The 72,089-nt window shown below is 43.7% G+C and overlaps 1 protein-coding gene across 1 annotated transcript; it reads left to right on the top strand.

Moving 5' to 3' along the window:
* Positions 1 to 29,434: 29,434 nt before the first annotated feature.
* Positions 29,435 to 64,511, top strand: cntn6 (contactin 6; the record flags this gene model as incomplete). The annotated part of the gene is made up of 22 exons (XM_079265844.1): positions 29,435 to 29,489; positions 32,131 to 32,254; positions 32,399 to 32,574; positions 33,936 to 34,031; positions 36,336 to 36,539; positions 37,101 to 37,203; positions 37,337 to 37,521; positions 40,104 to 40,246; positions 40,508 to 40,637; positions 41,009 to 41,159; positions 45,642 to 45,769; positions 46,378 to 46,550; positions 48,660 to 48,777; positions 50,693 to 50,851; positions 52,819 to 52,968; positions 53,546 to 53,616; positions 53,994 to 54,228; positions 54,332 to 54,447; positions 61,053 to 61,233; positions 62,379 to 62,491; positions 63,342 to 63,510; positions 64,370 to 64,511. The coding sequence occupies 22 exons, from the start codon at positions 29,435 to 29,437 to the stop codon at positions 64,456 to 64,458; spliced, it is 3,069 nt and encodes a 1,022-aa protein (XP_079121970.1). The 3' UTR covers positions 64,459 to 64,511.
* Between the last annotated feature and the right edge of the window lie 7,578 nt (positions 64,512 to 72,089).

Here is a 72,089-nt window from a genome sequence, read left to right as displayed (position 1 = left end):
CGTCTGTAAATCGTCTTCCTGTGATGCAGTTCATGCTGTTGTTGGGGTTTGCCGTTTGTAAAAACAGATCCGTCTACAAATGCTGGCAATATGCTGAGAATCCACTGGGGGGGATTTGATGAGTTAGGAAACCTGTAATGAGTAAGACTTGGATTAGGCTCCACACCTGTCTATTATAGCCTAAGCTGCAGCAGGCCACCTCTCAAGTTAAGCGCTCCACATGCTACGGCCAACGGGGACAAAATGTACATTTTGAAGAAGCTGAAATCCTCTAAGGTGTTGTCAGAAAAACTGCACACACAGCAACACTTATTTTCTCACACTGCTCTGCGATGCCTCACAGCAAAGTGACGCAAACGGTGTTAATGAGTCAGGCGTCTCTGGACACAGCTCTTGTTTACCGCTGCTGTTGGTTTTGGAATTTTGCTTTAGCAGTGAGTTTGGATTAGTTGTACCTGTGGGGGGGAAGAACTGTATACACTTTCCAAATTTGATATAGAGGAACAGGGCGAAACTGTGCGTTCGCTCTCAGTGGGTGTAAGACGCTCTCCTGCGTTGCAGATTTAGGCTGATAGGATGGCGTTGTTTTTGCTGAGTGTAGCTGTGATGGAAGAAGTATTCAGATCCTATTCTGTCCCAATATTCACACTCCTTTGATTCAGTCTTTTTTGTCTCTGCAACTCCTGAGGGAAATAGCTGTCTCTTTAGCTGCTAAATGCTCCGCTACGTTCACCAGCTGTAGTTGCTAAGTGTGTCTGTGCTGAGCAGGTAGTGTTCAGAGGAGTTATTCAAGCTTTTTCACTGAAAACGACACGATGACAGCAAGGAAAACAGTAAAGTTGTGGTCCAAGTACAATTTTTCTTAGATATAAAAGATATATATATATAGATATAAAATAGAATATAGAAAATATTTGGAAGTAAAGTACACGTTCCTGAGTAAATGCACCATCCACCTTTAGGACGTTGAGAATGTGCTGTTGCAGGGATTTTTGAGGACTGACGAGAGGTCTATCTATATATATAATCTATATAATCTATCAATTATATCGCTGGGAAATTAAAAACTGCCTCACCAGAGAGTCACAGAGTTACACCACAGCTCACTGGCTAACACTCCGAACAGACTGTTGCACTGACTTCAATCCAGTCCAAGTGGCAAATACTGATCTGGGTTCGCTTCCAGACACACACAGCAGACCAGCGTTACTTCAGGACTTCCGTCAGGTGATGGCTCCGACGCCGTGGGGTGGATAACCTTTTGAAAAGGCTACAGGGTACATAACCTTTTGAAACATTTAAACATTCATGCATCATTAACTGTGATGCATGTTAAATCCTCTTGAGCTGTGAGAGGTTTCCTGCTATTTGCAGCCGCTGGACAGGCTTTAATAATTAATTTTCATAACAGCCCGAGAAATCCCTGAATACATATTCAGATTTTACAGAGCAACCTTAGAGGATTAGGCTAATTGACTCCTTGGATTTACAAGCTAGCATAGTTAAATAAACTTTGATTTGACAAAATCCACAGAATAGTAAACAGAATATATTCACTTTGAGCTCAATTAGGATTGCGTTGGTGTCGTTCGTTGCCCTTGCAGTCATTTTGTCAGCTGCCACTCAAAAGGGAGCGACCCTTAGGTTTACAAATTGCCACTGAACTAACCTTTCAGGTGAGTTGTCATCTCGCCTGTCATCAGACTGTCTGAGGACTTAAAGGTGTCAGGGGTTACACGATCTCCAGTTGAAACAAGCTGGCTCTCGACAAAGGTCACGGACACCTCGGTGCTACCGAATCCAATCACAGGACTGGACTAGCAATGGAATATAAAACAAGCTGCACCTGCTCTCAAACAATGTTGCTTGGAAAGAAAGGGATGAGCATACCGTGGGAGGCTGTACGTTGACAGAAATAATGAGAAGAAAGATATTTTTTCGCTGAATTGCCTTTCAACTATTTTCGACATATGACGACATTTATATCACTCGTGCAGTGCCCGTCCAAGACGAGCCTGTTCGGAATGCTTGGCGTACAGTGGGGTTTTGCTGCTCGCAGCTTTCTCCAGAAATGCTCAGACAAACAACTTCCCCCAGTCTGGTTCACAGAAGAAACAAAAGGCTCTCGTGCTCAGAAAGACGCTGTGGTTCACTGGGGGGGAAAGAACACCCAAGTCCGGCTCAAATACACCGAGTGAATGTATTCTCTTCCAAGTAGACATATTAGTGCTGGCTTTGACATAATCACCGCAGTTCTAAATCAGTGTGATAATATTGAACAGGCAGCATGTCCAAATTGAACCACATTTCGACGCTGCAGGTGCTTGTGAAGTGTGAAGCAGATGAATTGTCCTCGAGCCATCTGAAGGACACACAGACTTTATTTTGCTTTATAGTTCGATGGATTGTCTTAAATGTTGCTTGTTTTGAATGTTGGAGGCATGTAATTGACATCGCATTTGACTCTTCTTACCCGATCGCGAAAGAACTTGACTCATAAGGTGTTGAAGTCAGGTAAAATACCTGTATGTGATTCCTGTGGTTACAACACTTATAAACTGGAGTATGTATCCAACCTAGACGTATGAAAGTGATCTCTTACAACATGAGCCATGGGCACGTTTAAGGTCATTGTGAAGCTGTGTGCCATGTTGATGCGTTGTTGTTGGTGTTGAGTGAACTGTCGTTACAAGAGGGAAGTAAAGAGATGGTTGAGATTTTTTGAAGTGGGCTTGAATGAGCTACTTATCTATATGCAGTGTATTACGTAGATGGTCCGGAGGATGTAACAAATCGGGAAGTCATTTATTTGCCATTTGGCGAGACCAGGATGTGAACACTAGCACTACCAGTGTTCACATCCTGGTCTCGCCTGGTTCTGCCTGTTGCTGTTGTGGCTGTGACATCAGGTGACAACCTGTGCACTACGTTACACAAATGCAAGCCAATTTCCATTTCCCATCAATAGACTTCAATAGAGAATGACTTAAAGGTACTTACAGTGTTAAAGCATACTGGCTGTCAGAAATATCTGACGTTTGCCATTGCATCATATGAGCCTGCTTCAGAGCAGCGGCAGTGTATTTAATGAATGATATAGCGTGACTTTCGGGACGGCACGAGAGGAGGACATTTAGCAGTAAAGTGTTTGCAGTAACACCGTAGTGAGGCAGCGGTGTGAACCAGCCTTGTTTCACTTTTTGTCCCTGACGCTGTGCGACATGCATTTGATTGACATGAAACTTTTTTTTTTTTACCTGGAAATGCTTTGGTTCTTGTTCTGCATCGCGCCGGTTCCATTACAATAAGTCCTGCCACCAAACTAATTGGGCTTGGCGTGGAGCCTCAAATAGTTCAACAGGCTCCGACAGGCAGCAGGAACAGTGATTGGTGCAATTGCCTCTGCTGCGACAGAATCCCGTGTGAAGTCTAGCGCCACAGACTGTCACAGGTACAAAAAAGAAAAAAACTCTTTCACTGTGCTCATTTTGACAACTTAGAAATCCTCTGACAAGCTGCAGCCGTGTATGTTCTCATGGTTAGACTGGTTCCACTGTGACGTTAATATAGCTCGGACACAACATTCCGTGACCAACATCAACAACAGCAGCAGCAAGGTTGACTGACTTGTGCTGTTGACCAAAAAAGTAAAATCTGTAATATTACTTCTTTACAGGGTCATACGGCCCCGATGTGCCAGCCACACTCCAAACGATTTATTGGAATGATTGGATATGTTTTGCACTCATTTGATTTGATCTCCGTCCTCTCTGGAACACTCTCAGCCTGTTCCCCGTGTCGCAGCGCCCAAGACCTTCATATCGTGGATCATATCTTGTTTTCTCCCCCCGGGCAATTGATCTTTGACTGTGAAAAGGAAACCTGCCAGCTTTACATAATTGGATTGCGAAAGATTGCTTCTCTCTTTTGAGGCTCCACATCAATCTCGGCGCCTGTTAGAGGGAACGGAGTAAATCTTATTGTCATTTCAGTTGTGTTTTATCGAAGGTGTGCAATCCTTAACGCCACGCGCCCTGGTATTACAGCCTCCTCCTGAAAAACAGTGCGACCAAATTGTGACAGAACATCAGAGTGACTGATTGTTTCAAGCTGCCTGCAGCGCACAGCCAGGATATGCTCTCTGATCACTGGTAGGGTTTAATATTTTACTTCCCAATTACAATTTATAAAATAACGAGTTTGGTGTATGCTCAGAGCAGTCGGAGTTGAGGCATAAGGTGCTTTAACTGTAGCAATAAATTGAAAAAGGATTGACAGGTGGAAACAAATGCCCCCGGTGCTCTGAGCCTCTTTTTTTGGGGGGGTTCTCTCTACTTTCCGTCACAGCGGCCTGTGTGAGCTCTGCTTCCCGGGTTCCTGTGCGGTTGATAAGGCCCCGCTCAATTCATTACGGTTCGTCACAGGCTGCAAACGACATGTTCAGTGGACAAAAGCTTTGCATACTAATTTGAGCCTCGCTACATTCTCCCAGCAGCAGCAGCAGCAGCAGCAGCAGCAGCAGCAGCAGCAGCCAGGTGTGGTCAACATGTCCCGAAGAGTGTTTTTACCGAACCATCCCTGAGTCACTCCTCCACTTACTGCTGCTTCCCATTGTCAAATGCTAAATGTTTGTGCTCACGCAGAGGTGAAGCACGTCATTTAATTGGCTGCTATGATTGACCAGGACAGCTTGCATTAATTAAAGCGCATGGGTGTGGGGGGGGGGGGCAGAGCGCTTGTGATCTTCTGCTGTCAGGATCAAACCAAAGAGCCACAGGTATTTTTTCTTTTGCTTAAAATGACATCCATTTATCAACTTAACACCTTATTACAGATGAAAAATAGTCTTATTGTGCTTTGCAGCTTTGGCCATTGTTGTGATAATGTACTCGCCAAAGTCATTTCTGAAATCTCCCAGCATCCCTGGGAATTATTATCGACGTTGGTAATAGAATTCACACCTTGCAAAATGCCGTCTTTCAGAGCATGCAGGAAATAGTGTCTCCCCCCATGTGTGTGGCAAGGCGAAAGTAAGGATGCGGAGGTCGGGCTGACTTCCATGCAGGAGTACGAAGTTTCCATTTGATTTATTTGGCCAGGTGAGAACAGTGCCGTTTGACTTTTACATGGCAGGCACTTAATCTCAAACGTCATCGTCCAGGTGATCTGCTGTGAGGTCCAGTAAGAATAAAGACATAATCAGGCCAAAAAAAGCTGCAGACGGGCCAGAGTAATAATTATGTTTAACCCGTCCCTATTTCCAACACCTCTTACTTTACATTTTACTTTACAGTAAGTGAATGGTGTCCAATGAACTGTCTATTTCTTTAACTACAGAGCTGCAACAAAGCAAACTTCACCACTGTGTAGGTAGAATCATAACCTACAAAACACTCATGGCACTGGCCCAAGACTCAGAGGAAACTGGCTGATATTGAAATGCACTTAAACACATCCGCTCAAAATAGATTCAACTGCTTCTCACAATCGACTTTGCTCTGGTTCAGGTTGTGCTTATCCGAGTCTGTCTGCTCGCAAGTTGCATTTTTTTATTCCCGCAGCTGGAGTTCCTGCTGCGTGCTCGGAAACCCTGTATGCGATCAAGCTTCGGCTGGTGAGCTCAGCAGCCCTCTGCCTCTCTCAACATTTGTCTGTGAAATGCAAAACAGCCTTTTGTGGTATTTCGAAGAAGTTTATACTGCACTTTGAATTACCTTTCTGGGGTCGTTTTTTCCCAGACTTTTTGGTCGTTTTTGTGGTACTGTGTGAACACTTTGAACTGCTCTGGTTTGCCGAATACCTTGTAAATGACGGGGTGAATACTCACCTGTTACGGTGATGGGATCGCTGTGGATGTGCGTGTCATTTACTTAACTTGGATATTTGAGTCCAGGCTTTATGTTTGATTGAAACTTGAATGTATGTGGTGATACATTTTGTGTTGGCAGCAATCACAATTGCAGATTTTTGGATTCGGCACCGGGACTAGAAAGATATATACTGTATGTCTTTTGTGCACTTGTCTTTAATCCAGTGTAATGACACATTGTTCCTTCAACTTGATCTAATTTACATGTTAATAGTTAATTAGATCAAGATAACCAGAGTTAGATAACCAGAGTTGCCAATGCGTGGATATTGTAGGAATAATTATTTTTTTGCGCGTTGCTGCAAGTTATTGCAGCAACAGCTACTAAATGATGCATCACAAGTGCTTGATAAGAAAAGAATCATAAGTGATGATTGTAGCTCAGAGATCATTTGTGCTGTTTCACCTATGAGGTGGGTTTTATCAAGATTTTTTTCAGAACTAATGAGTCTTTCAAGCAAGATACCGTTCCGCAAATAAACCCAAAACCAGTTTCTATCTCTGAACATAGGATGAACACTCTTGTTGCCAAGAAACGGAAAAACAAACTGAACAATATCTGGCTGAGAAAAATCATTTTACCCAAATGGGTCTCCTTGCTTCCATTTCCTCTTTACTGTGTCACAGAGAGGGACTTGGCCCGCTGATGTGCAGCTGGCTCACTCAGCGTCGCTTTGAAGCCACTTGATGCCTTCGAGAGGCATACGGCCCGTGTGACCTGACACCACCCAGCGTGGCCGCCTGGCTGTAAACAACAGACACCAGCACTGAAGTCCTGGAACTGACAAGCTTCACTGTGTCTGCCAAAAGAGTCTGAACCGCCCCCCACCCACACCCACACCCACCCACCCGCTTCTCTCGAGTCCAACTCTGCTCTCCGTCTATCAGGACTCAAAAACCACTGATGGTTTGCTGTTAAATGTAGTACACGGCTTTATCCCCCCCGGGATGAATCGTAATAACTTTGCTATTTCTCTTACTTCTCATCCAGCACCATCATCTTCATCGTCGTTTATCCAATACTTTGGTTTCTCACCAAATACCTGCAAAAAAACTGACAATTCCCATCAGCCTCAGCAATGCTGTTTAGTGCCAAGTAGCAAATGTTGGCATACAAGCTGAACTAAGATAGCACAGATGGTAAACATTTAACCTCAGCATCAGCATGTTAGCATTGTCATTTCGAGCATGTTAGCTTAAAGTACAGTCTCACATAACTGCTTGAATGGCTTAATTTATTTGGTCGATTTTGGTGGATTGCGGCTTCCGAATGGACACGGCGCAAACAACAACCTGAAGCCTTGATCATACTTTAATACGGACTCACACACACACACACACACACTTCCATACGCACTACAATCGGGGTCCGCATGCAGAGACATGTTCGACACACATGCACATCAGAATACATGATGGCTCCCTCCTGACAGCAAGAAGATCAGCTTACAATACCAGTACTAATGACGTGGAATACAGTACATACAGTACATACAGTATCCAGGTTGTGGGCTTGCCGTACTTACAGTCCAAGCGGTCACACATTTTGGGCGTCACGTGGACGTCCACGGAGGGGTCCGAGTGGACACTCGCATACTTGAAGAAGATCCACGCGGGCACAGAACAGTGGATTTGTCTTAACAGCACACTCATGCAATGCAAGTTAAAAACCAAGTTTGCCACCAAGGAGTCCCCCCCCCCCCCCCCCCCCTTAGTGCTGACGCCAGTAAAATCATTACCTGGTGCTAATCCCCGCCACCAGTCATGGTACAACAAAGACGTGCGTAAGTAGCTTCCAGTGCTGGTGGGAAGCCAAGGGTTTAATAGTCCTGTCATGTTAACTTTAGGGTAAATTCCATGTCCCACTGGAAAATAGATCATAATAAACCTGGGCTGATTACATTAACTCATACATTCATGTCTTTATTTCAATTTGACACACAATTTCAGTCAGTTCCACATTCTGGTATGTTCTACGGCTTTCACTACTTGTTTGCAATAGAAAGATGCAGTGTAGATGGACGCTGAAACGTTCTGCATTATGAAGCTATTCCTTCCCGTTCCTTTTCCTGCTGTGTGAGGATTTCCGTTGTGTCTTTCCGTTGTGTCGGATCCACGATGATTCCGTTTGTCTGAATCTCTTAAGCCACTTTGCAACCGTTTGACTACTCATGGATGATGAATCACGCAGAGGATGACGAGGCAATCCTCCGGTTCCCTTGATAATATCCTCAATGAATTTGTCAAAACAATCTTGAAGGTTGAAGGCACCAGCGTCGCTCCCTACAGTGAACAAGTATCTTTCCTCGGGGTGCACCTAAGCCGGGACAACATACAAAAGCTTCTTCGAAGCCCCTGCGTGGATTTCACACTGGTCTACGTGTTTGTGTGTGTGCAGCCACATACCTTCATAATTGCAGCGGTGAGTGTGACAATACTCACAGTGCTCGTCTAATGTTGAAAATAAGATTAGATGAGCTCGTCATCATTTTAATTTTCATGCCGATGACAAATCTGTTTTCCTGAAACCTTGTTATTGACAAAAACTCGGCCTTTCGCCCAATCCTTCTATCCACTAAACCCAAAACCAAGGTCTTCAGCTGGTGAATGGAAAAACTGAGCGGACCATGGCATTTAAAGGAAGCCGTCTATCCTGCCAGTTGAGCCAGTCAATGTAGTTGAGGGGAGGAGTGACGTAAAGACGCTCTGGTAGCGGTAGCGGCCTGTCAATCACCAGTTAGCCCCGCCCTCAAGCATCATTTACTAAATGAACATCATGCTGTATCGAAGAAGACTTGGAACTAGCGATTGAGACCATAAACTCATGTTTACTGAGGTAATAAATCATTTTATCAGAGACTACATACAATCCGACTTCTTTTTGCCACCAGAGGAGTCGCCCCCTGATGGCCATTTAATAGAATGCACGTTTAAGACACTTTTGATTTACTCTTCAGTACCGTAGGTTTGCTGACTGGTCTTAATGAGGGACTGAAGGTTAAACGTGCTTTAGGTCAGACAATTGGGTGGAAAATATTTCTGAAAGAAGCAATAACAATTTGTAAGACTAGTGGAGCTAGATATACAGGAATGACTACTGAGGGGGCCGTGGCATTCAGAGGAAAGGGCAGCGGTAGGCAACCAATAGCATACTTGCAATAAGTGTGCAAGAGAGATTTATTTTTATAGAATTGTTGAAGTGCCCTCAACTCCGCATGCTACACGAAGTCTTTCACAGCTATTAGCAGTTGTGATATTATAGCAGTTTGACTGATTTATTTTTATTTTTCCGACGCCGACACCTGAGCTGAGGGATATACGACTGGGTCATGCCGCCCTAAGGCTGTGGAGCAATTCTGACTTTTATGTTGGAAACCTGCAATTACTTATCACATTTATTTAACAACCATAACCTTTCCCAAACCACATTGCAGTTGCCGATACTATTCAACCATGTAGCAATTATTATTTTTGCTCCATTAACTGGCATGACAACAAATGACACATTGGGAGAAAATCCTGCATTCATTACCATGAATTGAGGTAAGAATAAAGGCTCCCTGGATGATAAATGAGCTGAAACCTCAGAGCCACCTGCAGTCAGAAGTGCTCTAAGTTGTTAATGATCACCGGTAGCAATTTTGCCATCAATTAAAGTGACAAGAGGATGTCAAAGGTGTCTCCGTGGGAAACTTCTTCATCTACGGCGTTGCAGCACCGACAGGGATGTGAAAAAGAGCCTCGCCAAGTGCTGACTGCAGCAGCACAGGGCCGCTGTATGGGCCAGATAGCGCCACTGCAATTAGAAAGCCGAGCTTGTCTAATGGGGCAGTAACATGAAGAATATGTGGAGGCCACCAATGTGAAGGGCTCGACAGAGACCGAGAGTAAACCCCGTTATAAATGATGGCCGACTCTTCAGGAGACCAACACCATCAGCTGAAAAAGACACGGAGACGTTCATTTTAACGCCGACTCTCAATCTCCACGCATAACCGCAGCAGAGGCCCCGGGTTTCAAGCTGTTACTTAGCCACAGTCTCATTGTTAATGGATGATGAAATGTGTTGCATGATTTCAGCGACCTTTGCTCTCATGATTACTGCATGAACATCACAGTGTGTGACCCAGAGAGCTGTTCCTCCTCTTCCTCCTCGTTTTCTTACAGCGCTTGTGCTAGGTCAGGAACCATTGTTCTTGTAGGTCGTGTAAATCCTGATGGGACGTTGTTTGTGATCTTAGCATGAATAAACTTGAATCATTCGTTGATACATTTCATTCGAGATCAGAGACCATTACAGCTCAATGCACGTTGTTTTAGTTTTTTCAAGCCACGCTTCATGTTTGTCTCTCCACACCTTCCAGACTAAAATATTTGAACGTCTGGACAGATTGCAATGGAATTTGATACAGGTATTCATGGTCCCCAGAGGATGAACCCTGAGGACTTTGGTGATCCCAGAGTTTTCAATTGGCGACAACCAATTGGTTAAAATTTCCACTTATTCTGTTAAGTATCACAACATATTCTGGATGGATTGGAATTCATGAATTCCCGAATGACTTTGACGGTTCCCTGACTTTCCCTTTAGTGCCACCATGAGGTTCATATTTGCTATTGAGACATTCATGTTCCCCCCAGAATGAATCGTAATAAGTGTGTCGATTCCTTTACTTTTCATTCAGAATCGTCATTAGGTCAATTTTGTTTTTCGATATGACGATGGCGTGGCTGATCTTAGTCTTATTTCAGAGATATTTAAACGAATAGCCCTGAGAATAAACGCCTGAATGATTTTATTTGTTTTATGGACCCTGAACATACTGGATTGTTCAAGTATTCACTAAATGAAGTGTACCAGTAGCACTTTGGCATCTTGCAGTGTGATGGCAAATATACCAAGTACATAAACAAGGTTGCTGTCGTCTGCATGCAAATTAAAGAAGAAATTAAACATGTTTTTCACAGTTTTAGTGTAAAAACGAACAACTTGTGCTTTCATTAAGTTGGATTGTGTGTTTTTGGAGCTCTGGCAGTGAGAGTTGCCCAGTACTTGTCATGTACACCTCACCTTGGTGGTGCAAGACGTTCCAGCCCTCAGCAGGCAACCCTGTCGTGTATACTGCTGTTAAACAAAACGTGGCATTGTTTGCTTAAATTAGCATCAAACGCAGCAGTGGCAGGGGAGGATTAAATGCCTTGACCCTGCAACAAGTAATGTTGCAGTGGTTTCCCGATAAATGACTGTTTACTTATAATGCATGAAACATTTGCCAAACCCACTTTTACTATTTGCCGTTTCATTGTTTATTATCATGTATGATATTTTCTTGTAAAACCATGTTTTTACCTTCATTCTCACAGCTTGACATGTGTGTCCCTTGTTTAGAAATGGCAGGTAGCTGGTTAGTGTCTGACAAAGGATCCAGGCTGCTCGCTAAACAAATTCACACCAATCACCCAAACACACACTCCCTCAGCACACTGCCATGTTTTCCTTTTTAATTGCTGCTTTTACTGGCTCCAATTTTTCCCCCAAAGCTGACAAATGCCATTGGCAATCTCCAATAATGAACACACATGGCGGTGTGTGTGTGTGTGTGTGCATGTGTACAACTGTCATTCCAGATGCAGAGAATAGTTTTATTATCCTCAGAGTGTCAGAGCAGTCCTTCCTCACCCGTGCAGTCTAAATGGAGCTGGAGATCTGGCAGTAATGGATGTCTTGTCTCCTGGGTTGATATTGTCAGGCCCGGACTCTGTGAGAGCCAAATGAATTGAAGCCACTGAGGCTGAGGGATGCGTGTTTGTGGGCGCACCAGAGGCCAAGGGTAAAGGAGACCGTCGTAGTGGCCACTGGTGTCTGGACTCAACGACCCAACCTTTTCTGAGCAATGTGCATTTTGGATCTTTTGTCGATGCTGTCGAGCCGCCTTAATTGTTTTTCGTCAGCGGCGAAAGGAACGTTCCAGTTTGGTCTTTTGGCCATGTCTTTTTGGCCAACATTTGGATTATGATAATGATATGAGATTGCGGCAAAGCAGTCGGCAATCATCGACAGAAATACAATCAGCTAGACTCAGACAGGTTGTAAACAATCCAACATCTTATTGTATCGTACTTTATTTGGAACCAAAAGGGAGTGCACCCAAACATGTTCAGCTGCAGCAAGCTGTAGCCAGGGAAGGCTATAACCAGTTTTCAATACACAGCTGTACTTAATTAACATTAATTATGTGACTCGATTCAACAACAAACAATGAATCGTGGCTCCTGTACGTAATCTGCTTCTATTCATCTGGAAACGGGGGGAAAGGCTCGGCAGAATCACACCTCGTTTCATACTTTATCCACAAATACAGGCCCGGAGTTTATTTTTTTGAAAGAAATGCATTTAATAACGAGATCACACTTTCCTCCAATCGTTCAGCCTGACTGACGGGGCCGATGGACAAAACAAAACGAGAACACAAGAACTGGAATCATCATTTCGGGAAACATCTCAAGCATGACATGTAAATAATACCCCTCGCCTTTGCTTTTCACTTTAACAGACACCGAGTCAATAGCTCTCCGAGGTTTGACAGTTCTACAGCTTTCGGTTTTGAGTTAATGGCCGCCTGAGATTATGATACGGAGCCCTTTTAATCCCCTTGTGAAACGGCATCGTGTGCGGGGATTGTTTTGCTCTCTGCGAGGCGATTCTCCAGTTCTGCAGCGCCTCTGACCCTTCAGCGGTAGAAATCCCTGCTATTTGCATTCCAAAATTGAAATGTCTCAGCTTTCAAAACAGGTGAGGCGGTGTCCTCTGAGTATTTGTACTCCCACTTTGTGAACAATACGTGTTGCTCTATCGACCCGCCTTTTGGCCAGAGTAGCTGTCAGGTGAGTTTTTGTGACGGCATTGAAATGAGAAAGAGACACAACGTGAACAAACTCTCGTACAACTTTTGTATCACCGAAAGTTTTTTTGCGACTGCTGTGTGAACAGCCTCCGCGGTGAAAACTTCGGATGAGCTTTGACAACGGTCACACCACCGCGCAAACAAGCCCTCCAGCATTGAAATAAATGAGTGTGACGGTTCTCGTGCATGTGGCAAGATGAAGAAGCAGCAGAGACTCTCGCTCCCCCAGCGAGGTCTGCTGCAGCGTTCAGCACCGCAGAAATGAAAACAGAGAATAGTGTGCTGCATTACTTCATCTCCCAGAGTTCAGTATCAGAGTCTGATCTAATCTATCTTAACTTCTAATTATGGATCTGGGGAAGCCAGTTAACTAAGGTGTTTTTTTTGGGCCACACAGCATTTAAAAGACATTTGAAGCGGGTGAGATGGGTGCATGAGGGCGCTTTCACAAGCCAGACTCCCGTTGGTTCCGATCAGGGTGAAATCTTTGGTTTGTTTTCTACTTCGTGTGGTCCATTTTCACGGTGCGCAAAGTAAAGTGCAGAGGGTTGTGTACGAAAGAGCAAATGTATCTTTTTCTTCTTGAGAGCACTTCTTCTATGCAGGGAATCACTTTGAAATATTGCCGTTGAAGTTTCTTTCACTTTCACTGATCTACTGTGTGCATGAAGCCCTTCATCTCCACGTGACCTGGAATTACTTTCCAAAGGTTCTGTGGACTTTATTTTGCATACTTGGAATGTTCTCTCGGGCACGTCAGTCCTCCTCCACTCATGTGAACCTGTTGCTCACTTGTATCCGGAGGCAGCCAGCGTTTTGGTTCAATTCCTGCAGTTGGGTCGGATTATATTCTCGCTGCAATGGAACCGCACCAGCGTTCTCTTGGAAACCAGACCACCTCTCTGTTTTGGTCTGCCCCAGACCAGTGTGATTTCACAACTGCCCAAGCGAACCGCACCAGAGTTCGACTAAAAAGGATAAAATGTTGGCTCGCGACCAAAGTTCACTGATTTACATCATCTGGATAATCAGCAACAACTTATTATAGAAATTGACGACTGTCCCCATATCAATATTTTCTGGCTTGCATGAGGTGTTTTTTTCGCAACCACATTTTTTTATATGATGTGAAATGATTGATGCTCCGGCTGTGGCCTAATTCACCCATCCATCATGTGTTACGTTTTGTAAACCCAAACGAGGAAAACAACACATTGATTTGCAGCTCATCAAGTCAAACAAACTCATTCCATAAATTCTGGTATTTGATGCTTTCGTAATGTCTCCCAAAGCACCAGATAAGGCTAATGTCTGCACACTGTGGAGGTGAGAGAGTGTGTGTGGGTGGAGAGAGGGGTGGTTAAAGCACCAGGAATGCCATCAATTGATGTTGACTGACTCTTAGACCCCAAAATCCATTGGTCTTTGTTGTTTTACGAAGCTTTGAAGACAACTTAGATGTAGACTTTTTGCGCAGGTTGCAGGATGCAATCATTCCTTTTGACAAATCGCTCTCTCTGTCTCTCAACAAGTTACTAGACGAGCAGCCATTTGATCAGCCGCCTGTGAAAAAAAACACGGAACGAGCCATTGTTGAAATACTCGTTCAGACGTAACCTATATGTTGGCTCAGAGCCGGTGTGCACGGATCCTTCCTGCAGGGCCTCACGAGATCAAAAAATCTCCCGAGAACTGAGCGCAGACTCCTCTCTTCATCAGGGCTGCTTCCAAGAAGCCGCCAACGGAAACCTTTGAAGAGACTGAACTGTGGAAGCAACAAAATGGCATGAATCTTTTATGTAGTTACGCTGCGAGCCTCCCAGCCGGAGCAAACTCGTTGTAGACTCACGCCCACGATGTCGGTGGGGGGGGGGGGGGGTACTGCCATGAGTGCGTATGCTCCTCCAGTGATGCTCAGTCAAAGCCTTGTCAACAAAAAAGCCATCTCCGTTTACACCCCACCTTTACTCAAATGAGTCATTTGGCGTGTGACCTGCCGGAGGGAAGATGATAAAATCCCTCTCTCTGGTCTGAAATACCACCGCTGTCACCGGCGTTATTTATGTGACTGACGGCTACGATTGCCCGGCCAGCGAGACGAGCGGGAGGTGGTGACAGAAGCCTGAGTAGCTGTGATGACACTGTTTGGTGTGATGAAGCGGATGTACAGCATCAGCAATTCATGATTGAGCCTGAATGTTTTTTTTTTCCTCAGAAAATTTTGGTTTGGTGTCTTCCTTTATATGTCGCATTTCACTGAAGGCACTTTCAGAAGGCATTTTCTTTCCTCAGCCGATTTTCATTTTTTTGTTCTTGACGGCCACAATGTGCCCGGGCGCTCACCAAAACAATCTCTTCTTCTCACGATTTTGCATGCACTCAACTGAGGAAACATATATGGGTTTGTTTCGGTGACATTGCTATTGCATTCTCCTCTTTTGCTTGCTTGACTTATAAACCAGAAGAAGTTTCCACAGCAGTCATTTAGAGACGCAGTGTTGCCTCTTCGGTGGACTAAGGGTGAGGGGGGGTGCGACAGCCCAACATGGTTCCCCCAATGTTCGTACAAACCCCAACAAAAGTTCCCCTCTCATGCAGTGTTTCCCAACGTTGTTCCTTGGACCTGTATTTTCAAAATGGCAATTCCTCATGACCCAATTCACCGCAGACTATATATATATATATATATATATATATATATATATATATATATATATATATATATATATATATATATATATATATAAATATATATATATAAATATATATATATAAATATATATATATATAAATATATATATATATATATATATATATATATAAATATATATATATATATATAAATATATATATATATATATAAATATATATATATATATATATAAATATATATATAAATATAAATATATATATATATATATATAAATATATATATAAATATATATAAATATATATATATATATATATATATATAAATATATATATATATATTTATATATTTATATATATATATATTTATATATTTATATATATATATATATATATATATTTATATATTTATATATATATATATATATATATATAAATATATAAATATATATATATATATATATATATTTATATATATATATATATATATATATATATAAATATATATATATATAAATCATGAGAAGAGCAAATTGTACGTGTAAATGAGCATTCCTGACCTTTTTTTTTCTGCCATTTCTGCACTGCCTTATATTATCTTGAATAGATAAATGAGCCATTTCTAAAATATATACGTTAGATAACCTAATCACAACTTCAATTTATGCATGCGTTATTGAAAACATGTTAAATAGTTTATAAATTAGACCAAATGAATGCAGTTAGGCAGAGTTAAAAGGCTCTCACTTGTTTTTGCTCTCATCAGTAAAACAAACGTTTTGTACACAAGCCTTTCATCTCAGATTCAATGTCAAAAGCAGGCTACAATTAACAAAGATGCACAGCAGATACAAATGTTAATAAAAGACAATGGGAGAAATTACGCAAATGTATTTGGCCACCCCACTAAAATTTCCGGCGACTCACCGGTGTGTCATGACCCAGTTTTGGGAAATGAATTCTCTAGAGTGCCCCTCCAGAGGAGAAAAGGTAATGCAGTGCCCTTTAGGAGCGCCTTAGAATAAAAAACAAACAAACTTGATGGCATATATAGGCTTCCTTACGAGACGAGAAACTTCCTTTGTGCTGGTGCCCTACCGCGGGCAGCTGGTGGCCTTTTTTATATGTTCTGCCCTCTGCACCTCACACAGCCTGCATCCGCCACTGCATGAAAGTATATCACAATCGTAAGGGTGTGCGAGTGGTGCAGCCAGCACCTGTTTTAAAGAAAAAAATACTGACTCAACATACTTTAATGCAGAGCTCCTGTCTGACTGGTAACAGAAACAAAAATCGATGCGATTTTTCCCTCTTGGATTATGATCCGAGAGTAAAAAGGGCGATTTCTTTCTGTTGATCAGGCCCCCAGTGCTCTTCGCACCTGGTTATACACAAAGACGTGAGTTCGACAAGACAACATGTTTGTAGATGCTTTTGATCTGACTCTGAGCACAATGTCTGCACAGGCTGCTCAGGGAAAGATGCAGAGCAGCAGCTTCACTGCTCCATCTGTGTCTACGGAGGCTGCATTCATGCACAGCAGTCTAGCTCACCTGCATTTTGGCAGCACTCAGAGGCCAACACACACACACACACATACGTCAAATGGAATAAAATACACTTAAAGCATATAAATACACTTTGGATCGCATTTTCATGCAACGCAAGTTAAAGACAAGCTGTTACGCAGCCTGTGAAGACAGCTGCATTGATTAAAATATAAGGGCATCTGTTCCGCCTGACGTGTGACAGACGACGGAGAAACGTGCTGAAAATCCTCTTGTCTCGACGAGCTGCGAGAGAAGCCTGACAATCATATGACATGATATTAAAGCATTTCTTTGGCTTTCTGGGGGAAGGAGAACAAACGAATCAGAACATCGACATATTATCACCTTGTGAAGTTGGCATGTTGCTTAATTACACATTCGGGACTAGAAGAGTACATTACCATTCATGTGGAGATTCTGGCCACCCGGTGAATGTAAAGCTGGATTTATGCTTGACACACAGTCCCACCATAGATATCTATGGTGTAGGTAACATGCTTTCATTACGTATATTCCCCAGCAGATGTTTCCGTTCTTCTTTTACTTTGTGATAGGAGCATCAGTGGGGAGGTCCGTCTTGTTTCATTACTGGATATGGGACTGTTCTGGACACTCGGTGTGTTTGCATTGTTTCATCCAATGCAATGTATCCTTATACATCGGTTCATATGATATTTTATGAAAAGGGACTTCTCATTTTTGGTGCTTTGGGTTTTCCAACAAAAGCCAGCAACACGTGTCAATTATCGCTCGTTACATGCATTTTCAAAATAAACTTCTGTCTTCAAAGATAACTACTCAGTTGGGTTTAGGATATAAAACTACTTAGTTAGCTTTTGGAAAATATCGTGAAATACTTTGTTCGGTTTAGGAAAAGATCGTGAAATACTTAGTTAGCTTTAGTAAAAGATTGTGAAATACTTAGTTAGCTTTAGGAAAAGATCATGAAATACTTAGTTAGCTTTAGGAAAATATCGTGAAATACTTTGTTCGGTTTAGGAAAAGATCGTGAAATACTTTGTTCGGTTTAGGAAAAGATCGTGAAATACTTTGTTCGGTTTAGGAAAATATCGTGAAATACTTTGTTCGGTTTAGGAAAAGATCGTGAAATACTTAGTTAGCTTTAGGAAAAGATCGTGAAATACTTAGTTAGCTTTAGGAAAAGATTGTGAAATACTTAGTTAGCTTTAGGAAAAGATTGTGAAATACTTAAGTTAGCTAAGAAAATGTCAAGAACATCGTTGTTTGGGGTAAAATAACCACAAAAGTGGCGTGTACTACAATATTCAAGTTACGTGACAAAAACATCAACATTGACTTCTCGTTTCACCTGGAGAACGAACAACGGTCTCTTGGTTGAAAGATCCCTGTTTGTTGGTCCCATTCACCTCCCCCTCCCACCCACCCTGTGTGCGTTTGTGGTCTCTATATTTCCTAGTTCATACGTGGTTAACATACTAAATAATTTGGTGGGATACATACGAATTACGCCGAGTGATTTGTTCGGTACATCTACGAATGCTGGATGAGACCAGCCTGTCCACTGTGATATAAAGAGCAAGACACACCCAAACAAAACTCATCAGCTCACAGCTCATCTCTGGGGTTGTCAGTAGATCCTCTGAGATACATAGGAAAACCTGTCTACGGTCGTCAATTACATTGAACAGAGCAGAATGAGATTACTACATGCATTGCCACCAAAAACGGGTCTACAACAGATCATAAAAATCCAAATATGACTACCCAAGTACCTCAGGGAGTTAGGTGTGTATACAGTTTATGCAAGCAGGGTTCATATGTCACATATCTGCAGGCCAGAGGGCGAATCATGAGGATAACAACACTGCTGTTTCTTACAAGCGGCTCCACACAGAAGCTAACCGACATGGTTCCTCGTGGGTGGTTTATTCCTTGAAGCAGTCTTTCCTTTGATTCAAATATTTATATAAAGATGCATCATTGCAACAACACACTTATGATGATTGACACAGACAATGTGACATATCTTTAAAATATAGCTTCTGAAAGTATATTTTTAAATAAACATTGCATTTGCAAATGAAGTGGCTTCTGCTGAATAATTTGGCTCACTTTTACGCTTTTACAATTTCAATTCCCATCGTTTTTTGGAGACACTCGGGGATTTTTCCGGTGCTTTCCATTGAATGGGATACGGATCCCAAGCTGACCGGCACATGCATCACTTGTACTGGAAGCAATCAATCGGAGAGGAAAGGCCCGATGCAGCGCAGTTGAATATTTGGAGGGCTGCAATTCTAAACCATGAATTATTCATTTGCGGCACTTTAATGAATGTGAAGAGAGTCTCTCTCTATCATTCACAATCTGTACAGCCGCTGAAATGTGACTGTCTCGCTGTGGGCACTTAGCAGGGTTTCCAACAGGCCATGCGATGCCTGAGCGCCAAGAGAAGGGCCTGGAATAAGTGTGAGACATATCTGATGCCACACAGAAAGCAATACAAAAAATAAATAAAAACTCGAGAATGATGACATCATGATTCATATTCTGAAGTTGAGCTAACTCACGATTAAAATCGCCGTATTGGATGGTAACCATCTGCTTTCAGACACAAAAGCTAAACTATTTAATATGTTTTTCACTTCAGAAGTTATGTGGATTGTCCATGATTCATCACTTACTTATTCATGAACGTGTTGCCGTTTGATGAGGTCAGAGTCTCTCGTCTTCCCTGTCAGGACGGCCACGATGGCCCGCTGTACATGTGCACTACTCAGGTCTACTCATTCAAAGCAACCCCCTGCTGCTGCTGCCAGTCGTCAAATACCTTAGTTCCCCAGAGAGCCCAGCACACGCACCGTGTTTACAACTCTATTTTCAGACTCCACTTTAAGTTGGATCTTCAAAACGTTGTGTTCAAGGACAGTGAGATGATGATTGTTTTTGTAGCTGAGATTGACTCCACGATTTGCTTGATTATTTAATTGTGGCATTCCGTGAGAAAACTGCTGATGCGTAAATGTGTGCAGAATGGCAACTCTACCAAAGTCTATAGGGACTCGAAACACGACACTCAATTCAGTCTGCTTTTGATTCCTTTTGCAACATCTCTATTTAATGTGTTGAGTTGTGTTCTGGTATAGACGGCAAACAGCGCTAAGCTGAAGATCAAACAAACAAGCAACCAATTCAAAAGTTTACCTTTGCTGAGCATCTTCGTGGGGTTGTTCATGTTCGATAGTTTATCCTAAAAGTATTCCTTTGTCGTTGTCCAGAAGTGGTTTAGTCTCGTCATCTCATCTCTCTGTAGTACCGTTTGTTAATGTTATCGATCCATTTCTAAATTAACGGCATGCAAAAGCCTAATTTGTCAGCCCTAATTTATTGATATGAAAATGCCATTAATGATTCATCATCCCTCATCACGTTAGAATGTGTAGCACATTAATTGATAGGAGATGTAGAGAAATGGCAACAAGAGCACAAACAAACCTTAAACTGAATCCCAAAACAATAGAAACAATGTCAGGAAGAAGTTTAATTATTTAGCTGAGAGCATGGCAGTGTTAAGATCCCAAACAAAGTCTCAGTGTCTTATAGGGCGAGTATTTGTTCTATAAATTGTCTAGTATTCAGTATGCCTGTTCTTTAGGTTCAGTGAGGAAAGTTTGGACTGACCGTAGGATGTGGGGCTGAACTTTTCAAAGATGTTGGAGACTTTTTAATGATTTTCATCTGGAGATAGACAGAGAGGAGGATGAGAAAATTGTACCTGCAGAGATGGAAAGTGATGAAAGGCATATTTGTTTTTCCCCCACATTGTAACAACTATCTAGCCTTTCCTGCCCATCACAGGAATAAATTACTCGACCTCGGTGTCCAATCGACACCGGCGTGTGAGCTCCCATCAAAGATGTTGAAGCTGGTTATTGTTGGCCTAGTTTCATTGTATTAATACAGAATTGGAAGGGACTGTAGCATGCAGCAGGCAGACTACCTTTCATCCACTTCTTGAAAGAAAAAGGTTCGATTCAGGCACTCTAGTTCATACCCGAAGCAGCATTAGGTTATACCTCCAGAGTTATGGCAAAGGACCCAACTCCCTGTAAATATCCTATCGGACTTTCATGGAGGAAGAACTCATCATTTCATCAGTCAATTGGTAACCATGGTGACCGCGCTAACAGCCGAATGTGTCATCGTTGCTCGAGATGATGGCAGCTATTTAAAAACCCGAACAGACCATGTAAGTGTGCAGGTAAAAGCCTTCAATCAATTTGAAATACCAGCTCATCTGAGTGGATTATCTACACCGACCATTTACGTAAATTGCTACGTGTACATTTGGCTTAAAGTCACAAGTTAATGCGGATGCACTTTAAACTGAAACACCTGTTGAAATCATGTCGGAATTCTATAGAACTTGAGTTTGCTGTCGACCATGCAGCGACTGGACATTTTGATGTTGGTAACCATTTTAATTCAATGTGTAGATTTTACTAATTCATCTGGATGTCTGGGGGGGAAAAAAGTGTGTACACGTATATTTTTGATGACCTCGGCAGTAAGAGGGTCTACGGGCTGTGTGCCTACGGCAGGCCGTGGGTGTCCCAGTTATTGGCAGAAACACGGGTCAGATGTTTCCCCTGAGGCTTGATGCGAGTGGTGAGACTGAAACATACACCAAACGTGCGATAAAACCAAAACAATGTGCTAATAAAGATAAAAATAAAAAAAGGCAATGACTCTCGGTGGGTCGGTCACTGTGAACATTTTACTTGTCATTCATTGGCAATCTAAAAAATATGAATGCTATTTAGAAACTTTGTTAGCCTTATTTGAAGAGCTAAAAAAAGACCCGCTGATGAAAAAGCATCACGGTTTCCAAATATGACAATCCGGAATAATTCAATGGCATGATGCAAGAATCAACAATTGCAAGTTTCCTCCCGCCAAAACAAGTTCCCAAAGGAAGCGTTTTCGAATTCTGTTTTCCTCAAGCACAGCTCTTGCATAATACCTGAGACCTGTTCCGTGGTGTAAACAGATTCCCCATTCGCTTTTCTCAAGGAAAAGACATATCCTCTGATGTTTACAGTGCAATATACTGAATACAGAGTGTTTTTATTTTATTTTATTGTGGCTGGTGCAAGCAGGGCTCTATCCACCTGCATAATCAATCAGTATTTTTGTGATAGCTCTACTGGAGTCTGTCTTGCTGGAAACCAAATTCCACAGAATAAATGGCCTCTGGTGCCAGCGCAGACATTCAGGTCATTATGATTAGTCTTTCTCTCGCGTCTGGAAGTACGTGTTTGTGAAGTCTGACTTCTATCTCCTAATGAATGTAATCTCGTGGAAGCGAGCTTTCATATTCTGGAAAGTGGGACTAATGTCGGTTCCTACAGTGCATGTCCTCTTTATGGTTTATCCTCTGTATGGACTGCACTCATTTGTTGTGGGGGGGGGCAGCTGCTCACAGTAGCCTTCAGTCTTGTGAAGGCTGCACCTTTTGCGGTCCTCGTTCTTTGGAAGGAGGCAGCCCCTGAAATGGGTCACAGCTGCTGACGCAATGGAGCCCGGTGAAAAGGTAGGATGCTAAATGAGGAGCTAGGAATCATTACGAAGCCTGTAGTGCCCCTGCTTATTGACTCCAATCGGTTTAAAGGTGCACTGTGTCATGCCACATGCTCCAAAGAAATACGGGGCAGCAATCACCTCTGCTACTGGGTCCATACAATCTGGATTTACAGTCGACTGTTGAAAAGAAGCCAACCACTGACTAACAGCCGGGCAAGAAAAAGCCCAATTCAGCCAAACTGCTGAGACTCTGAGAGCCGGTCAAAATAACACTGCTATCTTCGCCAATAGTTTAGCCACGTTTTGTGTTTGTGCCACAGTTCGTTTTAATAGTTTGTTTCGTGTCTTGGATCAAGGATGGAAGAGACAAAGGAACGACTCGAGTCTTCGTTTCGTCCTCCCTGCCAACCGGGGACAGCCGCTTTGGATTTAATCTACAGCTCTACTCCTTCTCATGTTGAACTGGACCTTACCTTGCGTTGGTAAAAGCAGTACAACAAGACAGGACTGTTCATCTGTGTTGAGAAGTAGCATCACTGAATGATTTTAACTTCATTTCCCAGGAGCATTTTAGTAACATAGCTACTTCCTGAATCACGTTGTGTTTTGTGTTGTGAGCTGTTTTAGTGTCAGTTTGTAGAGATAGTTTTTCTTTTTGGTTTCTTACATAGACTGCACAGTGTATAGGAAGTGGACGTAGTCTCCGTGACCTCATCCATTAGTATGGGCACTATGGCTTTGAAGCCTCCAGTTCGGCACTTTGGTCGTCGCCATCTTGGTTTCTTGCAACCAGAAGTGACACGAGAGAGTGGAGCTAAGTAGAACCGAACGTAAGATATTTCTAGGGGACCAAAATGTTACTATTGACTTCTCTTAACTGAAAACAAACTGTGAAAGGGTTAAAGTAAAAGGAAGACGAAAACAAGGACAACTCCCAGAGCGGAAAACGCCGCGGTAGCCCTGAAGTGATTGTTTGATCTCTTAATGCTGACTGAATGAGCCCATGCACAAACAGTGGTCGAAGGATGAATTGTTGGTTTAACAGCACTGTTGCCAGCCAGTAAAATCATAATTTAAATGGAGCAGGAACATGAAACCGGTCCCGCACAGAACAAAACAATAATCCATTTATCTACAACCCCGTTTACCTGAAGATTATTTCTGCATATTTGAATATTTGTTGCCAAACCTCGATCTGCATTTTCATCAGTGAGAGCAATGTTTGTTAATGTCCGTCCTGTTCCATAATTTTTATGTTGAATGAGCGGCTTAAAACCTGCAGTGTCTTGCAGATTGTCCCCTTCCTGCTGCACACTTACTGAACTCTGACCGTCTCAAGGACTCTCTATACTTCCTGTGTCTCTCTGGCTCTCTCGCTCTTTTCGCTGGCCAAAGGGCTGATAGTGTCGAGGCTGTGGAGGAAAGAGCGAGCAGATTCCACTTACTCTGTGAGTACTCAATCAGTGGGAACGATGTCTGCTGGGCTCCGTGATTTATTCCACGCAATAAACGAGCGTGATCATGGCTGTTTATCCAGGTGGAGGAGCTGTGTTGCATATGCAGTAATCTCCCCTTCCTTGAAATGTGTGTGTGTGTGTGTGTGTGTGTGTGTGTGTGTGTGTGTGTGTTCTGTTGCACCACAATTGATTGTGGATTCATGAATTCAAAACATAATATGTGATTATAGGCTGTATATAAGAGTAAAATATATCCTCAGACAGATGTAAACTAGACCGATGCTACAGGTATATGGAACCCCGACTTGTTCAACATTAAATAAATAAAGCAAGACATTATGAAATTCTATGAGGGCCATTTTAGGTATAAAAAAATAAATAACCACGCTGGTCCAAGATTAAAGTCGTGAATTTACGAGGCAGAAAAACCTCACAAATTTGTGATTTTCTTTTTTTATACAGTGGCAAGTTTGCGAAAGAACCACATCGGTTCACTTTGCAAGCTCGGATGGACCGCGTCACGTCAACCAGAGGATCGGTGGTTTGATCCCCGGCTCCGCTAGTCCATGTCGATGTGTCCTTGGGCAAGACACTTTAGCCCAAGTTGCTCCCGTAGCTGTGCCGACAGAGTGCGACAGTTGCATGTTAGTTAGAGGCCGGATGGGCTGATGGCACCTTGCATGGTAGCCCCTGCCATCAGTGTATGAATGGGTGAATGATGACTTGTAGAGTGGTCGGAGGACTAGAAAAGTACACAATACAAGTAGCCTACAGTCTATTTGCCATTGACAGACTGCTTTAACATTCATTATACAGAGAGGGGGGTCGCAGGAGCAGCAGGCTTAGCATCGTATTCCAGACGTCTCCAGCAATCTCTGAGGACATGATTCACCAGAATCTGAGATTCAACACATGCACTCATGTCATGCGCCCTTTCTGTGTTCCCTCCGCGCTGACACAGTGACAGTCGGGCACCGTCCCTGTACAGCGTCAGAGTGTGGCTTCGGTAATGCAGTGTGCTTTTAGTCTTAGCTGCTGAAAACAAAGACACACGCTATATGATCCATCCATGATCTGAAAACTGAAGAGCAAATGATCCAACTCAGAAGCTGCTCAGGTTCTCTGTGTCTTCTCACTTTGAGCATTCGCAAGTATTCATTTCCACGCCCAAACTGCATGTACGGTTGTGTTTGCGGAGCCTCTATTGGATTGACAGGATGTTGGCTTTCAATATTCTCCTCCAGCGCTGAGTCAATGAGTCATAATATACACTTGCACCATGACTGACGGTTAGCTTCCCCAGCTGCAGCGCCGCTCATGCTCCCTCGAGGCTGACTGGATTAAAGATGTGAGATCAGGAGGCTTTTCTGGATGTTTACACAGCCTGGCACTCTGCTGAGACTTGAGCCCCATACATTGTAATAAGAGCGTCGGTTTATTGAACAAGTATACGTATAAAGCTCTATGTTTTCAGGCTGTTGTTGGGGTGGGTGGGCTCAAAGCCGCAATGGCGTTAGGTTGATGTGTTCATGCAGATTGGCATGCCCCCCCCCCCCCCCCCCCCAAAAAAAGAAGGGAAATAACAAAAGCCTTTCCTTTCACAAGTTAATTTCTGGAGTCACATGTTCAGCGAATTACACAGAGTGTGATGATGTGGAACTCGGCTCACCAGAGTTCACAGGACCCAGTTTGGCTATTCCAGAGTGGAAAGCTCATCATCGCTGACCATTAAACCGGGCAATACTTCACTCTGGATACATACATTCATCAGGGGAAGCACATTATCTGGCGGGGAGGTGTTACAGTATTAGGGATTATCCCTGACAGATAGTTTCCCTCGCAGGCACCATCAGCTTGGCCTCATCCCGTTTGGTATTTCCAACACCTGCGACCACAAGAATTATTACCGTTGTATTTTTTTCTTTTTTCTATGGTGTATAAATGAATCATGGGGATCACAAGCAACTACTTTAAATTTCTGGACTGTGACCAAGAAACACATCCTCCCCAAAGGATGCCACGGATGCCCATGCATCATTAAAACAGAGTTGTGCTGGGAACGTGGCGCCGGCTCCCTCGCTGATACACCTTACGGGATTGTGGCCTCTGCATTTTGCACACAATATGCATAATAGCTAATGTCTATGGCTGAATGCAATCAGGCTCCTCGTGTCTGACTTTGAATGACAAACGAGTGCGTTCGCGAGCCGGCGAAATGAAGTTGATCAGCTCGAAAGTGAGAGCGGACGGCTGACTACAGCGAACGTAGATTACCATTGATCACTGGGCAGAGCGGGTCGACTAATGACTCCAGGCTGCTGGGGGGCTTGTTAGACAACCTCTGCAGTGGGCTGTAATGGTTCCCGTATCCTCTCAATCCACTAAATACCAATGGCTGTAATTCCTCATCGAGCGTCCTCGTATCGGCAAATGATCCGTCTCGGATTCACTTGCGTGAATGAATTATGTGGGCGTTAATGTCGACATTACCTCGAAGTTATACGTCAAATAGTGCGATGGAGATCCGCCCCCGTGCTTTAGGGAGGAGTAAACACTACTCAACACGAGCTCCTAAATCATTTCAATTCAGCCTCAAAAACAGCCACGACACTTCTCAGCTCGGTCTGATCAATGCGAAGAAGATCGTTCTCTTCCACACGTGTCCGCTGATAAAGTGGCTGATCCCGCTTTAAAGATGCAGGTTTTCTCGTGTTTTCATCTCCGGGTCTGATTTGAATCGTTCTGAGTTCCTCGGCTCACACGGCTCTTGGCGAGCGCGTCTGAATATGAAAACATATTGATTTGGAATTACTTACAGGTGCCGGCCTATAACGGCATCGATCGTAGAAATGCCGCTTTGACGGAATGTCTGGAAAAACATTTCGCATTGATTTGAAAGTTTCTGAGAGGCTGGAAAAACTCCAAAAAGCATGCATTTAACCGTGTAACAGCAGCTTTGTGTGATTCACTTCACGCCTATTCATCCAGCGTCTTAATCAATGAACCGTTTATTGAAAGAGCATTGCATCGCTCATCATCAAAATAATGCTGTTGACTCTTGTTACACGGATAAAGTTTCTCCAGAACGAGCCGATATATCAACACAGTGAGTCTCATAAGGAAAGCCATCAACCATATCTCCCGTTATTGATCCATGCCGCCATATTTGATTGAGACTTATGACAGGATTGTGGGCCGGATGACTAACAAAGAGGCAGAAGCTTGGGGTGGAAAAAAAAAAGTGGAAACCAAATCGATAATGATGACTGACGAGATGAAGCTTGAGTGATCAGCATTGTGCTCCCTTAGAATAAATAATGGAGAGCAGAATGAATCTACTTCGCCTTCTATACGGCCGCTGCTTCTTCTCCATCCCTTCACGAGCGGTGATTCTTCCTGTTTTGTTGCATTCATCAGTCGGCAACATACAGAAAAGAAAGAAGAAATGCTGTAAAAAAGACTTTTTTGTATTTTATTTTGAACATTGTGTGTTCTTCTCTGTGAGAGCTATACGTATAAATACTCGTTCATTTTTTTATGTGGGTGCAATCAGCTGTTCTCATCGAAATAATTGTCATTATTTTCACATTTTGCCACACATTTTGTGGCATTTAATGTTTATTCATTTGTTCATAATTAATATGCAGAACAAACATTGATTATGCATTCATAAGGGCATGAACAGAGACTCCGACCGTGCGTTCACTTTTCATGTCAACATCCCATAAAGCAGATAAACACGATAAACCAGTCGGAAACCTGCGGGTCTGAAAAGTGAAGCCAGTGCTGAAGTGCCTTAAACCTGCATTCTCTCTACTGACCACCAGGGGGCGACTCCTCTGGTTGTATAGAAGTCTATGAGAAAATGACTCTACTTCTCTCTTGATTTATTACCTCAGTAAACATTGTAAACATGAGTTTATGGTCTCAATCTCTAGTTTCAAGTCTTCTACAATACAGCAAGGTGTTCATTTAGTACGTTATGGTCCATTTCGAGTCAAACAGACCATAAGGCAGGGTATGCTTTAGGGCGGGGCTACCTTTTGATTGACAGGTCGCTACCTTGGCGTTATCTGTTGTCTGTGTGTTTTCAGTTCATGAAAGTTAATTGTCACATTTTTGGTTGCCTAAAAAGATCCTACCGTTGTACTTGGCTCCACCCTCCTGTGTCACTTCTAGTTGAACAAAAAACCAAGCTGGTGACGCCCAAAATCCAAAATCGACAGCCGAAATGCCAACCGCCGAAATGCCAACGTCGAAAGGTTGAAAACAGGCAATTTAATGACCAATGTCAAGTGTCACTCCTTGTGCCAACTTGATTCATTTAGTAAATAGTAGCAGTACGAATTAAAAGAGTGTCGATTAATTTTATCAAATATAATTTATGTTGCTGAATTAATTTGCCTCCTGACATTTTGCTGAAGTGACCCTTGGGGCAAAGTGAGTCTGTCTGGGTGAACGCAACAGTAATAATTTGGTTTCTCAGGGTTTACCAGAACCACGTACCAGAACATCCTGTACTGAATACACATACAGCAACAACATACGAGACGATAGCAAGATATCAGACTGCTGCTACGTGAAGCAGCACATGGTCCTGCCTCCAATATTCACTCTCCTCAGAGCTGATTGTTCTCTGTGGGTTCAACGATTTTTAGAAGCGGTGAACAATGGGCTCAGAAGTAATATCCCAACACCCCGATGTGTCTGCCTACAGACTGCAACCGAAACAGCATGAGCTGCATTGTCTTACCTATAATTGCTTTCAACAAGGTTGGCCAAATTATCAAAGCTTTCATTCTGTAGTTGTGAATCGATGGTAAGAGTTCCTGGCATCGTGGTCCGTGGGAGATGGGCTTTCTGTTAACATGTGTTTTTTAAGTGGGTTGACTGATTTGCCCACAGAGGGATCTTTATTTTGTATCTCTCCTTCAGTTCAGTCTGTCTACATTCATTAGCATTCCCTGTGATATATGCTGTACATTGATACACATTTTACCGGAGTAAATATGTTGAACAGTTAGCGTAGCATTACCGCTGGCAGGCAGCGCTGCTCATCTGCTGCTGCGAGCCACATTTTTTCCTTTTTTATTTATTTTTTTGAATGCTTGACTTGCCACGAGGAGATAGCGTAGCAGCGGTGTGTGTACACTAAATATCAGCTCCTTGGTATCAGCTGCTAGCTGGCCCTTCGGCACCGGATCTTGGCTCGGCTTATTTGGTTGAATGAATTGTTAATGGCTCAACGATTTCCAGCTTGTTTTCTTCTTTTCTTCTTTTCAAGAAGTCTTGTTGTAGATGGCATCTCCTCACGCTCGTATGCCATCCTGTTTTTTCTCTCCTTCCAGAGCCAAACAGAGCAGCGTCTGCCCAGGAAATATCCTCCGCTCTCCTGGACTGGATGGGAAGAAGGAGAATCTTTGACCTTGGAAATTGAAGATGCTGTTGCCATGGGAACTGCTAATCCTTCTGTCACTCAAAGAGTGCCTGGCTGGTGAGACGCCAAGTAGATCCGCCTTCACACACACACACCTGATATGCATGCATCTCCCTACAGGGAGGGTTCGCCTCGTTCCCATGCAGGTTAATTTCATTTGAAAGGGAGCGGTGGTCTCAGAAGGCGTTTAGCTTTTGTAGACGGGCAAAGTTTTTATAAAAAATGTGCAAACATGGCAAAAACATGGCAGAGGTTTGACTTTACTGGTGTAGTTTTCAATGGAGGGATGAAGTCGTCTCAGGATTAAGTGACAGTGCCTTGTGCTCTAAAGATTGACTGTTGTAGTTACATTTGTATCTTAATCTTTAACGGCAGCCACAGTTGAACATGTTCTCTTTAGATCCCTCTCTGATAAACGTGACTCACTGTCGGATTTACATTTGAAGAGAGACCGTACGAGCGCTCACACTCTCTGGTCTTTTTTTTTTTTTTTACGCCTCCCTGTTTTATTATGCAATTTCCCCGCTTTATGTCCAACTGCTGCCACTTACATGAAATGTGGTAAGCACCATAAAAAAGAAAATCCAACACATGCCCTTTTCTTCAGCGCTAATGTATTCCGTACGCCGTTCTCAGCAACATAGATTCCGCCGTGTGCCGAGGCGCTCGTCTCCGCTGAGAGGAAAGCAGAGCAACGGTAGCTTTCTGCTCCCTAATACCTGTGTGAGCTACAGCTGAGGAGTTCACTTAACGTCTGGATACGGTAACCCGCGCAGCCCTGGACGGCCGAGTGAGATTTAATGTCGACGTATGATGGATACGCCGTGTATGCTGATCTTAAGCCAACCGTTTATTCTTCAGGGAAATACATTTAAATGTATACAGCTCATGGAGTGGAGTTTGTTGTTTTGTTATTTATGCTGCCGTTTCCATTGATTCACCATCTCGTCTCAAGTCAACAGTTTCACTGCGGTATATCTATGCAGCCTGCACACACGAGAGAGAAGAATGAAGGGATATGCAAATAGCAGCATGCGCCTCACCACATACATACCCAGTGAGCTCAAATTTGCATGCACTCGCATGAAAACTAATTCAGTGTTAATTTGTACACGTGTATGTGTGTGTGTGTGTGTGTGTGTGTGTATGCTAGCGGTCAGTGCAGTCGGTGTGTTTACAGGGCAGGCCTGTTCTCCTGCATACACACAGAAGCACCCGATCATTTCCCTGGTGAAATAGCCCGGCTATTTAAGGCTCATTAATTTGTTTAATTTAAAAGGACATCGCAACCAGGGTAAAAAAAATAAAGAAATGAAGCGCTTCCCTCAGAGGCCGGGGGAAACGGGGCCCTTACCTGAAGCAAAGACTCCCACTCTCATTAGGATGATGATGATGGCGATGATGATACGGGAGGGAGCGCTCTTTGTCCTCGTCAAGGTTAGAGACGAAAAGAAGTGCGGCAAAAGACAAATGAACCATTTTTTGCAGGAGCAACGCCGGCGAGGGGCTCAGAGGGCTCAGAGGGGGGGGGGGGGGGGGGTGGACACCAGTGTGTGAGTGCGCGTCCATTGAAGAAATGTTAGATTTCATGGGAGTAATTAGTGCTACATTGGTTAATTACTCCCGTGTATTGATCGCTTGGATGAAACTTACCAAGACAACAAGCTCGACCGAGCAGACCCACAAACAAGCCAGCTGGGTTACTTGACAATGTTTCTAATTGCTCTTGGCATGTGTCACAGCTCGAGCGTTCTGCCTGTGTTTTGGTTCTGTGCATGTACGTTTGAGTTCACACAGTGAGCCGGATCCGAAGTGTGAGTTTGAATAAAGAGTGCCGGCTGTCGCTCCCACTTAAAGCACCTTTTAGAAACACTTAACACCAGAAGTAAGTGACATTTGCGTGAGATAAACACAGCCGCTGATATAGCCACAATCAGTCCACAACCGGTGAGTCAGACTCGGAGAGCGGTGACCTTTTATCTCTCCGTCTCTCAAAAAAGTAAAAACACACGAGCAGAAGAGTCGATTAAAAGTGTGTTTGTCTGCTCTGACATTAGCTGCAACGGTTAGCATTTCTGGCTAACTAGAGTTGTAACCTAACCCAAGAAGGGAGCACATCATTGACTGAGTACTATTCCGATGACGGGAAATGTTTAATTAGCCATGTAGCTGCAGCTGATGTCGTCTGCTAGCAACAGTTAGAAAGCTAAACAGCTAGAAATGAGAAGACGGGAACACTTGTTTTGTTTTTTTCAAATGCTAAGTAACATTAAACTAGACTGAAAATGGTCCGTGTATAAAGGCTTAGCAATACTAATTCATTGGCTTCAAAATGAATCAATGAGTCAAAGTTGCTTCTATTTGCCTTGTCCTGTAACAGCACTGTGTTTACACTGAGCAAATGACTTCTCTGAATAAGTTCCCCGATCGTGAACGATCACAGCAAACGCCACGGCTCGCTTGTGTTGAAGTGTGCCAGTACAGGACAGGCTTATCATCGCAGTGCATTATCTGCCTCGTGACATGTGCACAAGAGGGTTTATGAAACGCAGAAGAGCCATGTTGGCAGCTAATTATTTGGGTGTAGAGGTCAAAGACAGTTTTTTGAGCACCGAGTGAATTATTTTTGCATTAATTCAGTGTCACATGCTGAGTACCGTATTGTCGTACGGCTAATGCGCTTCTTTTCCCCCCACAGATAACACGCGCCACGGTCCTGTCTTCACCCAGGAGCCGAGTGACAGTATTTTCCCCCTGAGCGCTGATGATAAGCAGGTGTTTATTAATTGCAAAGCAAAGGGAAACCCACCTCCGCATTATAGGTAAGTGCTTTTACCGCACTTTGACTGTCTATTACATGAGACTACAGTGTTTATCATGCCAGCCGGTGTGACTGTATGGATTTATTTTCACGAAGATGAGGAGGAATTAGCAGACCTCGGAAACCTCTTGGTGTTTCTCTACAGGTGGATAGTGGATGGGAGTGAAATAAACACACAGTCAGATCCTAACTACAGCCTTGTGGAGGGGAACCTGTCGATCAATAATCCCCATGTCATCGATCATGGAGGAGTGTATCAGTGCATCGCCAACAACACTTTCGGGACCGTTGTCAGCAGGGAAGCGAAAGTCCAGTTTGCTTGTGAGTAGAGTCTGATTTTTGTATTTCCTGTACATTCTGTTACTGACATGAAACCTCGCTTTTTAGAATGACAATATTGAAGGTGCGATATATACGGGATCCACAGGAGCAAACGGCTGTTTGCTACGTCAAGATATAGTGCAGTAAAGTCTACCCGAGCAGAGAATGTAGTCGCTCTCCCTCTGTGTGTGTTGTTATCTGAGTTTCTCCTTCCGTTGTTGACATAGCTGGGCAGGCCGTGTGTGTCTTTAGTGCATGTGAGTGACCGCCACGCAGCTGATAGCGTCATCCCGACCGATGGTATCGCTGCCGAAGTGTGGCATCCCGCCTCCGGTCGACCCCTCCAGGTTCACGCTGTACGCTCTGTCAGCACTTTTACCTTGGTTTGCCGTTATCACCGTGAGCTGCAAGCCGCCGCCTCAGTTGTCGCAATGCAAACATTTACAACAGAAACATTTTCCACTTATCAAATATTTCACGGCAGGAAACCCCAAATGTGTCTGGGTACGTATTTTGGTCGAACATTGCACATTAACATGCTGACGACACACTCTTAATGGGAAAGAATAGGAGTATTAGCATGCTAAGATGCATTAATAGTGTTGGCTTTTTATTGTATGATTGTTTTTTTTGTTTGTTTGACATCAGATTTTAGTAGTAACAGTGGTAACAGACTGGCACACTGAGCTTATTCCTTGACTGTGCTGGTTTGGTATCTCGGTGAGACGTCCACAAAGTATATTTGTTGTTCCGTATTCATATTTAAAACGCTGCACATCCACACAACAACAAAAAGCTCCCTCTGAGGAGAACGCTCCACAGGGATCCCAAATTGTCACTGCGTCACGCCGGGCGTGGGGAGGGGCTCTGTGTTTAAAGGGCACAAAAGTAGTTTTGATTGTCACATGTCATAATTGTCTCATTGTCAACCGTTTATTCTCTCCGATCCCGCCCTCGTATCACAGAGCGCCGTCTCGGATTGAATGTCAATCGCACTGGTCTGAAGGAATGAGAGCCGCTATGTCTTGATTCTTTTATCTGATTTGACCACTGCTGATATTTGAAGGATCCCTGCTGGGACTCGTCTGGTATTTATAAGACTTTGGGATTGATATGCCGTTTGTTCTCTCACGCCGCACGGCAGCATTTAATTAAAGGCGCAAGTAATCTCTCAAGCTCGATTGGCGAGGGGCGCTTTGGTGCACCCTGGACCAGATCTCCAGCTCGTGCTGCGATATTAACCAGCGAAGTGACGCTGCAGACTGAACTGCCCTTTTCCTTGTCCTCAAGTCATTCCAGCTGTCAAACACTGAAAGGTTGTCTATTTATTTATTTATTTTTTCTCGTTTCACATTCAACAGTTCTGCGGAACTTCAGCAGGAAGTCGAGGAACACGGTGTCGGTGAGAGAGGGTCAAGCCGTGGTTCTGCTCTGCGGCCCTCCACCCCATTACGGAGGTACAGCGCTAACTCTTCTGCATTGTCTGCCGCGGTCTCGCACTCCTGCTTGCCTCAGCAGTATTTATTGTTCCTCCCTGTAACACTGCCGTGTCTCTTTTGTTTTTTCTTTGTTATACCTTCCCACCTTCTCTTTTTGCTGCTCTTGCTCTCCAACTCTGACACACTGTTTTCTCCTTATCTGTCAGACTTTTTCCTTCTCTTCCATGCTCAGCCACCGCTCTACCTGCCCGAACCCGTGCCTTCACATCGATAGTTCACAGCCTGGTACTTCTCACTTTTCTAGCCCATATGCTCTGTGACCACGCTGTCATCTATCGAGTCTCCAGCGCTCCACTTCCCCCAACTGTCTCTTTTGTTTTTTCTTCTCATATGTGGGCAGGTTATCTGCGGGTAATGAAGTCTGCCGGTGGCCGCTGTGGCCGGGGAAGCGTTTATCCTCGTGGCGCAGCGGCGAGTCGGCTCACATGTCTGTGCGCTGCTGATTAGCAGACCCTCAAAGTGGTCCGCACTCCTGCAGCCATCCGGTCGGTGCCCACCAGCACAATTTCACGCCAGCGTTGCAGCCTTTTCTCCGCTCTCTGTTGTCAGCTGAATCCTACGGCCACGCGGGAATCCACACTTTAACAATTTGTCCTCCAGCCTCCACTCTCCTCCCCCTTTCCAAAGCCTCCATCTCTTCATTTTGCCTCTTACACACAGCATTGTTACACATGTGATGGGATTTGCGCTACACGATAATGCTAGCTTGAGGTGTTTTAAAATTGAAAAATGGTTTTTTTTGGGGGGGGGTTTGCTGCCACATGATGTCAAAAGCTTCCTTAATGCTTGTTGATTGCGCCACTCGAGGAGCACACAGTGATGCACCTTGGTAAAAGAGGGATCATGCAAAGCGTCTCTGGGCAATCAATAGGTAAGTGGTCTAAAGAGGAGCCGTGCAGAGAGGACATGAGATCATGTGCCTGCAAGTCCTCTGTTGCTGTGAGACTGCTAGCTCTTAAACAGACCCAGTCTCTGATAGTTCCTAATCATGAAAGGTCCGTCAGTTTCTGCCCCTGACTTCCCCCCGTAATGATTTTAATTCACTGTTTTCCCTCAAGGAAGCGAGTGGGACTTCTTACCGTCTGCCCAGTCAAAAGGGCTGACAGCAGAATGCCATGTGTCTGATACAGGAGGGCTGGGCTAATAGCCAAGTTCACTCTGCGGGCCCCTGCAGACATCTCTGCCCCTCTCTCTTTCTCTGTGTGTGTGTGTGTGTGTGTGTGTGTGTGTGTGTGTGTGTGTGTGTGTGTGTGTGTGTGTGTGTGTGTGTGTGTGTGTGTGTGTGTGTGTGTGTGTGTGTGTGTGTGTGTGTGTGTGTGTGTGTTTTACACTGCTACATTGGCCTTCTCATCAGTCCTTTCCATTCTTTATTTTTGCCATGAATCCTCCTCTTTAATCTGTGGGACAAGAGTTGGAGATGGACAAAAGAAACATACTGTCTGCAACATCTTTACTCCAGAATGTGACAAAGTAATACAGCACACATGTGACCTTGTGACCAATTCCATATTTGCGTGAATTTACTGTGATACCAAACCAGTTATTCTCTGCTTTTTGTTATTGTTGAAAAATCATATGCAAAGACCAAAGCGTGTTGTTTCAGGTACCAGTGACGCAATGAAATGCAATCCAGGAACGCTGGCTTGATTAATAGCTCCATGAGTTTAAAGGCGGATACGATAAAAGCCAAAGCTGTTTATAATACTAAAAAACAACAACTGAATCACATTGCAGAAACAACAGCAGCATTTCATTGTTCACATCAAAAAAGGAATCCACTGTGAATGTACCCCTGCGGGTCCACACCTGAACACAGCGGTCCCATTCAACAGGGTGAGGGGGCTGCAGTGTTTCACACAGTCTGTCTGAACTCGGCCTCGATGCTTCTCTCAGTGCTTTTCGACTTCCAGACTCCGTCCCGAGCAAATTCATACTTCCTGTCTTGAAAAATAGCTGACAAATATATCCTTTATTTCTGTGAAAACAAAGTCATTTTCAAAAACAGCTGAGCACTGCAATTTATTTTTCAAATGTTATTCAAACATAAGTAACCAGTCCATTTATTGTGGAGTATTTTCATGTAGAGTAAACATGCCCAGCCTTATTCTGTGATGTCATCTTATATCTTTGTTTTTGGCCGAGAAATAAAATATCTCATCATTTATTTGTGAAGAGATCCCTTCCCATGCAGCTTCTAATGCCATTTTAGGAATGTCACAGGAAGGTGCATCTGTTCCTCGATTCACCTTCTGTCTTTTTCAGAGATCAAATATTCATGGAGTTTCAACGGCCAGCGGAGCTTCCTGCACCAGGACGCCCGGCGTTTTATCTCTCAGAGGACGGGCAACTTGTACATCGCCAAAGTTGAAGCCTCGGACGCGGGCAACTACACGTGTGCGGTGAGAAACATGATGACCAACACCACAGTGTTCAGCTCTCCAACCCCCGTGGTGGTGCGGAGAGACGGTAAGCACCCTCAGTTCGCCTCCGCTGCCTCCTGGTTATCTTGGGCACTGAACTGACGCCCGCTGTCGGACGGGGTGGGTGGGGATGGAGGGAGGAGGGAGGGGGGCAAGCCGGGGAGATAAATGGCTTGTCTTGAGCGTGACTCTGTTTTTGCTTTTGTTCTTCCGCACCATCCCAAAGCCTCTGAACTGTACAGGGGTTGTGTATATTCCAGGAAGCCCCGTCTATCTGCATGAAGGCACATATTTACACAACCAGAAATGTAGTCTGCGCTGACAAAAATGCATGCAGGCACACACACACACACACAGCGAGGAGCTTGCCACACATACTAAACCCCCATCAGGACCGTTTATGTGTACCACTTCAGATTCGAGCTGAAGAAAGATATGTAATCCAAACTCATCCATCCGCTGAGCCACACGCTGGTGTGTACGGCTTCGCTCCCCTGCCAGTGTCACCCGCGCCGCGGCTCTTACATCCAATATGAATTACAGGGAACGGCATGTCCGTGTTCTGTTGTGTTTGGACCGATGTGATCCTCTTTTATCCTCCACGCAGCAGTGATGGGTGAATACGAGCCAAAGATCGAGGTTCAGTTTCCCGACACCCTCCGGGTCTCTAAAGGATCATCGGTGAAGCTGGAATGCTTCGCCTTGGGAAAGTAAGTGCCGAGAAACACGGAACCACGCTCACATTGTCAAATTCATGAAGTGTGCAGACATCCTTTACTTCTGGTCAGCGCGAGCAGGAAGCATGTGGCCAGCGTGACCGTTCTGTGCGTGTGCCCACTGCAGCCCCGTGCCTTCCATCTCTTGGAGAAGAGCGGATGGAAACCCACTCCCTGGCAAGATTAAAATCAACCACTCTAGCGGGGTTCTGGAAATCCCATACTTTCGCCCGGAGGACGCCGGTGTGTACGAGTGTGTGGCCGCGAACACCAGAGGACGAAATGTTGCCAGAGGGCAACTCATATTCCACAGTAAGAGCCGTGTGCACCTTTGCTTGCTTGTTTCAAGGAGATCACTGCTAATATCGATATTTTTTGTCTTTTTTTCCTCCGTCCTTGTACTTTTATTTTAACCAGCAGCTTGAGGTTGGAAATGAGATTACTCAATACGTCGGGATAGAATCTACCGGCGGTCGAACCGCAAGCCTTGAAATGAGTCCCGACTGTCTTCTACAGGCAGACGGATCAGTGAGTCTCCGCTGGTCCCGTCGGCTGAACGCGTTAATGAGGAGCTGGAAACGGATCGATATTATATCCGTCTGTACATTTTTGGTTTAACATATAATTAGCATACCAGCTGTTTTGATTCTAAGGCGGCAAACGCGAAGGCGTGAGTGGCTGTTGACACAAAGTGAGGCGCGCCAGGGCCGGTTAATTCGTGTCGCACATTTCACGCACAAATGCAATTCAAGGTGCTTTAATTAATCCATTCAAAAAGACATAAGCCACGACATGAACCAACAAATTCAAAAGATAGAAATCCAATTAGAAAAATGTAAAAAACTAAATCAAACGATCAAGAAATGCAAGGTTGAAAAAAAGAAGCATTTAAAGTCGGACCAAATCTTTTGTTGACTTTGCAAAGTCACTAAATGCTGCTTCTCCACGGTTCACTGGGATCCACAGGAGATGTGTGGAGGTCCTAAACAAGTGAGCGATCTATCGACGAGCAACTGTGATTCAAACTCTGTTTCACGACTCGTCTTTTCTCTTCTGTCAGGACTCCGCGGTTCTGAAGGAGCTGAACGGTTCTGTGAGAAGAGGCCGTTACAAAAGTCCAGCCCGCTGCAGATTACAGCCTCATCCCCCGAACCTCACTCAGATATTGTGCGAACGTGATTATTGATTGGGCGTGGCTGTCGAAGTTTCTCTCTCAGTCCGTCATTATACCACGATTGATTTTCGGTGTATTTATTTGGATCCCCACCAGCTGTTACCGGGGCAACGGCTCCTCTTCCTGGGTGTCGATAGAAAAATAATTACTACAATTCCAATGTGTTCGTTTCATTCAAAAGAAGGTATGTTACAGAGGCAATCATTGCAATACTAGTAACATTACATACATGTGCATATACATGAAACAAAGTACAGTACTAGTTTGTAAAATCTATACTACCAAGTCTAGAAGTACAATAGAGGAACAATACACTTTCCTACTGTGCATCGTATTTTAAACCCCTTTATCTCGTCAGAACGTCCTTAAATGGAGCTGTGACTCATTAGAAGTCTCCTCAGCTGTCTTTCTAAAGGTAATCCTCTCAGGTAAAACCTGATAAATGATGGAAATAAATGCGGAACAGAGCAGTATTCAGAAAGCTTCTTCCAGCTTGACTGAAAACTGCCAGTAGGTGATGTGCTCGTTTATCCTCCTTCAGGATAATTTGTCCAAAAAGTTTTGATATTCTTAGATTTTAGGTCGGTTGTCGTGGTGGAGAGAGCGCTGCTTTCATAGGGTTGTTTGTATCGGATGATTGGATGACAACATGGTGATGTATGACAGCTCATTCTTTATAACACCTTGTGTTTACATGTGTGCCACCCGTGTATATAAACAGATATCTGGACAAGCTTTTGGTATCGGAAGCGTTGAACAGTCACGTTTGAGCAGTTCTGTGTGGAGAGGAAGAAAAGGCCGAGGTTCTGAGATTGCCTCACTGATTCTGACTGAACGTTGTGCCCTGTGCCTTTATTTACACATTCAGAGCTCACATTGTCGGGACTCTTCATGTCTAGTCTCTGCATTCAAGGTCCGGTCATGCAACGGGCAGAGGGAGTTACTTGTTGAGTGGATTTGGAAATCAGTCACTTCTGAAGGGTAATAAACTGAAGTAAACAGAGTACTGAAGAGATGAGGTCGTGGTGGGAAAGAGAAACTCGCAGAAGTGAGCTCTCTCTTTCTCACCTCTGATTGCAGGTGTTGTGTCAGCTGTATTTTTGTATGAGCTATATTTTCTGTTGTCTTTTTTTTGTTTATTGACACCGTTGCTTTAATATCGCACAGAGGCCGACATAAAGGAATCTTTCAATTGAATTAATGAGTAACAGAATTAGTGTCGAACTGCAACACCAACAGATGACATCCTGACATCCTGTTGCTTTATGTTATTGTAGTATTTGCAGCATAATACATTTTCACTCTCGGTGATCTCCAATCCATGAACTGCACCGACTGCACAATGTGCCTGCAGGCCAGTCCCGTGCACTGACTGCGTAATGAGCTGCTGCCCCAGTGGAAGCAGGAGCTAAATGCACGCAGATTGCGAGAGCAAATTGGATGAAACACGGAGTGCAAATACGCCATGTTTCAGATTTGTGAATCAGACCCCAAAACCACCCCAGCAGTCAAAATAAGACAGCAATTTACTCCACATTTAGAGCGAACAAGCTCTAAATGTTTGAAAAAAAAAGCTGCTCCACACTGTTCATTCTGCCCTTTTGGGAAAGAAATAATGCAATCATGCAGTTATTTAGCTGCACAGTGCATTAATATACCATTATAATGATCATTATACTCATCTGTTCCCTCTGCAATTTAATTGCGGCATTTCCCACAGATGCTGAACATCTGCACTGGGTCCAGACACTGAAAGACGCTCACATGGCCATCGATGCTAATCTGCAGTGGGAATGTAAAGCCATGGGTAAACCGAGGCCCACGTACAAATGGCTGAAGAACGGCCAGCCACTAACAGCAGAGGTAAGACACCAAGTCAAGCTGAGGTTTGACATTTGTTAGACAATGTGAGAACCTCATTGTGATGTTACACACACACACACACACAAATAAAAATCAATTCTCTCAAAATAATAGTCCTTTGGAGGTAATTCAGAAACAAATCTTACCTCGAAGGCAAAGGACGATCCACAAGCTTGCACTCGTCTCGCGAAAGAGAAAATGAAATGGACATAAATCAGTGAAAGATGTGGACAAACATGAATCAGCTGGCCTGGTTTGCAGGGCAGGATCCACGTGGAAGCGGGTCGAATGACCATTTCCAGGATCAGTCTGTTGGACTCTGGGATGTATCAGTGCGTGGCAGAGAGTGAACACGGAGCCGTGTATGCCAGCGCTGAGCTCAAGGTTGTAGGTAAGCAGTTTGCTCGCCCTGTATTATTTACAACGAATTGAACCAGAGGCGAGGCAGAGATACACTGCATGTGCATTGTGTTGTCAGGGCAATGAAAATGCTTCCTATCTGGAATAAATAAATGATAAGAGGCAGAAGCAGCTCCCCGCTGAGCCATAGCCCCCCCTCTCTTTCATTTCCATAATTCTCTCATACAGTAAGCCAGTGTGGCGGCCAAATAAAATTGCCGTAATTGCTTGTGATGCACTTGACATCGCGGCTGTTGCGCGGCTGTTGCGCGGCTGTTGCGCGGCTGTTGCGCGGCTGTTGCGCGGCTGTTGCGCCCTCCGCAAAGCGAAACAAATGGACCTTAACGCCGGTTTGCTCCTCAGCCTCACCGCCGGACTTCACCCGGCGGCCCGTGAAGAAGTCCACCGTGATCCAGAGGGGGGGCGAGGTGGTCTTGGAGTGCCGCCCCCACGCCTCCCCGAGGGCCACCGTCTCCTGGTGGAGAGGGGGCGAACTCCTGAAGGACAGAGAGAGGTAGGATATCGCATGCACCGCTGCTCATGCTTCCTCGTGGCATCTGTTAGAGGGTTTGCTCACGTGGTGGTTTTCATCTCGAGCGCTCATTGTAATTTATGCCTCTGCTCAAAGGGGACTCGGGGGGAAGTCAGCGATGCAGAACGCAGCCTTGTTCGGTCCGAGGCAGAGACAGACCTTATTCCTCATGTAGAAAAAGATGTTGGTTTTCTGTTGACAGTGGTAGTTTTGTCTGAAGCCCTTATTTTTTATTTTTTTTACTAGATCTAAGAACGAGGCCATGACCTCCTACGCCATCAGTTTGTCTGAGGCACAAGATAAAGAGTGCAATTTGAAACTATTTTTTTTTGAAACTTCAAAGTGTCCCACGACATCAGAGCTCTTCAAGGCAGTCAAAGTGCTGGATGTAGAACCGAGACCCTGAAGGGACGCTCTCTGTGTGGAAAATAAAACACAGAGAAGAATAACTTATTGCATCCTTGAGCAAAACTCCACCGCGGGCGACATGACAGGCCACACCGTGATATGATTTAAAGGTCTGAGGCAGCAGCTACGAGCTAAAGGAAACGGCTTGTTGTTGCAACAGAGTCGTACACACAATAAGAACCAACGGAGTTGGAGCACAGCGTGAGAGCTGCTTTCGTTAAATGTTTCAGTGAAAGATTTAAGGAGGGGGGAAATGTGATGTAGGTTCAGAAAAGCAAGGGTCTGGGCTCGGGGGCTGCTAGAAAGGTCCGACAAGTAAAGAGACTCAAACCAGAAGTCAGTAAATCGGTGAAAAACGCTTTGCAACATGAATTTGCTTGCAGCACTGCGGGACTGAAGTTCTGACCCTCTTAGAGAGCGTCAAGACGGAAAGGCTCCCACTGTTAATGTAATCGCTTTAGCCTGTTCAGCACTTTGTGAGGGACGAAAGGTCGGTGTCCTGGTGTTTCCCTTTGTAAAACATGGTCCAGTACGCCCGCATGTCACACTGCAGTTGAAAGCTTGTCTCTTCTGTAAATCACCATCTGAAGGCCTTGTCAGTCTCAAACCGCATAATCAACTTAAAAGCAGCAATTATTTTCTCCGACAGCCTTGCTGGGAAGTGATTTTTCTTTCTTTCACGTAAGTTTAACAGAAAGTTTCATTGTTAAAATAGCCTCCAAGCAAAAGTATCACGTGAAGGCGAATGAATGCAGTTTGACATCTGGAATGCTCATGTTGATCACCAGCGAGGAACATGTGTATTAATAGGACAAGGCTGTAAATACGCTGTGTGAAAATCATCAGCATTAACGCTAAAACGGGTCGCGTCACACAGCTGTGAGCATTTAGTCGAAGAGCAGAGGTTCTCTTCCAGACGGAAATAAAACTCTAAACAGATACTTGGAAGAAAATGTGAACAAGTGTGTACTCAAACTGACAGGATTCTGCTTTTAATTTTCCTTATTACAATACTAGGACTAACTAGCTTCACACTGCCATACGAGAGCACTCCCGTTTCTTTATTTGCATAATGTCCTCTCCATGGCTCTTCAGCGTGTCAGGCTGCTGGCTTTTTGCGCAGAACATGCAGCTTTAGCTTCAGTCTTTTAGCCGTCGAGTTCATATTCAAGAAGCTTTTAGTTTTGATGGTAAATCTGCCGCTGTTATCAATGTAAACTGCACACACGAGGGAACGGACCTGCTTGAAAGGTGGTGGGTCTTCACAAACGGTCGATTCCCGTCTATCGTGGCCCTCGTCAACGCTAACTCCGCTGAGTTTCAAATGGAAGAAGTCTTTGCCTTAAACAGCTGTATCCAGGGGTGCAGGTCAACTCACTGAAGTTCTTTCTTTCGTGCAAACACTTCTGATGAGTCTTTGTTGGGAATATATCAACACCAGAGTCCTCTGTGAACACAGGGAGATAAACCTGAGTCGCCCATTGAAACTTGCTGGCAGAAGTCCAGAGCAGAGTGGACCACAATCACTTTTTTTTGGGGGGGGGGGCTAACACGGTTCATGCTCATTCATTCCGATGCCTCAATGTGAGTGAATCAGAAACGTGCAATAATCAAAAATGAACATTTCTGACTTTATTTGGCTTTGATTGGATGTTAAAAAGGGGCTTTTACCCAGTGCATTGTGATTACCTCACGCTCCTGTACTTTGCAAGAGTTGCCCGCTCTTTTATGAAAGCCACCATCCGATGTACCCAGCAACTGATTTACAATTACACGTCCCAATTTCAGATCACACCAACAACGTCGGCCCAGTGTTTTGACAGCCAATCTATCAAGGAGCAGACTGCAGAAAATGAGAGAGAGCGCCGCGACGATCTGATCAGAGTGCCGTTAAATGTCCTCGTGTGACACCGTGGCACGTGCTGACTCGAATTTGGTGTTTTTTAATTTGCATGCCGGTTATGCACGCTGCGTTTTGCATCCGATGAAGTGCAAAGTGTGCAGCTCGTCTCTTGCTGTGTTTCTTTTTTTATGTTGGGCTTTGGCTCCGATCAATACGTGCGGCCATTCTTTTCTTCTTCCATGGATGTAGCTCGCTGGACCTGCGTCAGCATGTGACCAGCGGGATTGATTAGTTATCACGTTTGTTTTCTTCCATGCGCTGGTCGTGGAGGAAAGGGAGAGAAATGACCCGTGCATTACCCAGGCAGCGCATTTTTAGAACAAGAATAGAAATTCTTACATAAACCGAGTTTGTCCACAAAGCAGATAGTTCTTCGCGTTTCTATTTGTTTCGCAGCTCATTGCCCCCTCGGGTCACGTTCTCAGCGCGCCTCCATCACTCAGCCTTTAATATTTTTATCAATAAATCAGCGCAAAGCACCCTGTGTCAGACATGCTCTCTGGGTCTCAGCGCGGCCTCCAGTGAATACATCTTTATTCCAATGCGGAGCCCGATGTCAATCTGTTTGATTTCGGCGCCGGCTGCTCGCAGCATTCCTGTTTTGATTTACTCGATCCAAAAGGTCACAACAGGAGCGCGTTATCGGCCTCGTTTATGAATATGTTTACATGCTTTCCAACTTGTCTGTGCAGAGTCAAGTCCTGTTGTCCCCCTCAGTTTTCAGTGTTTCAGACTGATCTTCTCAGGAAAGTCTCTCCGAGCAGCGTCTTGTTGTCCTGCTACCACAGTCCATCTGGAGCAGCGAGATGCTCCAGACCGAGCAAAGGAATAACTGCACTACTAGCACTCCTTATTGTAGTTTTTATATCTATATATCTTTTCGACATATAAAAAAGCAAAGAATTGAACAACGACAGGACAGTCAAGGACGAGGCTCTTTCTCTCAGAGAGTATGAGAAACAAATGATATTAAGGCGGTTTATTGCATTAGAAGGAACATACCATGCTCATTTTTTAGGTTCATACCTGTCTCTTTAACCCCCCCCCCCCCCCCCCCCCTCCCAAAAAAGCCTAGTCTGCAAAATTCTGAGAAATATATGGTGCACCTTTGCAAAGATAGCTCTCAAGCCGAGGATTGAGATCGTCAGATAAGATAAGATAGAACTTTATGAAGAAACACTGGGGGGGGGGAGGTTATTCTAATGAGCCTGCACGTGACAAAGGGGGGGGGGGAATCACATGTTTCCTGACAGACAGACTGGGTTTTTCTCATTTTACCATTTGTGGGTTCGTAGGAAATCAAGATACACAACTGTATGTGCACGAGCACATTTCCATATATCTCCCCTTAAGTTAAAATAAATATTTTTTTCATATAATGTTCACATATTTACACTTTAATTTTTCACTGGTTTAATTGGCTGCATTTTCAACAGAGAATCTTGTAACAACAAAAGGGAAATGTAGTTCATAAAAGTAACCCGCGAGCTGCGACAACCAGACCACAAGGGGGTCAAAACTCCTTTCACACTTTTTGTTCAGACTCCCACTTTATTCCTCCCATGAGAACCGGCCCGACACTTTCTTTTTATCACGTGCGATGCTTCGGTATGTCTCCATGCTATTACTATTCAGAAATGGCTTTACAGCATGTTGATGCTATCTCCACGTGTTGCCGAGCGATAAGGCTGCAGGTAAAGATCCCCTTCTAAATCGCCCTCTCTCTCTAGCTCTCTCTAGTGCCGCTCTCCTCCTCCTCCTCCTCCTCCTCCTCCTCCTCCTCCTCCTCCTCCTCCTCCTCTTCCTCCTATCGCCGCCCGGCCCTGGTGGCCCGCTGTGTATCCAATTAATATGTGCATTTAAGCTGCTGCGCTGTCAATACTGTGCTGACCAGACAGCAAATCTGTTCTGCTTCAGCTAAGACAATTGTTATCTTCTGAGGCGTGCAAACAGACTTTTGGAATAGATTCTGAAGCCTTCATTCAAAAATATAAATGGGGAAAAAGAAATGATGAAGTTGAAACGGCTCGACAAATGACACCGTATCTCCGGCCAGGAAGCAGTTTCTAATTTGATGCTTATCGTCACTTTTCATTCCGTTAACGGCTAACGAGTTGAGAACTGGACCGTTTCATCTTTGTCCCTCTCATCAGACAGACTATCATGGCGGATGGGACGCTACGTATCACCAACATCTCCACATCGGACGGAGGCAGGTACACGTGTTCGGCCAGAAACCATTTTGGAAAATCCAGCAGCACCGGGACGCTGCTGGTGAAAGGTGTGTCTTGTTGTTGTTGTTGTTGTTGTTTTTCGCCGCACACTTTTACTACTGCACCTTTTCAAGCCGAGGGTTTCAACTTTTGTAAAAGGGGGAAAAATACGAGCTCAAGCATGAAATTGATCATGAAATATATAGCCGTTTTATGTTCCCGCCGGTTTGACAGACGTATAAGTCACCCGTGGTTTTGTCAGCTGTGAGTTATTGTGCATGTAGCGGAGTGGGGCAAACCGCCGCCGTCTGTAGCTGTGACTGAGGAATATTTTGACACTGACATTTAATTTAAAAAAGAGCTGCTGTAGCACTTTCACATTTGGGTTTTTAAATAATGATGATCATAGAGTGGGAGTTCTTTTTTTCTTTTTCCCCTCTCTAGTTGACATTGTGATTGCAGTGTGTTTAATTATTCATTACTGAGTTATGAGAGGCACTCGCTTCCTAAGTGAAGTTATTTGAGGTCACTTAATTACACTGATAGAGCAGAATCTGTCCCACTGTCCTGGGCAAATTAAGCTTTATTGCGTTCTTCATTTTGTTGGATTTTATAGATGTACAGCGGCACATACAGTAACGATTAATTCTCCCTTTTTCTTTTCATGATGCCGTAGAGCCGACCAAGATCGTAGTCCCACCCTTGAGTTTGGACGCCACCGTGGGACAGAGCATCGTGCTGCCATGCGAGGTGTCCAGTGATTCGTCCCTGATTCCCATCTTCAAGTGGTTCTTCAATGGGAAAGCCATTGATTTCAGCAGGCAGGAGCACTTTGAGATGATTGGAGGGGTATGTATGATACGGCTGAATGCTTGTTCTTTAGGGATTTTAGGCCGGGACAATCAGAACCAGGTATTTGACCGACATCATTGTTTTAAAAGCTAGAGCTGATGTTGAAGCGATGCTATTTCCTGAGTGCTTCTTAACCATCACATTTTTCCTCAAACCCTGGATTTAAAATAAACGTATTTAATGGTGCAACGTATACTCGCATAACGGTTCTTATGATATCTCATGAAAAGTAAAAAAGGCAATTTTTCGAGCTTTTTCCTTCAAAAGCCAGCAACACGTTTCAATCTCCGCTCGTTCCATGCATACAGTCCTTTCAAAATAAACCTCCGTCTTCACAGGAAACAACTCGGTTAGGTTTAGGCAACAAAACAACGTAGTCATGTTTAGAAAAAGGTCTTAAAATATGTAATTAGGTTTGGGAAAATGTCGTGAAATACTTGGTTACGTTTAGGAAAAGATTATGAAAACTTAGGTTTAAAAAAAAAAAGTGAAATACTTCGTTAGGTTTATGCAACAAAACAGTCGGAAAATATCGTCGTTTGGGTTGAAATAACTACGGAAGTGTTACTGAAGTACACAAGTCACGAGGAACAAACAGCGGCCTCCTGGCTGAAAGATCCTCCACAAGATCATAAAAACACGTTTTAAACTTTGTCATAAAACTATCAACAGAAGTTGCTTGTCTTGCATTGTCAAGATAGGTTTTTCCCAAACCATATAACAACAGAAGGCCGCATCGCCGAACTTTTTGTGAGTAATTTTTGGACCATTGAGCAAGCCGGCACCAGACGACCTCAGTGAACCGTATGGAACACACTCAGATCCGCAATCGGAGCGGTTTGAAGGTTCTAAACCATTTAGCAGGTGGCCAGTGTAATGAATATAGCACTGTTGTAAGATGTTCTCTTTTCCTGTTTTTTGATACAACTTTCAGGGTTTTTTTCCCCTTGGTGATAACAGTATGACGTGCATTACGGTAATCTAAGGCCTCCAAAGCTCATTTATTACGATGTCATTTCCCTTATTGTTTGATCAGCACATAAAGTTATGTAATAATGACATGCCAGGAAGTGGCCGCATCTGGCTGTTCGACATTTTGGGAAATATTCTTCGCTTTGAAGAGCCGAGAGATGAAAAGATACCACTCTCATGTCTGTCTGTGGTTAAAGTTAGCATCCGGTTAGCTTAGCACACATCCAGACAGGAAACAGGGGGAAAAGCACAACAATCTGCAGAGGCAGGGGTTATGAACAAAATCAACAAAGGAGATATAATGTGGTTATATAGTGAGCTTTAGAGGTAACATAGCTCTTTCTCCCATTTTTAGCATTTATGCTAACCTAAGCTGCTGCTGGCTGTAGCTAAAAATGTAATGGACAGAGATAAATGTTCAACTATTTCTTTAATGAGCAAACTTTTGGGGGAGCTGCTCGGCACATTTTTTGAATCGCCTCCGTTCTTTACGCTGAATGATGTCATCAGGGTCCGATACAGATGCCAGCAGATGTTACTGTGTGTCGCGCGTCTGAAGGGCGAAAACCTGTAAACAGGGGTTTGCATTTCTCCAACGAGCGAATCAATCAATTCCTCCGTTCGTAACAACCACATTTGTGTCCACCAGGCTCCACTGAAGTCGCCCGCGCAGCGCTGACACTTCCACGGCCAACATAATCACGACAGCTGCTCAACTCGCCTTTGTTTGATACACAAAAGGGGGGTCGGTTTCTGAATCGCTGTATTTTTTTGCTGGAGAAAAAGACATCCGGGTGTGTGGGCGCGCACAGCAGTGAAATACTAAAAGTAACCGTAACAATCTCTTGTCTGAGGCGTTCATCTGAGCTGTAAGGGTAAAATATGAACACAACAAACAGATCTGGCCTTCCTTACAATGTAAAGCTGAATTAATTTGTCATCTTTTTCTTCTTTCGTCCTGCGGTGAAGATTCTCCTGTGGAGGATTTACTGCGTATGACTGAGAAAGAAATTGAATGTGCTCCAAGGAGTTTCCATACTTCTCTTTTCTTTTCTTTTTTGACTCTGACTTTGCCACTTTTTGCTGTTTTTCTTCCTCTGCGAGGCTTTTATACCAATGTGTCTTTGTCATCAGGGATTTGCAGGTGACCTGATGTTGAGGAACATTCAGCTAAAGCATTCTGGAAAGTACGTGTGCATGGTGCACACTGAAGTTGACACCGTCTCAGCAGCAGCAGACTTAATTGTCAGAGGTACACCTCTTCACTTGTCATTTTGTAGCACTCTCTATGGAGCTTTTCAATTTCTTGTTTGGTGTGTGTGTGTGTGTGTGTGTGTGTTTTCCTTCACATCGTAACGCACACAACTCACTGCTGTCAGATGAGAGCTGCAGCACCATGATGTCAGTTTTGAGGGATTCGGAGGAAAAACGGCTTTAATAGACTTTTTGATTGACAACCTTGAGCATTTTGAAATTAATTTATTCAGTTTTTAACCCATGGGGCTCTGTGATCATCAAGTTAAAGAGATACAGGTAAGTCACTCCGAAAGCTTCGGGGCTATCCAGTAAGATCAGAGACCAGCAAGAGTAAAAACACCGTCTTCTAAAGGTTTCAACGCCATATATCCCGTGGAGGACACGTTTGATGTGATAACGTGGCTAACTTAAGCAGCTTAACACACATATCGGAGGTTGATCAGCGATTGATTTTATTTCAAGGGAACCACGTGACTTTTGATGCATTATTTTAAAGTTGCTGCATTCTTTCCAGCTCGTCAGTGAGTGTGATTCTCCCTTAATGTTACCGTGAAATACCGACGCTTGGTCAGCGGCCCTGAGCTTCAAACTTTGACGCTCTGGCTGCCCCTCTAGCGTCACTTTCAGACGAGTTTCCTCTCGATACACGCGATAAAATGAAACTTCCCACGTAGACATTGCGAATTCAACATCGATCGTGACTGATTCAATGTTTCATGTTGTCCTGACTTTCTAAGTCACAGACTTATTTTTTATTTTTTTCCCAAAGCAGCCATAGCTTCCCCTGGGAATTTTTGGGATTTACATCGCCATGAACAATTTAAAGTTCCGTTGTAGGATTTAGATGGCTGATAAAATATTTGAACTTGTATTGATATCACAAAGACAAGTCCTGAAAGTGAGAGGTAGTGTGTGCGGAGGCAGCTGCTGTCTTCATTCATGAAGGCACAGCGCACCACAGCATGCTCCAGAAAGGTCATGGAATATATATATGTGTGTGTGTGTATATCCTGTATATATCGGAGAGGCGAGGTGCTGAATTCTCATTTTCTCTGCCAGTCACTCTATTGGCCTGATCCCTTTTACTGTAAACCGCTGTGCCAGTCACCCATGACTGAAATGGGTAACCAAATGGAGAGGGAAAATAAACCACCGTTGTCTGGGAGGTTCAGAAGCGTGAGATCAAGAGCCGGCAGCCAAAGTCAGACGGCTACGGCTTTTACATACGGGATCGTGCGCTTAATCTGAAGCCAAGCATCGCTGATACCCAGTCATCTTCTTCCAGCAGCAGGTAGTCCCGCTGAGGGCTCAGGGCTACTTTTTGCAGATTTGCGGGTTTAGCAGGAAATGTGCCGGCCTGTTTGTTTCATCTCGTCTTCGTGCTTTCCCTAATTTCAATGAGATCTCAATTGTAAATCCCGCCTTGTGTTCTGTAAATCCCGCGTCATTACCAGTGGCTATAATGTCAGTGGGAAATAATGATTTCTCTCATCACGGTTCGTTAGTTTGGACAACGAGAGCCTTTTTTCTTTTCCTCTTTCTGGGTGAAGGCACACGTGTCTCCAGGAAAATAAATAGTTCCTCTCACATGACGAGACTTCTTGATTCTCCCGAACACAACTTCTTTCACACTTTGTAAAAAAAAAAAAAAAAACTCAGTTTGCTCTCTTTCTGTGAGTAAACAGTAGATGGTCTAACCTCAGTGAACTGCACTGTTCAGTGTATTGATTAGACTGGCACTCCCAATAGAACCCATTATATCTCCACCTGCCGTACACCGAGGTCGTGAGCCGAGTTGCGAATCACTTCCGAGTCCGCCGCGCTCACCTGAAGTGACTCCCTTTTGATTCGGCGGCCGTTTGTACAGTGAGGCTGATGCAGTCGTCTGGCCTCATTTCGGGCTGTTGCAGGACCCCCTGGCGCCCCGGAGGGCCTGGCCGTGAGCGATATCACCGACACCGCTGTGCAACTGTCCTGGGGCTCCGGACCTGACAATCACAGTCCTGTTACCATGTACGTGGTCCAGGCCAGGACCCCCTTCTCTGTCGGCTGGCAGACTGTGAGAACAGGTAACGGCTGCTTGTTATTTTCAATGCATGGAAGTCAATACTGAGGATTTACACTGTAATATGTGAGCCTGTGGTCACAGGAGACTTTACTCTCTTTGAAGAACAAAGGCTCCTCTTGTTGAAGTCGCTCACTTTAGGCTCTTTTTACCATTCTGAAGTTTACACAGGATCTAACTAGCAGCATGTAGAAGCTACCCGATATTGGACTTTTGAGGCCAATCCAGATTTTTGAGAGTTAAAAAATCTGACAATAATTCACCAGTTTTACACAAACACATAACATAAGCAAACATCATGGATCCCTTAAAGGGGAACTCCGGCGATTTGGTGTTGCAGTTTCATGGGGTTGAGGGACTCACAAAGAGACGGATCTGAAAAAGAATGATCAAAGTGCTGAGATATCCAGACCAGTACCTCGTATGGGTCAAGCTCCCAAAACTCTGGATCCTACATTTCCCATAATGCAACTAAAAATAAGCTTCCGTTCGTTCAAACAGCTATGTGTGCAGTTTTGGATAAATTTGAGCCTGCCATGACCAAACCCTTTGGAAATAAACCAAACCAAAAGAAAAGGGTCAATACCAGTACAAAAAAGAAGGCGTCATATTTGATCATATGTCAATGTTAGGCTTTGCATTAGCTACAAATGCAGCAGTTAGAGAAACGGCTGACAAAGGGTATTTCAAATTATTAAAATAATAACATTGAGTTTTTTAGACACTACGTCAAAGAGGCTTTTCAACGTGCACTGCAGTAAGTGTGTTTTTGTGATGTTACAGGGGATGCACAAAGTATTCTCACACTCTACTCTGTTAACAAGGGCTGAGATGGCGTTGGAAGCCTGTATCCCAGCTTATTCAAACTGCCTTTATGGGTTGATGTGCACTCTTCCTCTGCGATAGCGGTTGTTAACGACCGGTTATATAAAGTGGAGAATATATAGAGACATCAGCCGTCTCTTCATTTTCCTTATACTCCATTCTACTTACCAGACGATCTGTCAGAAATACGGTAATCATTAAAGTGGCAATAAACATCTCTTCCAGTCTTTCCCCCCCGCAGCGTTTCCAAGTGGTATTACTGTCGGGGCCTCGCAACCACCGACAGCACAGTGCTCCGATAACAGCAGAGTGAACCGCCCGGTGGTTTTAATCAGTGAGCATGTTTTGGTACTTACTGATCGAGTAGAAAGAAAGCCAACTGAATGTCGTTTTGGAAGCCTCTCGTGTCCTGGAGCGCTCCGTCCGAGGGTTTTAACATCACCGCCTTCTTTGACGCCTCCGTCAACGGGGGAGGATGTGGCGTTACCACCGATTTTCATTTTTCTCCAAACTTTATGAACGAGACAAACCAAAGTGCCGTCCTCTCCGGTCGCTGAATAGTTTACGCGCTCGCGTGGTGCCGTGAAGGGAGGCTTCATTGTCCCGGGAGGTCGTACCCGGAGGCTAGACCGAAGTGCACGGTGAAAGCGAGGCTCACAGGGAAGCATTCCAAACAGATGGTGTCATTATTCTACAGCCATTACATTGCGCAATCAACATTTACTTGGTAATTATAAGTTAAAGCAAAACAAGTTCTTCATTCCTCTGCTCTAATGTCGTTGTATCCTTCTGTAACCTCAACATCAGTTCATTTAAAGTTACAGTTCTATGTGAGAGACGGCGATTTTAAACACGACAAGCCGATTGCGGTCACGTCAACTGAAGCGACCTCCTCTGAGAGCTTATTAATTCTGTTTATTCCTTTAATGTGTTGTGTGTGTGTGTGTGTATTGCATGACGACATGGAGACATTGCTGCGCAATATCCACAATAGTTGCAGAAACACATGTAAAACACATGTCACCACTTCGTTTTGATGTACTTCACTGGTTTGTGTCATGTTTTTTTCATATATTTGTTGGAGACAAAATGGAAATATGTGCCTTAAAAAGAAACGCATCTCAATTCTAAATTCTTGAATCCTAGTTCCTGATTCTGTGCCTGGACAGATGATGCACGCAACAGTGAAAGATTTGAACCCCTGGGTGGATTACGAATTCAGGGTGGTGGCAATCAACGGCGTTGGCGTGGGAGATGCCGGTACGCCATCGCAACAGATTCGAACCGAAGCAGCAGGTATCCTCTCAGTTTGTCGTCTCTCTTGGTAACAAATGGATCAGCCCCACTTGGAGAATGTGATTTATCGGTTTCCTCCCGTGCTCCCTGTGAGGTTTTTTTTCCGAATCTGCCGATCGTTTTCGTGCCAATGCTTTGATTACTCAGTCGCATGCAAAAGAAGTGGAAATTAAATTACACTTCTTCACGCTAAAGCTCGTGTATGTCACAACTCTGGAACGTGACAATTAATAGCTGCATGAAGAGAGAAAAAAAAAAGTGACCTATCGACGCTCGAGGCGTCGGCATGATGTGTCTATTTTCAGCTGGTTGGTAATTCCGTCCCGCTGGTTGAATCACAAGGGAACAAGTCTCCCCGTCGTGCCTCAGACACGGGGCCGACATACGGTGCTCGACTAATAACGTCAGCGTACGCGGGTGGCAATGCCACTGTCAACACAAAAGCTGATTCCTCAGCTGTGTGATTAACCCGTTGTACACGAATGAGCAGCTCTACGGAGCGGCTGTTACCTCCTCTTAACACCTGACAGAATCCTCAGCACCTGCCTGAGACAAGTTTCCTTTGTGCCTGTTTTAGTTCCCAAGGTTGCTCCGGTTAATGTGAGCGGCGGCGGAGGAGCTCGGGGAGAACTCGTCATCACGTGGGAGGTAAGAGGATCATGTGCATCCCTGAGTGGTCATCCATTGTGACTCCCGGCGGAGGGAGCGCGGTGGCCTGGCGCTCAGTGGAACGGCTTTTAATTCAAGGCAGAGCTCCTCTGATTCGCTGCGTGCTCGCCCCCTCCTGCTGCCGAAATCAAAGTGAAGATACGGAGCAACTTTCATATGTGTAAATCTAGAGCTAGGTGACAACTTTACATTCTTTGGATGTGGCTCATAGTGCAGAAAGATTGCTGAGAGATGCTGAGATTTGGCTCGAGACTTTGTTGGACGTAAAAAAAAAGAGTTTTTTACAACTCCCCAATTCAATTTCTGCTCACAGTTGTTTGGGTCAAAGGCGTAACTTTCCTGTGGCCCTATCTCAGCCCGTTCCAGAGGAACAGCAGAGCGGAGAGGACTTTGGCTATGTCGTGGCTTTTCGCCCACTTGGCAGCAGCACCTGGATCCAGACGGTGCTGGCATCACCGGATGCGTCGAGATATATTTACAGAAACGACAGCATCGCAGCCCTGTCCCAGTTCGAGGTGAAAATTGGCGTCTACAACAGCATGGGAGAGGGGCCGTTCAGCCCCGTCGACACAGTGTTTTCTGCAGAGGAAGGTGTGTGTTTGCCCCCCCGCTGTGAACAGAAATACAGTTGATCGTGTTCAAGAAATGCACTCTTAATTGCCTACATGCATAATTCATGATCTCTCCTATTTAGAGCCCTCTGAGGCGCCATCGAGAGTTTGGGCCCGCGCTGTGTCAGCCTCTGAGATCGAAGTGTACTGGGAACCAATTCCCAGCGGGTCCGTCAGCGGGAAGATCATTGCGTATGAGGTATGAAAAATAATAGTTTCAATAATAGTGCCAGCAGGAATATTCAAACAAGGAGCAGATTAATCCCACAATGACTGGCAGTACAGTAAGCCAGCGTTCATTTGAATAGAACCGCCGGTGGCGACAACGTGGAAATATTCTGACATTGAAATACTGCAAGTGTTGGAGCGGGAGATTTTTCACTGGCTAATCTCGGGGACGAAGAGGTCTGTTGGCAGCTGTTCCAGCCTCCACAAGACCTCAATACCAAGGCTGTCTGGGAGCCTCTATTCGCAATAATAAATAAATAAAAGAAAGCGTGAACATCATACATCACTTTCCAGTACAACAAACACTCCCCTGGGCTTTGGCTGTGGAAAACCTAGATAAAAATAACAGTCTCTCCTGAACCCCAGGTATTTGATATGGCCGGGTATTCCCAGGTGGCGTGACTTCTACTGAGAGGCTTCGAGGTCACTGCCAGTGTTTGGTGCAAACATTGTTATGAGACAGGGGTTTGATGCACCGTGACCGCTTGTTTGGGAGCGAGACAGAGCAGTTTGGCTGAGTTTATTTGCATGAATTTTCATGCTGAAATAGGGAAACACATTTTACAAGTCTGCTCCAATATAAAGTTTACGCCTTCTTCTCAATATACATGTGTTGGTTACTATTATTTGTATAATTATATCTAAAAATACAAAGAGATATGTTATCTCACTGTTGGATTCATATTCGTAAAGTTTCCAAATAGTAGGGTTTAAAATGTGTTATATTTTAAAGCATGGTCTCATTCAGAAACTCTATTTTAACGGCATCATTTATTTAGATATTGGCTCCAGTGACAATTTGACTCACTCTTAAATTAGACTGAGGGGGCAATTAAGCGGTGGTACGAAGAAGAATATCTCAAGGTGTGAAGTGTGTAAGTAAACGGTATGCCTCCGTATCACAAACTTAAACTGGCTCTTTGTGAATATATATTCGAATAGTATAAAGTACAGTCTTGCAGAATGCAAGTGCTGATTTGGCCGATTTATGCCCAACTACCGCAGTCATTTTTCACATCCGAGCCCAACAAAGATTGTTTTCACGGAAGGGCCGGTTCCCCACATAGCCTAAAGTTGTTCCTGACTCAGACCTATTCATCCCTCCGGTACACTTGTTCCCTTGGAGCTGCCAGGGGAATGGTCACCAGGTGCACCGGCACTTCTACCCGCAATAACTGATGGCCACTTGGAGGGGCAGTGGAAACAAGCTGTACGCGCAAAAGCGACGGCTTGTCACGTTTTAAGCTGCAAATGTCAAACAGCTGTTTACACATCCACATGCAGTTATTTACATAAGTGCAACATCTACGCAGAAGAAGACTGCAGTGGCTCACAATGTTAAAAGGTGTCGGGGGCGAACCTGTTGTTCATGGAGGTTATTCCATTCAAGGTGAAGTGCAGGAACTGCTCACCGAGGAATGAAAACGAATGTGTTTCAGCACCGAAGCGTAGCGCCCACCCTCCGATCCCGCTCAGGTCAACACTGTTGGCTGTTTCAGCGCTGTTGCCATTTTTTGCACCGTTAGCGGTTAGCCGCCGGCTCAGCCATTGTGAGAGTTGGGTGGATGCCATCCCTAAATTATGGAAATGCCGTGAATCATAGAGGCCATTTAAGTTTATTGGGGTTCATATATGGCTCGATTGGACTCGTTCCAGAAAAAATTCAGAACTGTGCAATTCGTTACAAGTAACACAGTGGCTTTCTGGGGAGAAAAGTATACCCGATGTTCCGGAGTCCTAAAACATCGTTGGACTCTAAACTTTTGTATCCGCAGTCTTCTGGATGAACCCCAGAAATAACATCCCTCTGTAGCTGCTGCCGAATGTCCCAGCAGAGGATGCCCACAGCCTCATTAGAGGTCTCACTCCAGCCAAGAAGAGAGGGAGACGGAGAAACCGGAGAGCATAGCCCATACAGAATGTCCTGTCCATGCACTCTGCTAGAACACAGTGCTCGGACAAAATGTATTTCATCAGTGGCCCTTAGTGTTGGGAATCAAGAAGCAATCCCTATTTAGAACCGGTTGCAAGTGATTTGCTTCTGGAGAATCTTTCCGCAGTGATTGCTCTGGTGTTTAACACAGGACGCATGCTTTCTGACTGATGTTTTCATGTGAGACTTGAGACATGCGTTCAACATGTTTCATTGTGTGGTTGCGTTTTAGCAAAAACGGATGTTTTGGCCTCGTTAGCTGTGTTGTTTGATGGATAGACCCAATGTTCTATTTGTTTTTATTCATCATGAAGTAAACTATCACGATAATACCTGTATGTATTTCATGATAAAGGATCAGGTTGAGGAGTAAAGAACAGCCAGCTGTGGAGCAGAGAGCCTTGAGAGCGCTCGTATGCCTCTGCCTATCTGTCCCAGCAGAGCTGGTCATGAGTTGGTTGCTTTGGCAGCAGCGCCTTTCATTTCAGTGAAGTGTGCTTGAAATGTTCAGGCCATATTGATTGTTCAAAAAATGTCAGGACTGCCTTTCCAAATAAATTGGGCAAAAAAACAACAACATGAAAAAATAATGAATAAACTGGGCTCTACATATGTGTCATGCAACCGTCAGCTGTAAAGACCGGAATAGATACTCTGCTTACCTCAGTGAGACACACGGGAGAGAGCGGTATTGAATGATTTTGGTTGCAGCTGCCTCAACCAGAGACTCTTGGCACATGTCCATAATGCTTGGCAAGAAAAGCTCCTCTGTGGCCGTAAAGGGTTTCTTGCTACCAGCTACACGAGCAGCAACCATCGACTGCAGCTCGCTGTGGAAGTGGCTTTTGGCTGAGTTGTTAATGTCGGGATGACTTTCTATTGTGCCTGAAGCCCGAACCTTTTCCCAAGGAAATATTCATTCGGGTTCCCAACACATCCCGGACGCTTTGTGTGTAAGTGTCTCTGGAGCGTTGATGGTTTCAGCGCACCATTTGACAGGATTCGGATCCAGCATCACTGCCCTTATTATGCAAACTATTTTTTAAAATTGTTTTCAGGGTCATATTTCTTCCCCACACGCTTTGGAGCTTTTACTGGTGCAGCGTTGTCTCCCACATCACTTCCTTGCATCAAAAAAACCATAGCTTTTGGATTACGAAGTTGCGCGATGAAATGTAGTTGTAGCGTTGACGAAACAAAATAAGGAGTGCCTTCCTGTAGTGCGTTTTTTAAAATTTGCATCAGGAGGAATGCAGACATCTTAACATAAAAAATTCGACATCAGGGAGACATTGTCGATCTGCAGGCTCGGCTTGGTCTACGATGGCAAACCCGCTAGTTAGGAAAGCTAAATTTCAGCCATTCTAGCCCTTCTGTACAGAGGAGTGGGGAACACAATGAGACCGAAGACGAGAAACTGTTCAAGGATGAAGAAAACACCCTCAAAGTCTTCGCCGCTGCTATGACGAAGCAAGCCATTGCTCATTGCATTGCAAAACTTGGAAAGTCATTTATGGACTGTGAATATATTCAGGAGGTGTCGCTCTGTAGCTCAGTCGGTTTTGTTTGATTGCACTTGAGCCTGGATGTGAATGGCGAGAGACTGTGATTCATAGGCTCGATATGAAGGAAGGTAGCAGGAGCCCCTGGACCTAAATACAGCTCCGAGTGATACCAGACTGAGAAAGTGTAATACTTCAGCAAACACTATCTTCTCAACACTTTGAACTTTTGATTCTGTCTGCTTTACCATCAGAACTATACGCCTCTATGAAAGTTTCTGAGCATGGCGGGATTAACCTGGAAGCGGGGCCCCCAGGGCGAAAGTGCCCTCCTGCCCTCCTGCCCTCCTGCCCTATCCAAGTCTATCAGAGCAGTCGCACCCAGCAGACTACACACGGCAGCTCCATTATTTGCCCGGACTCCAACCGGCCCTAAAACACTGAGCGCAATATAAACTAAAATAAGACAGCTTGTAAAACCAGATTGTCAGGACAGGACAAACATACTTCGATATTGTACTGCAGTATAGTGTGAAAAGTCTTGACAATGCCTGGGACAATATAGAAATAACAAAAAGACTGTCAAATTGATATCATTCGAACAGCAACTTGGAAGCGCGTTAAAAGACGGGGTAGATTTCTGTTCAATTGTATGAGTTTGTCAAATTTACTAACAACTACAGGACTGAGGCGCTAATGACTCAAACACCTGTTGACCCCTGAAATATTGTAGTGAATTAACAGATCAGGTGCTAACTGGAAGTAGCACTAGCTTTCTACCGTGACTAAGAAGAAGAAACATTCCTTTATTGGTCCCACAGTGGGGAAATTATTCTCTGCATTTGACCCATCTCTGTATATATATATATATAGGGAGCAGTGGGCTGCCAAAGACAGGCACCAGGGGAGCAGTTAGGGGTACGGTGTATTGCTCAGGGACACTTCGACACAGGACACGGTGCAGCCGAGGATCGAACCGCTGACCTTTCGGTTGGCGGACAACCCTAACTCATTAGCCAGGCACGCTAACGGCTTTCGTAAGAGCAGATGTTTAACAGCTTATTCCATTCCTAACACTTTGGCTCTTGTAGTTGTTCAGGTTTTAAAAAGGCTGTAAAATAAGACCCACATCTCCAAACTCTTTCAGAGTATCACTTTTACCACAGCTCCATGCACACGCCGTCTGTCATTCCCAGTTACAGTTGCTCAGCTCCCATTGGACAATCGCTGTTTGGGGAAGGAGTTTAACAAACGGTCAATTTACAAAATAGGAAGCGGGAGACATCAGAACAGATGCTGTTTTCTACAACTTCCTGGAAGGATTTCCTAAATTACAATGCACATTTCACATATGCGGTGCCCTCAGCTGTCGTGAGGTTCGTTCAGTGAACTCTGCTGTAGGTTTATTTGCAAAACAATCCAGTGCTAACTTCAGACCTAATTCGTTCTGTTTCTTTCATAATTATCTCAGTTCTTATTTAATCTGCATATCATCAGAAAAAGAGGCCATTCACTCAAAATGTAGGCACAGCACATACAATGCTGATACTGTACTTTTTGACACTGTAAGCTAGTCATCCATTCAAGTTAAATACAAAAATTGAAGCTCGGCTGTATAAAAGCAATATGTAAATGACTACGGTGATATGATGCACTTTTCTGCCACTATCTCCATAAGACTTTAAGATGCAGCAAGACAGCCTCAGCCTCCTCACATCCCCCTCGTTCATCGCGCTGTGCGTGCGTGCTTCGATAGCAGATGCAATGTTTAAAACATCTTCCGCTCAGGTTTTTTAGGTGTTCTCCCAAGTGCTGGTAAAACTGCCATAATTAAACTGCTGATGTTAAAAATAAAAACCATCCTAGATGCTGTGAAGGATGAAACTCACCCCACAGAGAGAAGGCCAGAGCACACGTGTGTCCGCTGCTTTTACAGTCGACACGCTGCGAATAATAACTCTACCAAAACTGGTTTACAGTGAATTTAATTCCACTGATGCAAGTACATTATTTACAGTGAAGTACACTATTTCATGAAATATTAAATCAATAAAACACCGTTTGCAAAAAACTCAACTCAGCTTCTCAGGTATAAAAAACACGTCCGTCGTCTGAGAGCCATCACGCGAGAGAGCAAAAGACTTGAAATTAAACCACCCACATATTCGTTCGCGACTCCTCCCCTCCCGTCTATCTCAATTTCTATTGGCTAACTTCCCTATACACTTCTGTAAACGCCTATCTCCACATCTCTCTCTCCCTGAGCAGCTCACACATTCAAATTCTCAGTTATGGCTTAATTCCTTCTATAATCCTTCAGTATAAAAGCTAAGCTTCATGTCTTATTAGCTACTAATCTTACAACCCTTTATGTTTATCTTAATTATACATTCCCAATACACTTATGATTATGACTAATTATGAATTCTTAATTATTAAACACTTTTATTATATCTACTAAACAGTTCTTTGCTCAAATTTCTTACAATGCATCTGTTATCAGCAACTACAGGCCCTGTCGCTAAATCTGCCTTTCCACGAGCAAGATCCCTGAAAACCTGTGTGCAGCTCCTCTCAAAAACCATCTGTTTGACACGTTCCTGTCTGGTGTTCCCGGTCTCGTGTTCAGGGTCATAAATGATCTCACTGTGAACACAGAATCTTGACGAGCTCCTCATCCTTGCACTTCTCTCTCCCGGCGCTGCGTTTGGTATTGCTGATTGTCAGATACGGTACCATTTTTTAAAAATGTGAGTTGGAATGCCTCAGGGGACCGACAGTAGCTGAGCTGATCGTGTGGAATTCTGTTTTTTATTTCCTTAGAATGACTGTTTCAGCGCGTTAAAGACTTAAACCTCGATGACCCTTTGGTTTTAATCAATTTCTCTTTTATAACCCTGGCGCTTGTTATCACGTCTCTTCAGCCAGTTTGTAACAACCCATATGCACTCTAGAATAATACTCCTCTTTAGAAGCCTACATTGTGAGACTCTCAGTAGGGAATTGGCAGAATAAAATAAGCTTTTGACTTGACTCCACCGCGTCGCAGATTTGTACCGGTTCATGGATCGGTAATGGAAAACAGAGGATGTCAAAAAACATGGCTGAGTGTCGGCGGTAACCCTGGTATCTTTGGTCCAGGTTCTCTTTTGGGAGGAAGGATCCGAGCAGAGTGAGGCAGAGAGAGTGAGGGTTATCGACACCACGGCTCTGCTCTCCGGCTTGAAGGGCAGCACGGCCTATCTGATCGCAGTCAGAGCCCAGAACAGCGCTGGACTTGGACCCTGCAGCCCCGCTTTTAACAACACAACCAAGAAACCACGTGAGTCCGCACACAAGACACAAAAGTGTTGTTGTTGTTTTTTGCTTTTGCCTTTTACTTCAATGACCTTCAGTTGTTGGTCGCTGGAGACGTTTCTCCTTTCTCTACTGGCTATGAGGACAAACTGAGACTCTGGGACTTTAATGACATTTATACTCTACAGGCGGAAACACATTGTGGATATTGCTATTGTGACTGGACGATTCATTCTCATGTTATTTTAATTCAAGTATATTGTACATGTTTGTACAAATACATACAAATACATATTCGATTTGAGTTGGCTTCTATCTTTTACAATTGAAAGGTGCTTATAGAATAGTGACAGAACACGCAAGTATCAATCAACATTGGTTGATTTGATTGTTTATTTATGATAACGTGGATTCATAATTGTCGTTTGGTATTCAGTGAAATTTAATTTCTACAATCTGGCTTCAATTCACCACCTCCCCATCTGCGTCTCCAAAATGTGCGTAAGCATGGGTCTGAGTTTACGCACAGGTGAGGACATTCTTCATCCGTTTGTCAGGCCCAGTTTTGTGCATCCATAAGGAATATAAATGAAAGGCTGTGTACAAGAAGTGGAAGTAGTCGTCATGACGTCACCCATTTATCTATGGAAAGACGTTTTGAAGCCTCGAGTTTAGCGCTTTGGCAGTCGCCATCTTGGCTTTTTGCAACCAGTGAAAGTAAGTGACCATGTTTGAAGAGTAGAAGGGATGTAGCGGTACTTGCCTGTCAATCACAAGGTAGCCCCGCCCCAAAGCGTACCCTGCTTTATGGTCCATTTGACTCTGAAAGGGACCATAATGTACTGAATGGACATCATGCTGTATTGAAGAAGACTTGAAACTCATGAACTCATGTTCACAATGTTTACCGTGGTAATAAATCAAGTGAGACGCAGAGTCATATTCTCACAGCCAGACTTCTTTTTACAACCAGAGGAGTCGCCCCCTGCTGGCCATTAGACAGAATCGCTTCAGCTTTTCAGAACCGAAGGTTGTCACTTGATATAAATAAGACCCCAGATGTTATAAGAACACCGACTGCAGAGTAAGTGTAGAGAACACTGTTGGTGACGGCACCGTTTTATGCATTCATTTGTGAACCTCGTGTCCACATCATTACACGTCTTGCAGCTCCGAGTCAGCCTCCAGGGAATATCGAGTGGAACCTGACCAACTCTAAGATCTTTCTGAATTGGGAACACGTCAAGGCGATGGAAAATGAGTCTGAGGTGACAGGATACAAGGTGAGTTTGTCGGAGTGATAGCAGAAACTCCAGAAGTGGAGAAACAAATAGAGCCTCAGCTGTCACCCCAATAAATGGCTTTCTCGTCGCAGTGGAAAGATAGAGCGCAGCGCTCCAGTGCTACATTATGGATTGGCCCTGTCTGGCCCTTTCAAAATGAAAAGATCGGTTCCAGGTGATAAAACGAAAAAGGCGTCATGACCACAGAAGGAATTCGGCTTCTTCCAACCAGTACAACAATGACTCATATTGGATCCACTTTGCATACTTATGTGAAATGTGATAATGCTTTCCACAAATATATTGAACAAAATGCATTCTCCAGAGATATGCGGCCCTGCTCGTTTAATAAGTCTTTTGTCAAGGCTCTGTTGTAAGGGAGCGCGCAGTTTCTGTCGACATGAATGCTTTCATAATTTGGCATTGCTGTGAATCAAAAGTACAAAGATTCTTACCATTTGTTCACTTGTTAAACACTGACTTCACTGTTTAACTCTCTGTGCTTTTGAAGTATGAAATAAACCATGATGCTGCATTTTGCATGGAGATGAAATTACATGAGTAAATGTGTAAAAAGGATGTCTGAGGTCGTGTTGGGAAGATATGTTCCTCCACTTTTGAGTCAGTGGGCCAAAAAAGCAGCACATTGAATTCATTGCCTCCTCTACAGAGGGATTGTATCACCAACATTTGGTCTCCTGCTTAAGGGAACTTGATTTGTTTCTCACACGCCAATTTAATATGTTGGATGAAGTCATACTTTCCCGCTTGCTGAGCGGTCCTGTTTTCATTTCTGACTGTTACGACTGGAGAATGAAATGCTCACCCCAGGATCCTCGCCCTCCTCCAGGTCGTGTATCGTCAGAACTGGCACGGCAGGACCACCGTACTGGAAACCAATAAGACCAGCGTGGAGCTGCAAATCCCCTCTGGAGAGGACTACCTCATTGAGATCAAAGCTCTGACGGAAGGGGGCGATGGCACCAGCAGTGGTCCCATCCACATACCAAAGATGTCCAGTGAGTCTGAAGCCGCCTGCGGCATGCAGATGATTGGAGTTGGAATGAAGCAGAGAGGCGGTGGAATGGGTGCACTCTGTGTAACTAATCCCGCGTGACTGATACTGTTTATCAGCTTCACCGTATAGCTTGAACAAGGCCTTCAGAATACACATGTGAATTGCAATAAGACTGCGACATACTCGAGGACAGCGGTTTGGTCCCAAGTTTCAGCCTCATGGAGATGAAATTCCCAAGGCACACGACTTTGCTGCTCAACATATTGAAACATGCACTCCTCATGAACATAGAATGCACTGTATCACAATGTAGATACAGGCGACTGTATATTGTGCCTCAAATAGAAAGACTGATTCAAGATCACACTTCCTGAAAACAAAATTTTTATTATTTATTACAATAACCAGGCGAAATAAAGTGTTTGAATTTAGTATTTTTATGCTTTAGGTTTCTGAAATAAAATAATAAATAATAATAAAATCTGTTTGAATAATATTTTTGTTTATTTATAATGTAACAGGCTATACGTAAAAACTAAATCATATGCCATGCCAATCAAATACATTTTTTACAATACCGAGGATAGTTCAAGTGCTTCATCACAAATATGAGATTTTTAAAAAGTACAACATTGAATGTTTATTCATTAAATTTCTAGGACTCATCCCACAGTCACCAAAACTGGTACATAATGTATTTGGAACTAAAGTATTTTATTTGTTTTTTGAATGCCATACTGAAGCAGCCATGGCATCTTTGACATCGGTCCCCACTCTTAAAACAAGTGAGATTTAAACGAGATTTAGACCACACATACAATGATCCATGGTTAAGATATTTTCTTCTCTTTTCTTTCCAGGTCTTAACTCAAATGCGTGTCTGAGTCCAGTTCCCAGGAGGATTTGCCATTTGATGATGTTTTTTTGTATTTTTATGTTCTTTTTGTGAGCTTCTAATGCCTTTTTATTCAGCTATGGACATTATTATGTTTACGATTCTCTTCTACATGGCCGATCTATGGAATAACAAGATAACTAGCCGGTCTCGAAACCACTGGTGTGCAAACCAAAACTGGATGATGGGAGCGCTCTGACAGCTTGTCAAATGCCCACAAATATGTGGCTGGACTGTTACTCACAGGCGACAGCACGGTTACAAAACCATTTTCATCTGCCTATTTTCAGGACCGCTGCAATCCACCAGGATGCACGAGTATGATAAACATGGAAAGATGAATTTCTTATCTGAGACGAGCCTGAGCACAGGGCCGTTCGTGTCCCAGTTTTCCCATTTCACTTTCTGTTTCCACCTATTTTGCCTCAACTTCAAAGTCATTTCTTGACTTGCTGTGACCTTAATCAATGCTACGGATGGAAAGATACAAGTTTCACGTACTTCACATACTAAACATATGCAATTTGAAAACTAACAGTTCAGTTAATATGTATTTACTTTGTCCTCATTATTTGGATGTCGTGTTTATCTTTTATATGAAGAAAAAGTTAAATTGGAGGTGGTGGAGTCAAAATTACGCCACATAACTCAAGGAATAATTTGACATTTATAGAAATCCCTTCACTTTAAGTGTACGCGATATTTAGAATATATTCATCACTTTATCTGTCGTCACACGTCCCTTTTGACGGGGAACTGTGTTATCTGAGCTCTCTTCAAAGCCACCAGACTCAATGGACAAAAAACTGTAATTTTCCCTCACAGAAGTCAAAATGTGTAGGTCCACCTCCGCCTCGAGTAGTTTGTTTGTGTTATTGTGTGACTTTGGTGGAACTGATCTAACCCTTTAAAACACCAAAGTCACACAATAACACACACAAACTAACCGATCGAGGCGGCGATGGGCCTGCAACTCCTGAGTGCCGGACGGTAAAATTGCTCATTTTGTCAAAGTAGTCTGGTGGCACAGAGAGCAGAGACAACGGCTTCAGCTCCCTGACGGAAAGTGCAATCTGAGGGCACGGTAATGCAGAGTGGAGATACAGAAGTGGTACAAGATGTATAATTATCCACGAGAAATGGTGCATGCGCTCAATGCTCTGCGCATGTTGGTAAGAAGAGCCTTAAGCTAGCCAACCAACAACGGTCCATCCTTCGGTGTCATACATATTCTATCTCATAATTATCTCGTGTGCAATTCTTTTTGTCAATTACTTCTACCAGTTTCTTTCCGGTCACCACAGCAGTCCCAGAGTCCATTATAACAGACATTCTTTATCTCCACTTTAATCCCTGCCTCGGTTCATTTTAGGACAGGCGTGAATGTCTTGAGTGCTGGTTTTATGCAAGGACACACTGGCTAATCCCGTGCTGCTTTAAGAGCATGTTTCAAGAAACACTTGGAGTTGCGGCTTAAATGGATCGTATATCGGAAACAGATGCAAACCCAGATCAGATGAATTCTTTACAGAGCTGCTTTGCCTTATCAAGTTTATATTCTTCAAATCTGCTTTCAAGCACTCGCAGCTTGTTGTTGTTTGAGCAAAAGGGCAGGCGTATCAAACATAGATGTGTTATTTACTGTGCTGTTTTATTTGTGAAATTGTATTTTGTGTAACTTAGTGGGGCGCAAAGGAGTAAAAAGGGAAAAACTAGGCTACCATATCAATGTATCACACCCCCAAACCTGAAAGAAGTATAAAAGTGTTTCCCCCAAACATGCTAATGTTAGCATCCACCAAAACCAAGTGAATACATTCAGAATACTGACACGGGAAACTGCATCTCACCTGGTTGCAACATCAACAGGACATCTTTGGAAATGTTTACGTTGCATTTTCTGATATGATGAAGAACATAATATTCATTACAACATGACATTTGTTCCACGGTGTATTTCCCTCATGCAGAAGAGGACGATCATTTGTAGGAGACAAGTTTTCAATTAGTTGTCACCTTCATACAACACGCTAGTGACTGATGGAAGGAATAAGAGAGAAGGTGTTTGTGTTGTGACGAAATGTAAAGACGTGCTACTGTAACAGTTTAGATTTCAGATATGGTTTGCTTCGTGCAGATTTCATTTGAATTGCCTTTTTATAATGTTGTAACAGCCTGGTCTCATCCCCAAGGCTTCAAATACCGACGCTTGGCCAGAGGCAAGGCAAGGCCCCCGTAAGCGTCCGTATGTAATGCAATGTAAACCCATCCACAGAGCAACGGGTGCAGTTTGAAGAGCGAGAAAGTACGCTAAGTGTGGGAGGAAGGGTGGTGGATGGGTCAAACAAGTTATCTTTACTGAACAACTTCATGCCATGTGACTTTATGTCTGTAGCTTAAGTTATGTAACGAGACAAACTTATTTCAACCTAAACCCTCTCTTTTCTAACCCCAACCAAGTGCTTTTGTTGCCTTAACCTCTGCGACCGTTTCACAACGTTACCTAAATGGTACACTGTTAACCACATCCATTTCACAATGTTAACCACGTTACAACGTCAACTTCCAGTTTCAACTTCGACCGTGGCCATGTCACAACGTTAACTGCGACAGCTTAACAACGTCTACCACGTGTTACAACGTTAACCGGAGACAGCTTAACAACGTCTACCACGTGTTACAACGTTAACCGGAGACAGCTTAACAACGTCTACCACGTGTTACAACGTTAACCGGAGACTGCTTAACGTCTACCACGTGTTACAACGTTAACCGGCGACAGCTTAACAACGTCTACCACGTGTTACAACGTTAACCGGAGACAGCTTAACAACGTCTACCACGTGTTACAACGTTAACTGCGACTGCTTAACAACGTCTACCACGTGTTACAACGTTAACCGGAGACAGCTTAACAACGTCTACCACGTGTTACAACGTTAACCGGAGACAGCTTAACAACGTCTACCACGTGTTACAACGTTAACCGGAGACAGCTTAACAACGTCTACCACGTGTTACAACGTTAACCGGAGACAGCTTAACAACGTCTACCACGTGTTACAACGTTAACCGGAGACAGCTTAACACCGTCTACCACGTGTTACAACTTTAACCGGAGACAGCTTAACAACGTCTACCATGTGTTACAACGTTAACCGGAGACAGCTTAACAATGTCTACCACGTGTTACAACGTTAACCGGAGACTGCTTAACAACGTCTACCACGTGTTACAACGTTAACCGGAGACAGCTTCACGTGTGATAATGTGAACCACGACCGCTTCACAACGTTAACCACGCATTACGTTAAATGTGTCTGTTTGACAATGTCAACCATGTTAGTGAAGTTGTACTTGAACCACAACATTAACCATGTGTTACAATGTTAACCGAAACCATTTCACAATGTAAACCATGCGTTACAACGGTAACTACACTGGAACAGCAAGATATATATATATGACTTCCTGTTTCCTCGAAAATGAATCCTTTTTACAATTTCCTGTCTAATGCTATTAACTATGTGACTTTATTTTTGCTGGAATATTTCATGGTGTGTGAAGCTTGTATTTCTGATATTTTTCCCACTGTCATTTCTGATTAATCTGCTTCTTTAACTGAACTTGCAATCTTTTACTTCAGTCATGTAATACCATTGTATTAATATCAGACGATATCTCTGTGAGATGGCAAGAAGACTCAATAAATCCTTCACATTGAAACCCTTCAATCAGCGGGTGTGTTTTAGCTCGTGTGATTCACACGCCTTACTGAGAGGTAGCAGACCTGTTCTCTGCGGGATTGGTCTCAGGAGATTTCTGCTGTGCTACAGAGCGTGCAGTGGAGAATCACGTCAAATTGTGAGTAAGTACACTGAGGGATTCTTATCCTGTGGGACTGAAACAGGTCGCACGAGTGTAAGAAAAGGAAGAGGCAGCGATTTCCCTCAGGACCAAGGAAAGATTTGCAAAACATTGGAATGTGAGACTTGTGTTTATTCACCAGTCACAAATAAATTAAAATAAATCCCACATGCGGTGAAACTGCTGGCCTGAAACCATACCTGGTAAATACTGTGGCGTATGATGCCCTTCACCTGAATAGGGATGCATATAAGTAATAGTTAGTAACCACAGATGTGCCTCATCAATCTTTAATCATTCTAAAACAGGGAACATATTTCAATACGGGTTATTAAACTGTCACACGCGAGACTACATTATAGACCTTGAGTTTATGTTTGGTCCAGATTCTCCACAGACAAAGACCTCACACAACTCGCTGCCTTTTTCATTTGTTTCCTCTTTTCTTCCATTCTTATTACCGGTTGCAGTAAAAGTCAGGTCCCACAGTGATATGATCCCACGTGATGTAATATTAGGAATAAAATGCAACAACCAACGCATCCCGATTTGCCTCCATGACTACACTACAACAGCAACATCACCAGCTGATCCCGGTGCCCTGCAGGGAGAACTGATCTTGTTTGCTCCTCTAAGTAAATACCGGTGAAAAGACTGCTGAAGAAGAACATCCCTCCTTTTCATCCCGCGCTGGCGGTCCTGAATGTGGTTCATGATATTGTGAAACTGGTCAACATGTTCGCCTACCTACACGATGCAACATATGGATGAAAGGTGCTGGTCAGATGTGGACAGCAATATAATCTGCTGAAAATGTTCTGCAGAGAAGTTCAGTTATATTTCTGTTGCAGTCTAAACAACATTTAGCCACATGTCAATTATTACTCCGATTACATATGAAGATTGAAACAGCTAATACCAGATCTTTTCACATCAGCCACGCGGGACAAACGACTGCGGACCTTCTCAAACTGTGACAGCTGAAATAAATTGTATTCTCTAACAGCCAGATCTTTAATCATTCCGATAATCAATCAGGTGTTGTGACCATTCTCAGGACCGGACGTGAAACCAATTTAGGGTTTAATTAAACTGAATTCCTACAGTATCTGCAGCCAGGATCTTGGACAGCCTGGCATCACCAAATCGCGTGTAATTACATGTCAATAACATAATCAATAAGTAATTTTGTGTGTTTTGCGTGACATTACACGCCGCCATTATAAGACGTTTAGAGCAGGTGCTCTGGAATTCAGATGGCGTACTATAAAGAGCAAGAAAGTCCACGTAGCGAGGAGGTCGGGCTGGATGGATTTGGCGTGAAACAAAAAGTCAACCGTTGCTGACGTATGTAGCTTAATTTACCAACAAACCCAAAACATGATCTTTTCCTTAGCCCTACCAAATAGTTTTGTTTAAATCCACAACGTTGACCACATGTTTAGAAACTGCACCCTTGCGTAAGTATGTGACGTTTTAATGACTATTTAGCTGACGTACGTAACTTCATTTACGTAAGAAATATCCATTTAACCCAAACTATAGCCTCCCCTAAACCTTACCAAGTAGTTTTGTTTGAGTTCACAAAGTAAACCATGTGTTTAACACAGTGACGGTGCGTCCGTATGCAACATTTTATATAGCTTACTTAACTTACGCATCGTACGTAACTTAATTTATTCATCAACTGTCGTCATTTTAAACAAAATCATGATCTTTATGTGAACACAACCTTACCAAGTAGATTTGTTTGAATTGACTTTGTAACCACACGTTTGAAATTCGCGCCCCTGCCTCATGATCAATGTTCCCTCTAAGCTGCGCGCTTGAGCAATCGCGCACTGCTCGCACATTCTCAGCGCACAAGAAAATCTATGCAGCGCATAAAATAAAATTCAACATAAACGTATTAATTAATATCTAATATTAGTCCTAATCTTATCTAATCAATTAAACCAATAATAATAATAATAATAATAATTTTGTTTTCTGTACTATTTTGCAACGTAACTCAGTGAGTGACAGGTGTCCAGCCAATGATACGATTCGGTTCACTTACGCTACGCAGCCAATCATAGCATTGACACTATTGCCCTGCCCATTCGCCCCGTGCAGGTTAGCTAGCTAACAACAGTGCGGCGGAGTTACGAGACGCAAATGCTAACCCCTTATCATGGCGAAACGAACGGGCAGCGACACATCCACTCACCAAGCCATTGGAAAAAAGAAATGTGGTTCTTTTAAGATGGAATGGCTGTCGGAGTATGTTCAAATAGAAGAACAAGCGGTGAAACTGGGTGAGATTTTTTCTTTTTCGAGGGGGAAGGGTCTACTCTGCAAAACATGCAGCGAAGCTAAAGTAGCAAATGAGTTTTCCGAGGGAAAAATGTGGACTGAATGGAAGTTGGACTACCTCAAGCGTCACATTCAGCAGAAAAAACTAAAACTAAAATCAAAACAGCATCCAGAAATCGTCTTGAAGTGGCACATTTGGACCAGCTGATGCGCATAAAGTCAAAGCAAGAAGCAGACGAAGCCATCAACCTGGACAAAGTGTACAACCATTGGAGAAGTGAGAAGGACAGACGTGAAAAATAAGGTAAAATTTAAGTCAGATTTGTGCATATTCTCGTGACATTTATTAAGATTTTTTACTTATGGATATTAATCATTAAATTATGTTACTACTAGATCATTTATGGGTAGTAGAAATGATAATAAAAAACTGAGTAATTACATATTTTACAGACAGAGTTACAGGAATTTACACTGTATCACAAGCTACAGCACACGTCATTGTGCAAAATGTGAATGTTTTAATGTGAACAAAATGTTATGTCTGAAAGGTGTATATGTATCATTTCTTCCAGAACAGGACCCTCACACAGGCCACAACAGGACCTCACACAGGCCAAAGCAGGACTCTTCCCATGCCCAAAGCAAGACTCTCACATAAAACATACTACACATCTCATGAACAACAAGATTTTTGTCTTTTTCCTTTAAAGTTTGTCAAATCACTTATATTAAAAGTAAACTAGTGAAAATTGCTGCTGTAATTTGATTATTTTAATAAGCCATGTAACTTGCTATGATCCAAGGTTTTGAACAGGTGTGATACTGGTGTGTGGCCACAGCGTGCACATCTGATGTTGCTCACAGTGGTCCTCAGTGTGCTCAGGGAGCTTGTGTGTATGCCCAGACACATGAAAAATTAGAGGGAACATTGCTCATGATGTTTTATCGTTGACTACTTAGCTTACGTAATTCATTTAATTCACGTCAGAACTGTTTGAAATCACAAAGTTACATGTTTAAACCTGCGACAGTGTGTCTGTATTGGGTGCTGGACACGCGAAAATATGAAAAGGTGTAGGCATGACACACAAAATCTCCTTAAACGTGGCGTGCTTAGAGTGAGATCAGGATGACTGAGATATCGGATCACTCTTAATACACCTATAGTCTGTAGTTCTACTAATACAGCCAGTGTTACAACAGCTACAAGACACATTCAAGGAAACAGGATAACTTGTCACAATAAAGCCATCTTACCAAAAAGGCATTTCTACAGACTGACTGTGTGACTTTCAGTCTCATAATATCAGCCGGTATTTAGAGAGGTAGAAGTTATCTACATACGCTCATAAAGTTGATATCAGGAGCAAAGATCCTGGTCGAGGCAATTAAATATATGATGGATTAGGCAGTTTATCCCTGGCATTAGTCTTGGGAGATAAAATCAGCAGCGATATGACTTTCCTCTGATCTCAGCTCATCATCTCTGTGTCATAAAGAAATTGATTTACTGTAAATAT

This window comes from Melanostigma gelatinosum (genome assembly GCF_949748355.1).
Source record: "Melanostigma gelatinosum genome assembly, chromosome: 3".
NCBI lineage: Eukaryota > Metazoa > Chordata > Actinopteri > Perciformes > Zoarcidae > Melanostigma > Melanostigma gelatinosum.
Note: the sequence above shows the minus strand (reverse complement) of the source record. Positions and strands in the feature narration are given on the sequence as shown.